This window comes from Ixodes scapularis, unplaced genomic scaffold (assembly GCF_016920785.2).
Source record: "Ixodes scapularis isolate PalLabHiFi unplaced genomic scaffold, ASM1692078v2 PGA_scaffold0__279_contigs__length_252992795, whole genome shotgun sequence".
Lineage (NCBI taxonomy): Eukaryota > Metazoa > Arthropoda > Arachnida > Ixodida > Ixodidae > Ixodes > Ixodes scapularis.
Genome location: NW_024609835.1, coordinates 27463072 through 27519706, shown reverse-complemented (window position 1 = coordinate 27519706; position 56635 = coordinate 27463072). Strand labels below are relative to the sequence as shown.

General features: G+C 45.8%; 2 protein-coding genes across 2 annotated transcripts in view; one reads left to right on the top strand and one right to left on the bottom strand.

The window, feature by feature from the left end:
• Positions 1-8128: 8128 nt before the first annotated feature.
• On the bottom strand, positions 8129-29421 carry LOC8052543 (proton-associated sugar transporter A). Its single transcript, XM_029967471.4, has 3 exons — positions 28092-29421; positions 14485-14660; positions 8129-10498 (listed from the first exon to the last, which is right to left on the bottom strand). The coding sequence occupies exons 1-3, from the start codon at positions 29272-29274 to the stop codon at positions 10283-10285; spliced, it is 1575 nt and encodes a 524-aa protein (XP_029823331.2). The 5' UTR covers positions 29275-29421; the 3' UTR covers positions 8129-10282.
• A 26097-nt stretch (positions 29422-55518) lies between these two features.
• LOC120846133 overlaps positions 55519-56635 on the top strand; it is a 1355-nt gene continuing 238 nt past the window's right edge. Inside the window, exon 1 of the mRNA XM_040217810.3 lies at positions 55519-56236. Coding sequence (XP_040073744.1) covers positions 55519-56236 — 718 coding nt within the window. The remainder of the gene's footprint in view (positions 56237-56635) is intronic.

Genomic DNA, 56635 nt, shown 5'->3' with positions numbered 1-56635 from the left:
AGCGACAGGAAAACAGACAACAACCGAGAAAACCGCCCCAATATCAACAAAGAAGCAACCATCCACAACATAGAGAAGCCAAGCACCAGAAAAGCTGTAGTAGGTGTGGAACCACTCACCTGTCCCGACAGTGCCCCGCCTACGGATCCACTTGCTACGCCTGTGGCAAGTTTGGACACTTTGCAAAGCTATGCCGACAGAAACAGCGAGTGGCACCGCGACACGTCCGAACTCTGGACGTGGAGGAAGAAGTGACTGTTCAAGATTTTGGTCTGGGCAGCCTGACTGTAAACGACATCGCAGAAGATTCACTCTCTGATTGGCTTGAGACTGTCGACGTCAGCGGCAACCCAGTGAATTTCAAGCTGGACACGGGTTCCGATGTCAACATACTTCCAGAGCAGCTTGTGTTTAAATGGGAACCCCATCCAGCTATCAAGAAGACTCAAGCAAAGGTTACAACGTATCTGGGTGAGCAGCTTGATATAGAAAATGAGTGCCAGTTCCTTTGCACTGTGAAGAATGCCCAGTCCAACGTCAAGTTCTTGCTTGTGAAGGGAAATCTCAAGCCCATACTTGGAGCAGCTGCGTGCACAGCCTTAAACCTTTTGCATCGAGTGAGGCACATCGAAGTGGCAAATGAAGCCTCTCATCCTGCTCCGGACTTTGAACAAATACTTCAAGAATTTCCAGAAGTATTCAAGGGCATCGGCAAACTCCCAGGAGAATACAGCATTCGCCTGAAACCGGATGTAAAGCCTACGGTGTCTGCCCCTCGCCGGGTGCCAAGTGCACTCGAAGAGACTGTGAAGGCCGAGCTCACAAGAATGCAGGACAATGGCATTATCAAGGCCATGACAGAACCAACTGACTGGGTTCATCCCATCGTCATCATCACAAAGAAGGATGGAAATGTGCGGATCTGTCTGGATCCAAGAAACCTAAATGCAGCAGTTAAGAGGCAGCACTACCGCATTCCAGTTCCAGAAGAACTCTTTGCGCGGCTATCTGGGTGCACTGTGTTTTCAGTGCTTGATGCCAAAAGTGCATTTTGGCAGCTGGCTCTTGATGAAGAGAGCTCGTACCTGTGCACATTTGCCACACCTTGGGGTCGGTACAGGTTCCTCAGAGTTCCGTTTGGACTCAGCACAGCTCCAGAGCTCTTTCAGCAAGCCATTGACAGAATCTTCGAGCGCCAAACCGTTGTGATGCCATACTTTGACGACATCTTGGTAGCCTCTAGAACGCAGAGTGACCATGCAACCCATCTGCGAAAGGTGCTTGAAATAGCACGCAACAACAATCTGAAGCTAAACAAGGACAAGCTCAAGCTGGGACTGTCTGCAGTAACCTACCTTGGTCACCAGCTTACCCAAAAAGGCATTGCTCCTGACCCTGAAAAGGTAAAGGCAATCCGGGCCTTACAACCACCAAATGACAAGGCAGAGCTCCTGCGATTTCTCGGAATGGCAACATATCTTATGAAGTTTATTCCAAACTTCTCAACAAAGACGCAACCTCTGCGTGAGCTCCTGAAGTCCGACGTGGCATGGCACTGGACTCGCGAGATGTCCAATGCATTCAACGAGATCAAAGACAACCTGACCACTGCTCCAGTGTTGCATTACTTTAATGCTTCGCGACCAATTGTGATATCAACCGACGCCAGCTCGTATGGAATTGGCAGCATCCTTCTGCAGGACGGACATCCAGTGGCATACGCATCAGCAGCACTAACGCCGGCACAGCAGCGCTACGCGCAAATAGAAAAGGAACTGTTGGCCATAGTGTTTGCGTGTGAGCAGTTCTACTACTACATCTGTGGTCGAAGCGTCGTGGTGGAGACTGATCACAAGCCCCTCATCGGCTTGCACCAAAAGGAATTCTACAAAATCTCCCCCAGACTCCAACGCTTGCTCCTTCGTATCCAGCGTTTCACGGTGAAGCTAGTCCATGTGCCTGGAAAACACTTGACAGTTGCTGACACACTGTCTCGTGCACCTAATCCAGCGCAGACCATCAAGACAGTAGACGAGGAACATGGTGTCCTGGTCTGCACATTGGTTCAAGCATCCACAGCAAAGCTGGCTGAAATCCAAGCTAGCACGGCAGCAGATGAGGTCTTGAAGCGTGTAACGACCTACATCGAACACGGTTGGCCAAATAAAATCTCAAAGGTCCACCCGTCAGTCAGACCCTTCTACTCAAGAAGAAGTGAGCTCTACATAACCGATGGCTTCGTCTGCTATGGCGAACGACTAGTAGTGCCAGAAGCATGCAAGAAGGATGTGCTCTCAAGACTTCACATGACCCATCACGGCATTGTCGCATGCAAAAACCTGGCTTCCCAAAGCGTCTTCTGGCCTAGGATAAACCAGGACATCGAGGAGCTGATCAGCAGCTGTGAAGTTTGTCAACGCCACCAAAGAGCAAATCAAAGAGAACCACTTCTTGACCGAGACTTGCCAATACGCCCATGGGAGAAAGTAGCCATGGATTTCTTCTACCACGGTGGCACCACTTATTTGCTTGTGGTAGATTATTACTCGAAGTTTGTGGAAGTCAAGAAAATGTCGACTACAACGGCATCTGTTCTTATATCAGTGCTCAAGGAGCTGTATGCGTGCCACGGCATACCAAGTGAAGTTGTCAGTGACCAAGGCCCCCCATTTGATTCTGTGGAGTATAGAAGCTTCAACAAGGAGTGGGATATCGTCCACAACCCATCGTCACCACTCTTTCCAAGGTCCAATGGACAAGCAGAAAGGACAATACAAACCATCAAGGCCACAATGACTAAGGCTCTCTCCGAAGGAAAGGACTTGGCACTAGTGTTGATGACCTACAGAGCAACGCCAAGTAACGGCCTTCCATCTCCGGCAGAAATGTTGATGGGAAGAAGAATAAGGACTTTATTACCAGCCTGTCCAAGCAGCTTGCTGCCACACTATCCACACAAGTCATTCTCCAAGCAGCTTCAAGCAAGGCAGCGTGCACAGCATAAACATGTGGATCAACATGCGAAAGAGATGCCTCCTTTTCAGAAGAACCAGCCAGTTTGGTTTTGGCATGGAAAAAGTTGGAGAAAAGCAGTTGTGACACAGGTGGGTCCAGCTCCACGAAGATACCAGGTGACATCGCCAGATGGCCAGAGCTACGCACGTAACCGCCATCACCTTCGTGTGAGAATCGACTCCAGAGAGTCCAAGCCCAACCGGAAAGATGACCCGAGGAAACCCCGACTGACGGCTGAGGACTACTATCCTCTAGACTCCTCGCCCAATGCCAGCACCTCCCTTCGTCAGTCCAATGCAACAGACTCGCCACCACAAGCTCAACCCCGCCAGACTCGCTCAGGAAGACCTGTGAAGATTCCGTCAAGGTTCTTGTACTAAACCCAGTCGGACATTTTATTTTTGTGTATTTGTCTCTTGTGTGGCGGCATGTTATATATATATCGACATGTTAGTGGCGCCCTCTTAGTGGCGGTTTGCCCTCGTGAATAAAAGGCAGGCCTAGCTGTGTGGGACACACACATGGCGGCCCGTCTGAATCCATGGGTCTGGGTCTGATTCAATCGATAACAATCAATATATAACAGATGTGTCAGTGCCCCTCTAAGGGTGAACGGATTATTGGGCAGGAGGACAGACCGTGACGCTTCAAACGGTTAACTTTAGAACTGCACGGATGAGGGCAACAAATGCAATGACTCGGCGCTCGGCCCACATAACCGAACGCGGCGTCAGCGTTCGGCTGGAGTTTGTGTTCTGCGGTGAGGGGGAGGAGGGCTCTTTCGTTATCATTCCGGCCTGCATGAACAATGCAGCATGCACAGTGCCCAGCTCAGCACAAAAGCCCAAGTGAGTCAAGCTCACATCCTCTGACGACTGCTTTCCGGATAGATCCAGCACTTAATTAACGTCACTTCGTCGATTGTTAGTATTTTGTACATTACGCTGTGCCCGCGCTCTATTGTAGAAGATGACATGGACATGCCCATAAGGCAGGCACGTAGCCAGGGAGGGGGGGGGGGGGGGGGGGTGGGCATGGCGCCCGCCCCCCCCCCCCCCCAGTCTTCCATTTTGCTGGGACCGTCCTCTTCCCTTCATACAGCATTTTGTCATGGGCGGGCCTTCCCCGCCCCCTCCCCCCCCCCCCCCCCCCCCCGAAACAAAGCCCTGGCAACGTGTATCTGTACAGGCCTTGTGTTGAGTAAGCACCGAGGTGTGGGGAAACAAGCGAGTTCCAACCGTTCCATTAGGGTCATAGCAGAGAGGGTAAAAGAAAAAAAAAATGCACTCCCCCTCTCAAACCGCACGTCGTCCGCTCCGCCGAGTGGGCTGTTGCTAGCGTCCGGCTGGCGTGCAAACTCTGTTTAAAATCGCGTCATTTTGGAACTTTCAAGCGCAGATGCGCAGATTTTGGTATGCCAGTTGTCGTGTATTACTATGCTAAATAAAAAAGACTAACAGAGTCCAATTGCTCTGTTACCTGTGTGCAAATAAAAAAAAAAAAAAAAATAGGGAAAACTGTGTCAGATTGGCCGGTCTCTTTGGCGAAAAGTAAATCTGGTTGCTGTATCTTTTTTACTTTACAAAAGTTCGTACTGGTGTAGGCCTTTAGCGACCATGAGTGGAAGTCTGAAATAAAAAATAAAACATGCTCTCCTGCCGCAATACAAGCAATAGTTGAGGGTAGTACTGCCGGCTGACTCAGCTGCTATTTAAGTAACGGAAAAAAGATATGCTAGTTGATCATTTAGCAAAATAGAATAACAGAGAGCTATAGGCTGATTTTGGAGTAGCCTCAACGAATTCGCGTGGTTCTTTCCGCGCGCTCTCGAGCGCTCTTTCCAGAGCGCGCGAGATCGGGTGGTTGAAAGAGAGTGCTGTGGCCTGATCGGGTGGTTCATTCCGAGGGCGCACCTCCCTCTCAGAGCGCTCCCTGGCACTCTGTCTGTAGCCGGCGGAGTGCGGAGCGGCGCAGGCGTCACGTGGTACTTGGACGGGGATCACGTGGTTTTGTTGACGATGGCCGGCAGTGGTCGGTGGTGGTGTGCGGGGTACGGCATGACGGCGATTGACATGTGGTTCTACAAAGTGCTTGTGAATTTGACGGTGCGAGGATTACGACGGACGGAACGACATTCCTTTGCGACCGTAACAGGAAAAGTCGACGTTAGAAGTATTCCCAGTGCTTTCACGAGATCATTGATCTCACGGCGGTGAATCCGCTAAGCCTAACCGACGAAGAAACAGGTCGCAGAGCTCGCCGCTGTTTTACCGGGTTTTGTGGTCGCTTCAAGAAATTTTCAGGTTTGGTAAAAGTGCGTTCAAAGGTGTGTGTTGTAAAATAAAGGGACAGCCGAATATAATGCACTGTGATTTGTGTCACATGGCGACGCTTGCACGATATTTCGCCGTGAGAAAAATGCGGTTTATTAGCCATTTTATATTTGTCTGTTCTGTCGTACGCATGACCGCTATCGCAGCGCATTCACTGACGAAAACGCGATGAGTTGACAACTCTTTCCAAGCGTTGGCTTTCATTCCGTTCTGCGAAAATCAATTCGCATACTGCTTTTTTCTTCTCTTTTTTTTTCTTTTTTTCTATGCAGATGGCTAAAACAATTTACGTCAAAACCGTTATTCCACTAGGTTGCGAGCGTAAATTTTGCTCAATCGTCCACCGTACGCTGTAAGATCGTGTTGTTTTTAACGCATTACCAATGTCAAGAAATATTAATTCCGTGACTGGTCTGAGAATCTCGGAGCGCTCTGAAGCCAGCCGTTGTGATCGGCTGGAAAGGATCCCGAGTAGCTCTGGCGGCGAGGAGGGGGCGCTCTGCTGAATCGAGGTCAGAGGAGAAAGGCGACCACGCGAATTCACCATAAGAACGCGAACCACTTCACAACGGCAGCCACGAGCGAGAGTTCGATGTTCGGTAGAGCCCGCCGATACAGCCCAAAGATTGAGAACGGCAGCCTCCCGGTTTGTCGTCTGCTAGCGGAGTCGGGCGCGTGCCCTCTCTCTCGTTTTACCCCGCCGAAACCGTTGAACTTCCCGGATGTGTGGAGAGGGCGCTGCGGTCGAACAAAAATGGTGCCGCCCAGAGAGCGCTAAATGCAACGTTACTAAATCACTCAGTTGGGAAACTCCCATAGAGACAGCTTTGAAAAAGTGGCCACAATCTGTCTCCAAACACCGAGCTGATGACGAACATGACGCCACCATTTCTCCCGCAGCGGCCACTCACGGAACTGCACGTGACTCCTATTTTAGCTTAATAAGAACAGATACAGCGGAAGAGGTTACAGGGGTGCCACCCCCGTCTCCCCGGCGGACGCACCGCGTCAAACTATCGAAGTTAAAATGCACCTAGGTCTGGACGCGCTACCTGAAAGCCCCGCTGAGGCATGGTTGTTTAAAAACAATATTAATTGTGCCGCAAAACCCTGCCAACTAAAGATTTTAAAAACATAACGCGCCCCTCTTTTTGTACTAAACTCCAATAAATTTCATACAAAAAGAGTCTTTTCCGTTTGTTTTTACGCAAAAACAGGCTTTCAAAAAGCTCAAGGTGACCACAGTACAGACAAACGATAAAGAGTGGCGTTGTTGTCGCATTTAGCTCGGTCTCGGTGGACGCCAGCGGCCCAGGTTTCGACGGCGAGTTTCCCAACTGAGTGTTTTAGTAACGTTGGCTGTAGAGAGCTTCTATCCCCGCTTCGATTATGATGATAGCGCGACAGTAGTGCCACCTCTAGGTGCAGGGTCTATTGGCCAGCTGCCAGCAGATTAGATGACAAAGGAAGGCAGCCAATGTAAGCTCGAATCTATCGACAGTTTCAGTCGTCTTTGACCATGCAAGAGGATGTGTGCTTTTGTGGTTTAAGAGGAGGAAGCATGCACTTTTCCAAGAAATTGTTTATGAAGAGACACGTTTTACATAGTCGGTGTCCTAAAAGTGCTGATGAAACGGTGACGTCAGAATAATTAGTGTTAGATTAGGGAGGACACTTTATTGCTCTTGAAAGAAAATGAAACTACTAATTTTTGGATGGAAGTGAAATATTTATAGTTTAAAGCCAAAAGTAGGGAAAGTAAAAAGAAAGTGTAGCACAACGAAAAAATCTGAGTACCACTTGCAGGAAATTGGCTTACCATGTTTGCAGCCTTGCCACGCACTCTTAGTTTTGCGTTTCTGCACATCGAGGCATTTGTTAACCCTTTGACGGTCGTCGCAGATGTACGGCGGTGATTACAGATTTGAATCTGCCCGCCTAAACGCAAAACTGAGCGCACTGCGGGAGGCGTTTGCTATTTGCAATGTCTTTGGCGAACTATAAACATTACATATACGCACAGTGCTTCGCTTTGCTGGGCTATCTATAGTTTTCAAATGAGACGGTCCGTGAATGCGATGCTCACTTTGCATACCGGCCGCTCTGGCGGTAGTGCCGATGAGAGCACCGGCTCTCCCGATTCAGACTTCCAAAGCTTTCAGGAATTAAACTAAGAAGATGACAGCTCGTCATCCGACGGAGAAGCTCTGTAAAGTATTTCCAGGAATTTGAAACTTCTGGAATGTCCTGGAAGCGGACGCGCCAAAAATAAACCGAATGGAAGAAAGGTGACAACCTTTCTTCCATTCGGCAAGCACTGTATCAGACCCTTTAGTCTTAAAAAACATGTAATAATGCATGCTGTAACTTGTAGATGATTTTTTTTATTAAGATGACGGCAGGATGCTCACATGTATTAACTCTTTATTCTAAATCCCTCAGAATTGAAAGTTGAATTGCACATTATGTTACGTGGTAACCCTGTGCTCTTTATAGGACCAACGATTAGCTTTTTAAAGAGCTTATATATTGTTGAAAAAACGTAGCTACCACTTCATTAGCCACAATGGAGTGAAATTCAAACAAAATACGATCTTAGGCGAAGTTGGGTGAAAGAACTTTAGAGGAATCTCCGAAAAACCTCAGGGTGGCAGCGAACGTTCTGTAGGAGATTTTTCAGCCGAATCTTTAACGAACGCGTGAACTGCCACTCGCTTTCACGAGATCCCTTTTCAAACAACAGGCTGTGTAAGTCGTGAAGAAATACGAGGCCTGAATTTGGGAAAAAGCTTATTTTATTTATTTACTTTATTTCATTTATTTACAGAAATCCCCGCAGCGCTGAAGTATTAGAGCAGGAGAGCGAGTTTTACAATAAAAATACACAAATTTTACAATTACATACGTCAAGAACATGCACGGGTTTATACACTTCAGCACCTGCAAGCACAGAATATTTTCATCAAACAAAAATCATCCCCACTTCGGTAATTGTGCGTCGTCACACGTCAGTACGTCTCGGCACAGAAAATTAAAAAAAAGTCATTTGGTTTATTAAGTTAAAATGTGAATCACTATCAGCTGATATCCTATCTGCAGGCAGGTCGTTCTATTCTGATATATATATATATATATATTTATATTTTTTTTGGGGAGGGGGGGTAGGACTTTATATATGGTGCAACGTTTTATTTCACATATTTTTTCCCCCGGTGATCCGTCCTACTTGAAATGTAAAGGGGGGGGGGGGGGGTTTCAGATATACCGATTTATTAATCCCTTTTATATTGTTATTTATCGCATACAGTCTGCAGTCTGCTTTTCCCACAACTGTATGAGAGTGATCCTGCTCAGATACAAACTTTCATCTGGGGGACACTTTCATCCCTCGAGTAATTGTTAAGAATGAATCTTACTGCACGATATACCGCTTCTAGAATTTGGGGAGGTGTAAGCCCGAAGCCTTCTGCTGCATGAGCATCACCACTTTGGCAATGTCGTTTCTTCTCTATGGCCAACTGAAGACGCAATGATTAGAGCCCCGTCTTTCAATTGGGCTTAGGCAACCTTTAGCACATGCAACATGGCTTGACTGAGGGAGTTACCATCTAGGCCTGACCACCGTCGCTGCCCGCGTAAAGGTTGTCGGCTCTGAGGTTTTCTGAACCGGCTTCATTGGATAGTTGCACATCACCTATCCTAAGCGAGTCTGTGAAGTAGTACCTTCAAAACCATTTTGCGACTTTCGGTATTAGAAAACTTGCACATCCCTGTATACCTCCCGATAGTGGGCTCTCGGTATGCTGTTTGACAGAACTTAAGACAACCGGTCCGCGCAGCCTCAATGGTGGTAAGCGGCTTGAAACCCCATTGCCATTGCGATCCGTCAAAGGACTAACGTTGCAGTCGCATTTGGTCGGTCTTACGCAAGTGTGTCTGTGAACAGTCTTTAGACTACGAGCCTTTCCGAATACGCGTCCCGATTTCTTGGAATACTCTGGATATGTCAGTTGAGAGAGATGTATGTCAAGTTGCGCCTACAGTGTGATGCCATATACGCAATTGAGGGCAGGAGTATGCACGATAAAAATGGAACATCATAAAATGTAGCAGAGGGCGCGAATGTCACTTGTAAGTATAATTGCGACTGATTTCAGAGATCAACACATCATATCAGTAGTATCGGAAATATACAATATCTTATTTAATTGGGCATTCACTCCATCTGTTTTTTTGCTGTTACCGAAATGCATCTGGCCCATGCCCTTCATTTGTCTAACGAACTATGACTAGAACTTGGAGGATGATCTGTTGACCAGTAGGAAAGGCAGTTTGGTGGGAAAGGGGTTATATACATCACATATCTTCGACTGGAAGATAAACTTAAAAGTTGCACATGTCGTGTATCGAGTAGCTGCAAAATCCTAAATTCCGAAATGTGTCATAAAACACCTGTTTGTTGGCATCTTGATCGCACTTGAGAGGCATCGCTTAAAGTAAAACTTCAACTTTGACCTGAACAGGAGCTCCGAGCGGTTTCGCTTGGCGGAAAGTGAAATCGAGCGTTTATGACTTGTGCTAATGAAAGACTGGTTATTGCCACCCATAAATATATGCGAAGCCACAAAGACTTTCAATGCGCCGAGGGACATACAGTGCTGGAGCCAACATGGCAGCACACTGTACAGCTGGGATTATCTGATCACTAAGACCACAAAATATTGAAGCTAGTTAGGGGCCGGAGGAAATATTCTCTGAGCTTGCTGATGGCCGCAACGTCACAGAGTGGGCTGTTGGCTGACTGTTAACGTATAGTGGGACTAGTAGCTCACAACCATGAGTTGCATTTTGGTTCGAATAACGTTTTGAACTTTGTCAGCCTCCCTGTCGCTGGTGAAGTTCGACTTCATGGTCGCATCACAGAAGCATTTCCTTCAGAGGTTGTGGTAGGTGACCCAGGTGGCTGAGATAGCCCCACAGGCGCTGAGTACAGCAGCACCGTACATGATGGCTGTGGCCGAGCCTCCCGCCAGGCCCACCAGCGGCCCGGCGCCTAGAGAGAGGAGCAGCTGTGCCGGGAACATCATGCTGCTCACGATGGCCACGTCCGTGCCCAGGCCACGTTGGGACCAGTCCGCTGACCGCTCCATCTGCAACGAACAAGACACTTTGTGGGTGCATGGAGTACATAGTCCACTGACTGGCAGTATGGCAGACAAACGTGTACTGTTTCTGAAGACACCAGCATACAGTTTTGAGCTACCTTGCTCAAGAATTCTAATGGTGCATTTGGGGCGGCTCCAAAAGTGCGCCCCATACTCGCACCTTTAGAGCAGTAAATGCTAGCATGCGCTTGCACGCGCAAGAACAAAGGAATGCCTTAAAATCACCCAAAAGTTCAAATCCACCAGAGCAATTTCTCGTAAGCTTAGGTAGCTCTGGGCCTTACGCGCACGCTTTTATAACTTTAGGTGTAACTATGTGCTAAATTAAAAAGAAGAAGAAAAAAAAAGTTTCGAGGACAACTAAGCACTTTTTTATGAGTTGTGAATTGGGAAGCACCAATGTCGTTCTTCTGCTCCCTTGGTTCGTCTGCGGTGTACTGGCGTGGACGGCCACGTTTCGCTACTGCCGAGGTTGCGGCCGCCGATGATATAGATGCCTCAGGCGCCGCCATGTTCCTCAGCGCCGACAGTAGCAGGAGCGGCCGCAGCCCCTCACCCCCCTCCAGCCACGCCTGCCACGAGAGCGGCGGCCGAGCGCGCTCTCTCGTGAAGCGGCCGCCAATGGCTATCCAGGAGCCGCTTTGCTCAGCCAATGGGAGAATGGGCATTTCTTTCGCGTTTTTTTGCGGTTACAAACGCCGCCGGCTCCGCTCCATGGGATAGTTAAGGATCTCACATTAACACGTGTGTGGTCGCTTTTCTGCAGAGTAGGCACGCTGCCAGTCACTTTAAAAATTAAGCAACGGAAGGATTCCAGTGAAAACAATGCTCGGAATACTTGTTCATTGTCCCTGCAAACATATCACTTTTTTTTAACTCTTATTCTGAACTACACTGTATTCTGAACATCGTCATTCGCTGGGATCATTTCGTTGTTCACAGTGGTTGAAGCCCTGCCCATTCTGTGGGAAAGGAAATACGCAGGCTTTCCAAGAGCGTGCTTTTCACTTTTGTTACTTCCTGCATGTTCTGCAGAAAAGCTAATGCGCCGGCCTTTTAGAACTGTTTTTTTTTTTATATTAAGGCATTAAAATCCTGACACTGACCCTTCACTATTGCGGAAATCCCGGAAATTTTGAAAAACATTGAGTGACCTTTATCTTCAACGTCCAGTAATGCTTGAAATGCAGCATTTAGGAACGATCGTTTCAAATGTTTGGAAGACACTGAACAGTCATTTCGGGAGTGAAGAACCTATATTTTTATGCATTTTTAAAAAACTAAATAGGTGTATCATGTGAAAAGGGAGGGGGAAGGGAGGCACTGACGGAGGGTGAGGGGCAGATGGAGGGAGAGGGAAGAAAAGGGGAAGGGGCACTGTAGGAGGGCGAGGGGAATAATTGGGAAAGGGGAGGAGAAAAGAATGGGGAGAGGATATTGGTGTGTCATGTGACGTAAATATCCCCGCTAAATTTAGCAGGGGAACTGAATAGGTATGTCGCCTGACGAGAGAAAGGGCAGAGAAGGGGGGCACCATAGAATAGTGGGCGAGTGATGGGGAGAGGGAGCTCAGGGAATCGGAGCGAGGGGAAGGAAGGCAGATGGTGAGGGCATCCCAGGAGGGAGGGGTGGGTGGAGAAAGGGAGGGGGAGCCAGGAGAAAGATGGGAAAAGGGAAATAGTGTGTTTTAGGTTTCCCTGCTAAATTTAGCGGAGAAGTGAAATTGTTGGATAGGTCACGTGACGTCGATTTCCCCTTCTAAGTTTAGCGGGCAAACTGGATTCGTGTTTAGGTCACCTGACGTAAATTGTTCTGCTATATCTATTGGGGAAACTGTTTCGGTATAGAGGTCACGTGACGTCAATTTCCCCGCGCTAGATTTATCGGAAAAAGCTCGGACGGATTAATTTGATTTAAATAACTAGCTACAATATAATGACTTTTATCACTACATGTAATTTTAAGCTTGGCAGAATAATTGATCAATCCGTCCAATCATTGATCACAATGCGGAAGAAAGAATTACTGTAAATGTAAAGTTCAGTTTATTTAACAACTTTTTTATCGCTCTAATTATATAACAAAAACAGCAATTTCTTTTTAGTTCAAAACTTCTTTTTTTTTTTTCTTTTTCTAGTTCTACCTTTATTGCGAAAGAACGCCACTTTTCTAGCTTTCATTTCTTTTGAGATCTGATTTTGTTGCAATAGGACATTACGTAGCTGACGAACGATCTGGAAGGTAGAAATCGAGATCAACGCTCCGATTTGCTCAAAAGAGCACTTCTTTCTCCTCGTGTTTAGCCTGTGTCCTCTGTTTTGTTTTCTATGTCCCTGTTTCGTTATCGTCATCTTTCTTGCTTGATGATTTTTTGATCGAAAAGCATCGAATGATAAACAAACGGTAAATAAATTGATATTTTTTAACTAGTTTAGCGGGAAATGTTTTATGAAATTATCCTAGTAAAACTGGTCTGATTTAAATCACTATTGAAATCCCAAAATACATAATCTGAATTTTTTTTCTCCACCGGAGATCCGGCTTTGAAAAAGCTTCAAAAAAGAACCCTAATTTAGGGAGTTATATCTTCTTTCCCAATAAAATAATGCAACATGTTTTTAATATAAATGAATGCCGAAATACCGTATAACAGCTAGGGTGCCAAAACTTAAGAAAAATCGAAGGTGGTGTGTTTTTTTTATTCGCATCGGAATTTTTGTTGTTTTATTTTTTCCCATGTTTGCCTAAATGTATCACGACTATCGTATCACGCAGATACCTAATATATATTTTAAATAATAGCCATATATAAGTGGAATACTGTCTGAAAAGTATATGATAATGATTAAATTATTTCTTGAGATACGGGCCTCCAAACTTTGCCATTTGTTGTTCGAGCAAGCAGGTTTGGCAATTTTTGGAAAAATAAATATAATTTAAATAAATATTAATATGTATTACAAGCAAGCTGTATCCATAGTTTGTTTCTAAAAAGTATTAGAATTTTCCTAATTTTATCGTGCCCCTCCATCAGTGAGCGTTTATGCAACTGTCCACCTCTTCATGACCTACAAATTTTCCTGTCACCAATTATTGTTTTTTCTGGTCAAAACTAAGTTTGGATTTGCTTGTACCAGACACTCGACAATCTCATATAAAAACATCAATTGATTTAAAAATCTCTACCAGCCACCCTTTGGTCGATCTTATCTGAAATCACGCAATAATCCTAAAAAAAAAAGAGAAAAAACTGCCATGATTTTTTTGTCTGTTGAGCTTAGTGATTTGTGCGACGGGTCAAGGATGGTGTGCTTGTTCTCGATCTATTGAAAACTGCCAGTACGTTAGGCTTTTAAATTTTATAACATCAGGCGTGGTCTCAAAGTAGTCATATATGCAAATGAAAGCTAAAGATGGTAGAGCGGTGAGCTTACAAAAACTAAAAAGCACAAGCACTAGAAAATCTCTGGGTTGTTACTGGGTCAGTCGTCGTTTTAAGCGTCAAACAACACTGCTGTTTGTCTATACTTTGTCGTGATCGAGATAAAATTGATTGAACTACGTAGCTAGGTTTATTCTAGCCTAGGCTGCATAGCAATACAGGTGTAAGTCGTGCCGTGTCTGGTCGCGATCTGGTGGAGAGAGGGTCCGCACTCGGATCAGCAGGCAGAGTCCAGGGTCACCCGGCGGCGATGGCGATGATGATGATGTGCTCCCGACATACTTTTGTCCCAAAATAGCGAAACATTGCCCCGAAAGGACGAACGCCAACGGAGGGGGAGGGGCCTTTCCTTTGGCTCTTGTCCTTTTGGGGTGGGAAATCTAAGAAAATGGATGAACCCGAAAGTCAGTGACCTCGCCCATTACCCCCCCCCCCCCCCCCGGCTCGGAACTTTCAAGGGGTGGGGGGGGGGGGGGGGGGCGCGGCCCCTTTGGTCCCCCCCCTGTGTACGCCACCGATGTGTACCCACCATGTGCGAGCTGTGGTAGTGTGCCACCAGGATGAAGGGCATGGTGAACTGGGTGGCGTACATGAGGCCCGCGGTGGGCGACAGCAGCAGCACGGCCACCCTGGTGCGACTCAGGGCGATGAGCGCCACTCCTGCCGTGTACGCCAGCTGGCCCCACACGTACACTCGCTTGGCGCCTGCACCGATCACACCATTGACCGTAATAGAGAAGCGGGCTGACGATTCCTTTTTATGCTCATCAAATGGAAAACAGTTTTTAGACACTTGTTTTTTTCAAATATAAGCCAAACACAATGGTAAAAACTTCAAGTGAATATGCACTATTCTAATATGTTTACAAATCCACAGCCCAGCGTGCGATCTCCACAGCTAAGCACACGCGTGTGCGTCGCTCCGGAAAACGAGCAAAGCACGCGCCATTCGCACGAACCCTGGAAATGGCACTGGCCAGAAGCACATTTCTGGAATTGTCTATAAACCCCTTTTGAAAGTGTGTTCCATGTCGGAAGCTGTGGAGTGCCTCTACAATACGGATACAGGGGCACCGCCGAAGTTGGAACGGTATAAATACTACAAATTCTGCTTCATGGCCAGCTTATATAGGGTTGGCTTTGCACTTCTTGCGGTCTCGTTTGTTCCGTCATTCAGACCTTCTAACAATCGACGCGTGACTTTCGAAAAGGGTCTACTATATATGCTAATGCCAGTTCGTTCTACTTATCGATGCCGGAAAAGTATAACATGCCATCCCGTTCGCAACAAGCGTGGTGACCGATGGTGACCAGCATTACCCTTGTCGCAATGGCTCGCTAGCAGTACGCCCCAAAAGCGTCAGAAACATCAGAAGAGTCGGGTATAAAAATACTTTGCGGATGTCTCGACTATGTACCGAAGCAGGCGATAACGAGGCTCTATAGTATGTTTTGGTTAAACCGCGATATAGCTCACATATAGTGACTTTAATCGGGGTACGCGCCGCTTTCTGTAGTTTGGAAAAGCGAATGCAGATGTCCGCTATTCGCGACTCCAAGAAAACAGACGGCACCTTGCGGGAAAACACTGAACTGGTCAGAACAGATCCCTTCGCACTTTTATCTTTTGTTGCTTCCTTGTTTACATATTGTCGGCGGCTGGCGCGGTGGCCGCCGAAGAAAAGTAAGGAAAGTTAGGTAGGTTGTGTCCAGAGCAGACTTGTGCCCGTTACTTGGAAAATGTAATGGATTACAATTACAAATTACTGAGCCCTAAATGTAATGGATTACAGTTACAAATTACTGTCGCTAAAAAGTAACGGATTATTTTACTCGTTACGTTACAAGTTACTTTCACGTTACTTTTCCCTACGCTTATCCAGAAAACAATAGGAACATGTTTTCAAAAATGTTCTGCAACTCATACTTTCCATTTCTCATACGCCCCCGTTATGGTAATCCTTGTGAAAATAAAATATTGTATTGAAGAGAAATAATGTAGGAGCACCTGTGAGCTGACAAGGCAGCGAAAGCTACAACCGTACCCGCCAGCTTACTGCGACCGGAAATGATCCCTGGAATTCCGCAGACAAAGCGAGCGGCGCACGCATGCTCAGTAGCAGCATCTACCTCTGCTAAGAGATTCGCGGAGGTAAGGAACCGATCTGCGAAAGCTCCCTTTTGAAATGGGCCTTTCAAGCCTGAGCGCAACGTCTCAAACCTGCGATCTCGTGACTCTAGCTTTGACGCACTGTGAGCTTACGCAAGAACATAGAGTATATAGTTGCACGCAGCACTGAAAAATGCATGGGCCGAGCGCTCGTTTTCCAGCTTTGTTCGAACGGATGGTCGCACACTCATATTGCACCAGTTTCTCTATTAAGTTTTTTTTAAAGTAACGAGTAATTAAAGTAATCCGTTACCAATATTTTCTAAGGAAATTACATTACAAATTACTGCGGCAAAAAAAGTAACGTTGCAATTACAAAATTACTTGAAAAAGTAACGGATTACAAATAATCCGTCACTTGTTACGGATTACTTCCCATGTCTGGTCAAGAGCAACAAACACGGCAGCAATGACAGGGCCGAAGGCAAAACTATGACTTATAATGGCCCAAGGAATTAAGGGCACCTTGCATTGCTTCTCATGTTGTGTAGGGCGATCAGTTGTCATTGTAGCTCTGTCGTCCGTCGTATCAGCGTGTTGCATAGGTCGCTCGGAACGCAACCGCGTGAACCAAATAGTGCGCCTTTATCAACATTCATCCGAGGATATTAGTAGGTTGTCCTATGGTCGCTTGCCCGAAAAAGGCCGAGCCTCTGGAAGCCCACTCTACGCCAACGCACTGCAGCAGGTTTGGAACAGCTGACACATGGCATGGCACGGCCTGTAGTCGACCGCGATGTTTGTCTAAGAGTGTCGACTCCTATAGGTCGCTGCTGTCGCGAATTCACACCGGAATAGTGTTCTGATTGGTCTTCTCTTTAATATTGAACAGTCCTATACTGGCAGAGAATAGGACTCTTTTGTGCTGATTCTGACACAGAACAAACAGAAAACAATAACCGAACTGCGAAAAATGCAACTCCATAGAAACCATCAACCATGCCCTTCTCGAGTGTGCTTCATTGGGTACTGAAAAGTGCCTTCTAAAAGACACACTGACGATATTTGGCGACTGACCATTTAGCCTGGAAAAAGTCCTTGGGTTATGGTCATTAAGAACCAATGCTGCGCAGACTTTAAGGGCTCTCCTTGTTTTTAGAGCGCAGCTCTTAGGGGCCCTTTTCCGGCTTGAGCGGCGTCGGCGTCGCCGTCGCCGTCGCCGTCGGCGTAACCGCGCGGTGCATTATGAGTAAATTTCCCCGCTAAATCTAGCGGAAAAATTTCTCCGCTAAATTTAGCGGAAAAATTTCTCCGCAAAATCTAGCGGGATAAATGCCCCGTTAAATCTAGCGGATAAATTAATCCGCTAAATCTAGCGGAAAAATTTCCCCGCTAAATCTAGCGGAAAAAATTCCGGGCTAAATCTAGCGGAAAAATTTCCTCGCTAGATTTAGCGGAAAAAATTCTCCGCTGTCTAGCGGAAAAATTTTCCCGTTAAACCTAGCGGAAAAATTTCCCCGCTAAATCTAGCGGAAAAAATTCCCCGCTAGATTTAGCGGAAAAAATTTCCCGCTAATTCCCCGCTAAATTTAACGGAAAAAATTCTCCGCTATATCTAGTGGAAAAATCTAGCGGGAAAAATCCCCCCTCTAAATCTAGCGGAAAAATTTCCCCGCTAAATCTAGCGGAAAAATTTCTCCGCTAAATTTAGCGGAAAAATTTCTCCGCTAGCAGGAAAAATGCCCGGCTAAATCTAGCAGAAAAATTAACCCGCGAAATCTAGCGGAAAAATTTCCCCGCTAAATCTAGCGGAAAAAATTCCCCGCTAAATATAGCGGAAAAATTTCCCCGCTAGATTTAGCGGAAAAAATTCCCCGCTGTCTAGCGGAAAAATTTTCCCGTTAAACCTAACGGAAAAATTTCCCCGCTAAATCTAGCGAAAAAAATTTTTCCGCTAGACAGCGGGGAATTTTTTCCGCTAAATCTAGCGGAAAAATTTCCCCGCTAAATCTAGCGGGAAAAATTCCCCGCTAAATGTAGCGGAAAAATTTCCGCGCTAAATCTAGCGGAAAAATTTCTCCGCTAAATCTAGCGGAAAAATTTCTCCGCTAAATTTAGCGGAAAAATTTCTCCGCAAAATCTAGCGGGATAAATGCCCCGTTAAATCTAGCGGATAAATTAATCCGCTAAATCTAGCGGAAAAATTTCCCCGCTAAATCTAGCGGAAAAAATTCCGGGCTAAATCTAGCGGAAAAATTTCCCCGCTAGATTTAGCGGAAAAAATTCCCCGCTAAATCTAGCGGAAGAATTTCGCTAAATTTAGTGGAAAAATTTCTCCGCTAAATCTAGTGGGAAAAATGCCCCGCTAAATCTAGCGGAAAAATTAACCCGCTAAATCTAGCGGAAAAATTTCCCCGCGGGGTCACGTGACCCCCCAAGGTCACATGACCCCCCCCCCCCCCCCCGCATCGAGAACAGGTAACCCTCAGTACCCTTCCCTTTTCCTCCTCAAGAGCTGCGCTCCAATTCGGTGTTACAGGGAGTTGTAAACGGCTTTCATTTTTTTTTCTTTCCTCACAAGTGTTAAAATCTCCAGAAATGTGTGCCATCGTATGCTTGCGCCATCTCTTAGCGGGTTACGGCAGCGCTCCCATAGAAGCCCATGTATTTAATATGCAAAGTGGCTATAACTTCGAAACGTTACGTTTCAAACAATTCGCCATGCTACTACTCCATTATATTATGTACCGTTATTCTTGTGCCAAAATGTCAACTTGAAAATAAACGTTCGGCAGCCCTCTGCCGAGCGTTTATGTCAAATGTCAAGATGATGGGGTGTAAACGGCAGGTTCCTCAGTCGAACAAACTTTTTTGATGTATATTACCGCTACGAAAAATATGCAATTTAATCGAAGTCTACAGTTAATTTTTTTAGTAAACAACTCGTTTGATTGTATAAATTAAATAGGATCCCACCCCAATATTTTGGGCGATTCTGTAGTGTCTAAGGTATAGTTATTATAATGCACGCTAGAGGTTCAACTGGCGCTATACTCCGCGACAACTTTTCTTGGTAATGCAGTGGAAAATACAGGCCCGCGTCCCCTCTCCCATTTTGAGTGTGCGCGGGCTCTCCTCCTCTCCCCGGAAATGGGGGAGGAGGAGAACCTGCGTACACTCAAAATGGGGGAGGGGACGCGGGCCTGTACCTTCCACTGCACTGCCAAGAAAAGTTGTCGCGGAGTATAGTGTGCTGTTGCAAATTGAAGCAGACAGCAAACGGTTCGAAATTGACTTCCGGTAATGCAGTTCTACGGAAAAAGCGAGTGCATTTCCTCTGCACTCGATTATAAGAGCAAATATCACGAATAATTCGTACCTACTAGGCACATTGGAACATTTCCCAGACACGCAGATGAAATGATTGCTCAGTTACGGCGTTTTTATTTTAAAATCGGGGCGTGAAAACGGTGCTAAAACCGCTTCGTACATGTATTTATGTGCGCTGTCGGACACTGTTAGCGCGAACACGGCGTCAGCGCTTTCCAGCATGGGGGATATACGTGCCAAACGAACGAAGGACATGTGGAAAACCAAGAGAGACGGCAAGAACTACGCAGTAACACTAGATACGTAACTCCTTGTGCTTGCAGACGACCAAAATAAATTGAAAGTCACGTAATATTGTCCGATTTGCAATAAATAAGTACTGCTTTATTCTTTCTGCTTATGAATATATGCGAAGATGCTTGTTCTGTGTTCAAATCATCACCCGCACGCTCCAAATCTGTGCAAATAGGGGGAAGCCAGAGCACAGGTTTGCGATAAAAATTGTCCAACATAGTAAATAATAAGAAAACACACCTTTCGTAGCCCACGTACATTATTCTTTACGTTTCAAACGTTTTTTGTTTTTTTTAACCACTCGTAAAATAGCACCACGGGGTCATTTTCATATCGTGAGAGGACAGGCATATTAGCAATATATAAACACCAACGGAATGCTGGCGAACTTTGAACACACTCTACATTTTTTTTTTTATCGTTATTTTGCTTAGAGTCGTCGCTCGTTTCTACATACCTGCCATGGAACAGAGGTTTGGGCCTGAAATATAGCGAAGTTTAACATCGTTCAGTGGTAAAGGAAAAATGCTGTAACTAAAGCAATTACATTTTCACAATATTAATAAAGGTACATACTATCCGGTACAACCGAAATAACAAAAGTTAATAATGTTATTTTCCTGCGACGAGAAAAAATTCACGCGCGTTTTCCCATAGGAATACACAGAGAGACTGGAAAAGTAGACTGCATGCTGTCTGCTTCAATTTGCAACCGGAAGTCCCATAGACACTAGCGCCAGCTGAGCCTCTAGCGTTTATTATAATAACTCTATGGATGTGTACATCTGGAGAAAAATATATTTCGGAGGCAACTCAGACGCATTTTTGAGAAACAGCAATGTAAAAATGGTCAAAATATAAAAATATTGCAAAATACAAGATTTGCCGTTCGACTGCAGTAATCCAGAAGGATCGATAATATGCTAAATACATTTTGTTTTTTCTAAAAAAAAAAAAAAAAAATTTTTTTTGGGGGGGGGGGGGGGGGGGTTTGAGACCAATTTGCCAAATAAGGGGGATTCATTTTCGTTTAGACGAGCTATGTTCATTTAGAGTATTATGCTACTAATATCAATAAACTAGCAAACAAAAACAAGTGTATTACGACAATCTAATATTAGTAAAAAAAATTCCAGAATATTCTCTCTAATTATTAACGACTGAGGTGAATAAAAGATTTATGAAAGGATGATTGTTCTTGTGAACTTAAAATTCACATCTCAAAATTAATATTTAGGCACCTACTAGATGTGTACATTAAATTAATTATTCCAATCGCCTTGCACACAAACAACCAAAAAGAAATGGGGAAAATAGTGTATTGGCGTATTCTACTTGATATCACATCTTCGAAGAGAGCTGAAGTCCAAGATTCTACAATAGCACCGGTTTGTAATCGGCGGCCTTAAAGTTTGCATTTCGTCACCAGTTAAGAATTCAGCCGTCCTCAAAATGTTCCTGGATGAAGCGCGGGTGCCCCATTTTGAAATAATGAACGAATGCCTAAACAATGTCGAACCATGTCCACTTCGAGACATGTTAACAGATAGCCAATATTTTAGTGCTGTCAAATGACGGGGCGCAACCGCATCTGTTGCAATGTACAGCCAAATGTACAGCACTAAAATTTTGGCGAAGTACAGAAACAGAGTGTCACGCGAGCTTCACGAGGCATTTGAGATTAGGAGTAGGGGTGAAAAATTCATTAGCGATACATCTCTGGCTCTATCTACGGATGAGTTGGAATATTTGAAACGTGGTCTGGGCGGGGACTAACGTGAAGTGTGGTGTCTGATGGTGCGCTCCCGTTGGTATATAAGTTTGTGTTTTTTTCCTAATAAATTCAGTTGAGGGTGCGCCCTGTGTCGTTGTTATTCTACTCTTTGTCCCTGTTCTTTTGGCGCTTATTTTCCATAATGTACCAACTGGCCCACCTAAGCATTTTACTGTATTATATATATTTTTATTTACAATACTGAAAGACCTTTCTGGTTGTTTCAGGAGTGTACAGCAATAAAACAACAGAATTAAAGAACCGAGGATCAAGAACGATCGCCACATTACATTCATTTGAGTACAATTTCGGTTGAACAAGAGCACCAAAAGTCATCGCCACCAAAGAATGCGAGTACGTCTCCGCATACAAATCAAATAATACATTTTCAAACTTATCGGCATTGCCAATCCCAACAAGAAGGTCGCCATCCAAACGTGAATAAGAAATGAAGTCAGTGAGATTTTGTATCAGGAGTATACTGTCGCGCGATAAAGGAATCATGAAACGCGATTTCGCAGAATATTATAAAAAGCTTTTCAGTTACCGTGCACCCAAAACAGATGGTTGCCGGACGTTTTATTTTCCTTTATTGCTGAGATTGGCCGCCGATTTAAAAGAAAAGTTAGAACAACCCATCGCGTTATCGGAAGACGATTGGCAATTTGAAGCCGGGCGAAGGGCTCCAGGACCAAACGGTCTGGCCGCTGAGTCACAAGGCGTTTAAAAAGCAACTTGCTCCTTTTTTTGCACTGTCTAGTGAAGCCTAAATACCTAAAGTTTTACCCCTGTCATTTTGTGTACTCACGTTTTCTTAAAAGTTAAAACCAAAAGTGAGCACCTCTCATAACTTTGTTGGATCACACTAACTAACGTAGACTATAAGAAACTGATAAAGGCTTCAGCGGACCGTTTGGATAGTGCTGTAAACATTATCGTCGACCCACCCCAGACGTGTGGAATAAATGGGAGGAGCACTCTAACGATGTGCATGTCGTTTGGAGCATTCTGGAGGTTGTGACTTTTTTGTGCGAAGAGTTACCACGGTACAGGTCGGCCTAGAAAAAGCGTACGACCGCGTGTCACACGAAATTCTTTTTTCTGTAATAAAACATGTTAACCTGGGGTCCGTTTCGTGCGACGGTGTACGCATGGCGTAGCAAAACTGCGCCCATAGTCTTGTTGTAAACACATTTCTTAGCGAACGTACTGGCCTTTTTTCTTCGGTGCGACAAAGCTGTCCACCACATTCGCCCTTGCTTTTTTTTTAATTTTTTTCTTGAGTCGTTTTGTTTGAGCATTATACAGAATGGTGGTATTCGAGGGTTTAAGTTAGAAGCAACTGAGGTGCGTATTTCAGATTACACACACCACATCGCACTATAACAAACAACACTCACACCTCACACCATCAGCGTACGCGGATGACGTGGCGATTTTTTTGCGTAGACTCCGGGAGTGCCGAAAAAGCTGTCGAACTTACAGCGATGTTTTGCGAAAATACGAGTAGCTCCGTAAAATGGGATAGGTGTTTTGGTATTTGGAACGGCGATTGGCCTTTAGCGCCAGGTTATTTTAAACGTGTTGTATGGACTGAATTGCCGCCCCGTTATCTTGAAGTTCCCCTGGAACACTACCGCGACACTGACGACTGTTGGCACGATCAGGTTGAAGCTTTGCGCGCAAAAACGATTAAGTTGAGAGTTTATGGGATGTTTATTTTTGGGCACGTGCATCAACCTGCAATGCGTTTCTTGCTGCAAGTGTGTGCTATTTTGTCTAGGTGCTTCATTGCTCACAAATAAAAACATTAATCGTGTGCATTGTGTTTTTGCTGTTTTTATTTGGTGCTCTGTTTTGGAAAGCGCTAGTAGTCGTACAAAACCTTTTTCGTAATGAGATTACGTGATGCTCTTTCCATTGGTGACAACATTGCATTAGGCGGAAAAAGGATATAAATAAAGGAGAAAGGAATTATGTGCCGGAAATACATAAGCTGACAATCTAACCTTACATACGTCGTGTGTGGAATTAACCACTAATAATAGCATACGTTTTATGCCCTACACTCATTCACAACACTCTTATATCTGAAGCTACTTAACCATATCGCATTCCAAGGAAACTAAGAGTTATGGAAATACGTGCGATGACTTCTGCATAGTTGTTTAGAAGTTCCAATTTTCTTTCTTTGATCGCCATGAAGTGGTAAGGGAGACGATAAAGTTATCAATGCGTTGCAACCACAAGCCACTCATTATCTCATCCTTTTTTATCTTTGAAGTTACCGTTCCGATCTTTTTAACTCGGCACACACTCCGCTTTGGCAGGAATTTGCACACGGCGTAAAGTTAAGGATGAATACGCCACGTGGGGACAGATAAGTGAACTTAAAGCGCCTGTCACAAATTTCTGGCCATGACTGATTTCACGGCTCTGAACGCCATATCTCCCAGCGGTACCAAAAGTGAAATCCGTATTCCTACATCATGATACTGCACCCATCGTCACCGACATCTTTCCTTTTTCATTTTTGTCATCTTTCGTCCACTTTTTTAAATCAGTGTACCCTTTTCCAAAGTACGGAGTAGCCTTCTAGGACAACTGGTTCAGGCAAACAGTTTCGTCCTTCTATCATTTCTAAAGCCCCCCCCCCCCCCCCCCCTCTTCCCCCCCTCGGGGTCCGATTAACTAACATTTGACGTAGTCTTACATCTTCAAATCAGGAGCTCGGAAGGAGCTAACTGTACTCGTTGTCACATCGAAAAAAACATTTCATACGCTGCGCCAAGTAGTCCTTACAAGATTTTGTTTGTCGAGGGAAGAAACTATGCTTTCGTCGTTTGAAACGTGTATGCCTTTATAAAATGATATACCCAATTTAAAATGTGCCTATATCTATCTTAATTCACCACATAAAATGGGAAATTAGCAATCCTAAGCGAGAAGCCGGACATCTTTTACTACTGTTCATGAGGTGAATACCATATAGATCTGTTCCATTGATAAGTGTTCCTGCAACATGGTTCTTCAGCAACATTGTCTCTAATTTGGTTGGTACCTTGTTTCCTAAACAGCCTGGATTCCGTACGCACCATTCCTGTGTTAGCGAACTATAAAACTAACGAACGATAATGTGAATTCTTTTAAAATAACGGATGTGATAATCGTAAACTTTTCAAAGGACCGGGTTCCCCTAACGGATTAATATGAATACTTCCCTATTTAAAGAGTATCGCATTTTCCGGACTATAGTTTGCAGGAGAAAATATCGTTTGAAAAATAAAAGTTGTTCCTTAGATAATACGCACCTGGTGCTATAGTTGACACGAAAATCTTCTCATGCGCAGCACACCTTGACAAACGTCTGCTTTCTTAGCTCACAAAGCTTGTATCATACATAAATCATCATTAACATACCTTTTTATTCACAAAGTTCGTCACGTCTTGTCATAGTGAATGGTCTTGAAAAACAAAATTCCTGTATAGCCCGCACCTGTAGAGGGTCTGCACAACTTTCAAACATAGATATATATATATATATATAGTCTGGAAAATACGATAGTCTTGTCTCCTGGTTTCACGCTTTCCTTTTAAACTCCGTCTATGACCAATTGGTAATACTATTTCCCCTCTCCTGGATGTCTTCTCAATGATCCCTCGGAGGTCTGTTCTTAATCTGCTTCTTTTCCCCTGTGTGTACAAATGTAGCTGCTTCTTTGTAACCTTCGCCGGTACGACTATTTGTTTACGCACCTTGGGCTGTAACTTTTGGTTCACTGCGACTAACCGGGATAATTGGAAAATAATATAATTCTGAAGATAAAAGAACAGTCTTCTTTTCCCTGTCTTATCTCGCGATCGCGGAGGTGTAGTCATATTTAAATATTTAGGAGGGTTTCTCCTTGAGGACAGCTGTATAGAACGGAAAAGTCATGTCCATTCAATAGGATCCAAAACTAACCAGACAATAGGTTTTTAAGAATAGACTTTTATCTCGCATACCGTATGTTTATGTTGTATTCATCCCCTGTACTACAAGTCAAAGAAAAGCTGGAACGCGCCTTCGTCGTATGGAGCCCCCATCAGATCGGTATCAGACTAATCAACTTGAGTCTGTTCAAAATTGACCCACTCGTTTTATCGCCCGCAATTATTCCCCGGTTTCATTTTTAAAACAGTTTATATCTTTAGAAACGCTTGATACTGGGAGAAAAATTTCGTTTAGAAACTTTATCAGGCAAAATTGGCAGTCGCCATTTCTTGGCGACCGCCAATTAACAAAAAAAAAATATATATATATATAATGAAATTTTAAGCTAGGTGGCGCAAGCTGCCACCCGTTACAAAGGGTATAGTCATTACCATCCATCCAACCATTCATCCATGCATCGATCCACTGGGCACGAAGCGTGTGACTGGATCCGAGTCTTCGCTGAACGCTCACGCAACGCTCGTTTCTTCTACAGGTTCCTTGTTTTGAATGATATATACGCGTTTATATTTATGCTTGGTTCGAGCTATTCCGCAGTTTGTTATGTCAATGTTCATATGAAATTCTCCCCTCATGTGATGCCTTAACCAAAGGGCCAGGTAATGATATGAAATAAAATGCAATGAGATTTTAATGGCCCAAAAAACGACCAGTGGTTTATGATAATATGTCGTTTTGCCACTCTCCCCTATACACCGACACGCGGGTTTGACGTCACGGAGCTGCGGCGGCGCTGCGATCGCGCCGGAGCCGGGGGGTGTGGGCGAAAGCGCGCACGTTTCGCATGGGCGTCATAGCATTTCACCATGTAGCGAAGCTGTGTTGTCGTTAATTGCACCGAAATGTACAAGAAAAGCAGCGGAGTGAGTTTCCACAAGTTCCCGGCAGACTCTGAAAGGCATAGAAGGTGGATAATATCCGTGGATCGAAAAGAATGGTCGCCTCGCGCGAACGACCGTTTGTGCGGCAAACACTTTCTTGGAGGCAAGTGCGGCTTCCATTTCAATCTCCATCGCGAGGCTTGCTTATGTGCAGGGAAACCGTCGTCTGATCAAGACCACCCGGATTTTGTTCCCACGGTGTTCGCGCACAACGCACCGGCCAAGCGCTTGTCGGGGGCTCGCTACGCACGTGCTACCGAGCAGAAGGGGATCGGCGACAGAACGGCAGAGTTGTAGGCGTTACCGAAAAAAAGTAACGAAATACGTCACTCGTTACTTGCAAATAAAAGGTACGCGTTACTGAGCTACGTTACCTAAATATAAAAGAAACGCGTTACCGCTACCGATGAAAAGTAAGGCACGTTACTTCTGCGTTCCTTTTTTAAATTATGATTTAACACATTTTACGGTTTTGACGATACAGGTCATATATCAAGCAGAAGCTGAACATAAATACTTTATCTCTTTTTACGGTATCACCTAAATACTTACGAGAAAAATCGCAAAGAAAACATGGCTTCACGCCTAAAACACGGAAACAATTGAAGTGCGATTTCTTTAAGACATGGGAAGTAGTAACGACTAACGTAACTACGTTATTTGAAATAGTAGCATAAGTACGTTACCCGTTACTGTGTCAAAAACGTAGCGAGTAGGGAACTACGTTACTGAAAAAAGTAACGCGTTCCTGGTAACGCCGTTACTTGTAACCTGTTACCGCCAAGACTGCAGAACGGACAAACCTTTACTGGTTGTAATGCCTTGTGGTCACGAGGGTATGAAAAATATCATACCTTGACTTGAAGACGCTCTGTGTATTTAATCAATTAATGAATACACACACTTCCGCAGACCCACAGTCTGCTGATCCCGCCGGCAGTGCGGAAACCGACTCGATGTAATCGTAGGCCTTGAGAGACTTGTAGGCCTGCACCCTGTCGGCCGTGAACTGACTTGGCGAAAACTAAATAAACGACGACCTGAGCCGTCGACTTCCGTGGCAGCAACTTTACGTCGGAAGTCCAACACCTAGGCCTTGTTTACGGCGTACGGATCCTCGTAGGCAACGCCGTCCACGCACAGTTTGTTTCGATACCGCTACCGTTCAGGCTCGGGCAACGAGCTCAAATAGTCGGGCATAGCATACGACATACGTTATGAGGAAATACGACGCACAAATAAAGATACAAGCGTCCCTGCAACGTCAACAACGAGCGCACGCCATAGAGCGCAATGGCGAAAACACGGAGAGCCGGGATGCTTTTGCCCACATAGCTACCGCGCATGCGCGGCCTTCCGGCCGTGTTGGTAAACAGAGCCGCTCCGCGTGTCGGTCTATATCACGAGTCACAGTTACAGGTACCGCGGAAACGATCCGTCATTGTATCGTAAACCCTAAATTAGAAGCCAAAGGGCATGTTCTGTAAAACCACACCATTCTCGGCGGTCACCACTTTCGCAAGAAGAGCTTCTCCACCACTGCTACTTCTTTTTTAGAATGCCGTGAAGGAAAATAATGATGAATGTGCTTTGTCCCTGGGACGCTTCATCGATTACTTTCTGCTATTATCAGTGGCGCAGTAAATGTTCAATATAATCACTGCTAATTGTTACCACTGAGATAAAAAATATTCATAGTAATGTTACTTATACCTTGTTTCTTTGGATGGAGAAAGGTGCGAGTGTTACTCACCGAACCTGTGCACAAGTCTCTCGATGAAAAGTGAGTAGGCGGCACAGGACACAGAGTCGATGGCGAGGCCAAAGCATCCGAGTCGCACGCCTTCCTGGTACAGTTCGAAAGATGCAGACTCCTTGGGCGCCACAGGGTCGCCCTCGTACACGACGGCACCGACAAACTCGGTGAGGAACAAAGAGTAGCTCACGAGCGACATCCAACAAAACAGGTTGGTTATGCACAAGATCCGCAACGACTTGGGCATGAACACGATAGACTTGAGGTAGGTTTTCAACGTCGGGTTCGGGCTTTCCGACTCTTCCAGCTTGGCGCTCGGTCCCATCTTCGTCAGCTCTACGCGTTCGCCGTCAGAATCTTCGTTCTTAAACCCCGTATAGTGTTCGCCCTTGCTCTCGAAGAGTCCCGCAGCTTCTGCTTGGTTCGCGATGGCCAATGGCATCTCCCGGAAACTGGTCAATGTGCTGAGGACGCAGATGATAAACAGCACACCGACAATGGCGAACACGGTCTTGATGTGGCCTCCCATGCTCGTTCCTATAGCTGTTTCCTCCCAGTTGACACCGCCCATGACGTAGCCCAAGCCGCCGCCGAGACCGGAGAGCACCGTGAACGTGGTCAGGGCCCTCGCGTGATCTGTCGCAATGGTGACGTCGAGGACGTAGCTCCTGGACGGAGACTGGCAAGCATCACAGCACATGTCCAGAAGCACAAACCCGACCACGGTGAAGGCGATGCCCCAGTTTGCCGGCTGGACACTACCTCCTTCGTCGGTCAGGCTCAAGTTGCGGGGTCTGTACGAGTCGCCGAGGGCGATGCCGATTTCTTTCCCGTTTGGAACGAGCAGCAGTCCGGCGAACATTCCGACGGAGAGCAGGATGATGAAGGGACGTCGGCGTCCGATGCGCCACTGGCAGGTGTCGCTGAGGGAACCCAGGAGTGGGGTGACGAAGAACCCTAGCGAGGGGCTCAGGCACATGGTCAGGGCGACCGCGGAGATGGGCAAACCGAGCTCCAGGAGTATGGGGCCGATGAATGCTGTTTCGGCGGCGTAACAAAACTCGATACCGCACACGGCACCGCTAAGGAGGGCCAGTTCCCAGGGGGTCTTCCTTCGAAAGATATGCGAGTACTTCAGGGGAATGTCGGCCAGCGGAATTGTCCCTTTTGCATCGTTCATCGTTCCTGAATGAGAGATAAGGAGGGAAATAAAACAAATAGTTAAAGAGCTGCTTGAAAGCCTCGGAAGAACTATTCTTTCTGCGCAAGTAAATCACGGTAGCCGGAGCCGGAAGCTTCCATCGACTGTGATGTAACAATCTCGATTAAACTTTCGACACCAGTTGCTTATCGCGTTAATAATTATTTTCACGAACGAGGAAGCATAGAAATGCGCGGTGCGTAAGTGGCTAGCACTGGCGCCACATACGTGACCTTCAATGGCGTTTTCTTTTTCCTCGTAGTGAGCGCGTCGACAGAAACTAGCCGGTCTAAAGCGTTTGATAAGGAAAGTGTGAATCGTACCTATAGACGATACTCGAGGGGCGGGGGGGGGGGGGGGGGGGAGGGGGGGAGGGGGGGGAGGGGGGGGAGGGAGGGAGGGAGGGTAGAGAGAGACTTTGATGGTCGAATAAAACAAACGGTGAGCACTTTCACCGCGGTATTGGACATACTCTCGTCTTACCCGTATGAGTGGCCGACACCGCCTGCAAGCTGGACTCCAGCAACACTCCGAAACGACACTTTAAAGTCCCCGCGACCGTTCAGGGAGCCCTCAGCGCTTAAAGGGGCAGCACTCAAAGAGAAAAGACGACTCAAGAATCGCGGCTTCTCCTGCAAGTGGTCACGCGATAAAAGTCGCCATGCTTGCGGGTGCCTACCGTCTATCTTTCTTTCGCGTGCATCGTGCGATTGGAAAGCACCCTTCCGAAAGCGAGTCTAAAATGAATTCGCTCGCACGCTTGCTTTCGCGTTTATCCGCTTCGCAGTGTTCCCGCTGTTAGGGTCTTTCCGGCCCGCTATCGCGTGTGCCCTTCTCCACTCCGACTTGAGGGAGGTGGCAACGTTCGCGAGCAACAAAACTTAGATTTATCTGCTTGGCATCCTTGGGAGACGGGTCTCGTTAACCAAACCTGCTGCTCATAGTGTAGAAAAAATTAAAGTAAAACAAGCTGACACCAGAGGTCAATGGATGAAAAAACACTGCTTCGTGGTGTATAGGAACGAAAGTTACCCAAGATAAAACATGGCGCAAGAAAAAAAAAATCTCAAATAAAATAAATAATTTGCAGCCTGCGCTGCACTTGCATAAATACCCTTTTACATGCAAAAACACCAGGCGCCACATCAACCCCGGTAGAACTTCCGCTATTTACTATCCGTATTGCAAATTTGGCTTGAAACAATCAGCAAAAAAAAAAGGTAAGGGTAAAAAAAAAAAAAAGAGACGAAATAAAAACCAACACTCCACCACCTGGCGTAACAATAAAAAGTTTCAATTCCGCTCTTTTTTTTTTCTTATTTCTTTTTTACATTTTTACACAATTGTACGTGTGGAAACTGAGGGAGAGGAGGACACGTGCTGGCGTCGCTCACCTTGAGGGACGCTGCGTGGATCCACTGGTGATATATAACATAGAGTTATAATTCCACTAGATATATACTTCTATGTTAAACAAATGGTAAAAAAAAAAAAATACAATGGCTTGGTGGCGCAAGTCGCCGCCCGATTCAAAGGGTCTCATCCATCCATCCATCCAGTGATGACGCTTGGGGGGGGGGGGGGGGGGGGGGGATTTGTCTCGTAGGGGCTATTGGCTAAGCTGACAGTCAGGTGGAGGTCACGTGTTCGTTGAACCAGTCAAGCGGAAGTTCGTGACTTGGCTTTGATGCAGGGAGTGGGCATGCGCACGCAGGGCCCATTTGTGCGCAGCACGTTGAACTAAAACCCAGCAACGTAATGGAACCATGTTCGATCGGAGTGAAGACTGGTTGTGCACGCACCATGTTGACTGTTTCAGCATAACCTGGCAAAAGGGCCAAAGTTCCGTTGAAGTTTGAACCAATGTCAGAGAAAAAGTGGCAGCGCGCCATGCCCTGCCGAAGAGTCACACTCCTCTGACGCTCCGTCACGTTCGTCCTTCCGCTGCTCTCATTGGCTGACTGGGGCCATGGAGCTTTCGCCGTCAATCAAGTTGCGCTAATATCTATTTGAAGTATGCGCCATAACAATAAAAACAAAAAAAAAAATTGCGTGGAAATTTGGTGAGTCGTAATTTTCCTATGAATCCTATTTTAATAATGAATCAAACTCTCTCGATGAGCTTTGGGAAAGTAAATTATTCTGCACTAATTAAACTCCTTGCGTCATTTTTTCTCAACTAAAATAGAAGCGTATAAAATCTTTGTGTGTGTCTGTTTTTGGAGTTAATTGTTTTTGAAATTCGGAGGGTGTTTTTCGGAGTTCAAATTTCGCTGCAAATTCGGGGTGTATCGGAGTTAATTTTTGTTAGGTTCCCGATTCTCCGAAATTCGGAGTTTAATTTTACTCTGCTCTTATTATTTGTTTTTCAGAATAGAAATAAATAATGTCGGGCCAAAAACGTACACTAAACTAAAAAAAAAAAAAAACTCAGCTTTTTAAAGGTATTTCTGTAGCTGCATTTGACATTGGCGCCCATGTGATTCGAGCTACCAACTGTCCCACGACAAATCTTGAAAATAAGTGTTACTACTATCAAATCGGAACAAAAACTTCTGAAGCGCTCTAATGGAATACGATGTAACTGTAATAAAAAAAAAGACAACATTTACACCGCTGTACTACCGAAAAATAGAAAACACATCAGTCTCTCTTTTTTCTTTTGGCATTTTTCCTGGGCATGCCTCATTAAATTGTAAATTGAGATAAATTGAATATAATTCTTGAACGTAATTGAAATGGAGGAGGCCGGGGAAAAAAAAAGCTTCAGTGGTACGACTCGACAGAGTTCCAGCCCACAACAAAGTTAGCAGTAGCGGCAAAAGCGAAACTCAAAATGGAATCTTTACGATAAAGGGCGGGTACAATAGAAACGAAAACATTAACGACAGTTGTAGAATCCGCAGACACAAATGGAGAGCAATACGAACAAAATTGACGTAAAACATAAGGTAAGTGTATCTCAATCATAAAGCCGGGAGACATAAAATTCTGGTTCCGGGTGTTTATTTACGAGCTTTTCCAAGCTCGGAAAACACGCTTAGGGCATCGAACTGAGCATGCGCAAACGGTATGTGCATGCTCTACGCTACGCCCCAAGCTTTGGTGTCTCGTGATCCCCTACGCCATGTGGCGTGATATCCCGCGTCATTGGTGACTATGCGCCAAATGATCACGTGGTTAGTCTCACTGTGAGTTACGGAGTTGTGGCGACAACGGGTCAAATTGCCACCGTAGAACATGACAGCACGTGACCGCGTATAATGACGCCATGGGACGCCACCGTCTCGTGTAACTATAGGTTACGGGATCACGTGGTACATAGTGATTACACGGTCACGTGAACTACGGTGATTACATGATCATGTAGCCAATGGGGATTAAACGATCACGCGGTGTAACCTCTAGTACGAAGTGTATTTTAATGAACAGATGCCTTAGGATTATCATAATAATAATGTTGTTAAAAAACTATCAAGAGTGCTTGGGAAGTTATGTCAATTCAGGAATTTATTGCCTCGTCACATAAAAATGCTTATATACAGGGCCCTTTTTTTTTTTACCCCATCTGAACTACTGTAATTTAGAGTGGTGTACCACATCTCTGTCAAATGCTAACAAATTACACCTTCTTGAAAAAAAGGCTGTTCGCACCATACTCAATGTTCCTTTCGATACACATACACCTCCATTATTTAAAGAACTACCTCTAATAACTGCCCCTAACCTATATGAGTATACTCTACTAACACGATATTGATCAGCTTTCCGTTCTAACCAGCCTTTCCTTGGACATATTGTCACGAATGAAGGTGACGAAAAGGCGAACAGTGAACTGAAAAGAAAGGTTTAATGGGCGAACTTGTGCCAACCAAAAATGAGGTAACGAAAGAGCGTCGAAGCAGCAGAAAAGCAGGCGGCGATTCAGCGGCGAATCAGAGAGCGCGAGCGAGACTGAGACTGACTCGACGAGGTCGCGGGAGCCGCTTATCTACCCTGCATCACTATCTCGAAAGTTCGGCAAAGAAGGTTCGAGCGTCGCGCGCTCGGGGCGAGGATGAACTGGCACTTTCGAGAATAACAAAGCAGAAGGAAAGTTACGTCTGCTGCGAGAATGAGCGGGAATCTTCTCGAAGACCGTGACCAAGCGTTGCCTTCTCGGCTCTGTGGGCGGCAATACTTCAAACCTAACTCAAAATATCCAGGTATATGACGTTCGTGAGGGGGAGCTTTGGAAAATACCAACAAATCCTACAAATTACGATTTCCAAATGCTAAGGTATAATCTTCCATTTATTCTAAATAAACTTCAGAAGCATAATTTGACAAATATCGAGAGACTGAATCTTAGTACAATTAGAAATTTTTTCCTGCATTAAAATTTCCCTTGTATTGAGGGGTCGTGTGTTCTGTATGTTTCAGTTATTTTTGAGGTAGTACGGTTAGTATTTTTAGTCCTGTCATGTGCCTAAATATGCTATGTGCCTTATATATATATGTGTATATGTGCGTGTGTATGTATGTGTATATATATATATAATTTTTTTGTTATCTTTGATAGCGTGTTTAACTTACGCCGTTCTTCTGGCTCTTTTTTATTTTTTATTTATTTTTTTTTTTTGCTTAATGTTAAAAGCTGAAAACTGAATATTATTAGTTGATGTAGTATGTCGCCGTGTGCCAATTGTAAGGCTGCAGAGGCCTTGTCAAGTCAAACTTTTGACTTTTTGCCCCTGCAGCCTACATCAGTTTCTGATGTGAAATAAAGGATTGATTGATTGATTAATACCTGATCACGTAGCCTAAAGTGATTACGTGATTCAGTCACGTGATTGCTGCGCCAAGTGATTACCCTGCTACATCCGGCTACGTTTCGACAAAATGTGATGAATTTGTGCCAACGTTTTGCCAAAACTAAATTTCACTTTACTAATACTGAAGAAATAATAGCTGAGGACCAGCTACTCTGCCGGATCGTTACTGTAGGCTTGTCCGAATTTTCAAAACTTTCGATTATCGCGTGAAGTAACGTACTACTCGATTTGATCTCTGCACCAAACTCAACAGTACTCGGAAGTCGCGCAATATTCTCATATACTTGGTATGTTCTGGTGGGTTAGGTGACCTCAATTTGAGTGCGCTTCTCACTGCGCACTTGTGCACTGCAATGAAGCGAAACCCGCGGAGTAGGAATCGCGGTATTTCGTATTATGCTTCGCCGCAGCGCAGCCACGTATTAAGGGAAAAGCACTTCTACAAAATAAAAAGATCGGGTATATTAATATATATATATATATATATAACTTGGCAAGTGTTGATGTGAGAACTCTTCCTCATAGTAAAAATTTCCGAACAAAACTGCGGCTAATATGTATGATAGGCTGCGATATTTTTTATGATTTGTTGTTCAAATTTCATATTTAGCAAAGATACTTAGTAATTGGGAAGGTTTGTATACACTTTTCTAGGAGCTTATCTTTTTACGTCGTCTCTCTTGTTATTACCTTTACACAGATTCCATCTGTGAGCTGGCACAGTGAACGGAGTAAATTAAAACTCGATTAGTTGCAGGAGGGGATGGAAACTTGGGAATAACCTCATTGAGCTCGACTAGATTGTTCAGAAGGCTTATTTATTCTTAAAAATGCCGATATTTTGTGATCAGGAAGTGGGTGGCACCCGCGCCTCCCGTTCAGCGGCAGCACCTCCTTGGGACGTTGGTCGGAGTTCAAACCCCTAGATAAGGGACGAACCGGCGCTCGGGGGGACAGTTCGCCTCTTCGCTAGCATAAAGCGTTACTGCTCCATCACCTGCTGGCCTGGTTGATGCATCAGATCGGACGGTAAAAGCTGAACGCCACATCTGGCGCGACCAAAAGTCCTACGTATAAATTGTCACTGATGTCAATAATCAAATGACAATTTAGCTTTGTTTTATATTATAAGGGACGTTAGTGCACCGTAAAATAGAGCTTTGCTTTGCTAGCGGCAGCTCGTGCCGTCGCTTTCAAACATGAACTGGGTCGGCGCCCGCTGGGACCGCTTTCCGCAGAATACGATCTACTAAAACTAGGCAACGTAGTAAACCGGAGACACGAAAACAAAAAAGGACGTATGCAGTACCGTCTCAATGTTGTGTACGTCTCTCTCTTTTTTTTTTTGTTTTTTTGTTTACGTGTCGCCGGTTTGTTAGGGTGCCAATTGTATTCACCAGCTCACCTACGCCCTCAATCTTCTTTCAGTCTACGAAAACTAAGTTTCCCCGATCGGAGCGAGGGGTTATCCGGCGAAGCGCGATCTGTTTGGCAACCTAGCTTGCCGAACGTTTTTTGTTTGGAAGCTGAGCTAATTGGAAACAGTTGGCAAGCTAGGTTGCCAAACAGATCGAGGGGCTAGCACGAAGCGTCGTCGGAACCGCCAAGGGCTTACAGCATGACGGCAACCGAAACAACTGCAAAAAAAGAAAAAAAAAATTTTGCCCGGGTTAAAAATTTGGCACTTGTTCACACCCAATTTTACATCCGGACTGGACCTGAAAATTTTCATTCTGTGTTTGATCTGACATTTCTGTGCGGGACCCAACAAAAAAGGCGCACATTTTGGTTGCACTCTATGATTTTCACAAGATGTTATGGCAGACATGTAAAGACTACAATTTATGCGCATAATCAGATAAGCAGGTACGCGAGAAATAGAACAATATGGTGAGTAGGGGCTTTTACAGTAAACAAACGTATGCCTTTGTTTCACGAAAAGATAACATTCTGTACGGCCTGAAATTCACCACAGTTATAGAGTCCGAACAGTTTATTTTAAGTATATATCTGAAAAAAAAAAAAAATAGCGCACTGGCCAAACTCTTTAATGTTCGCCTTGCCAAAGTGTTTTTTCTTATTTTTTTTAAAAGTAATTTTGAGTGAAGAGTAGCTTTCAGGTTTGCTTTCCACCTTGGGGCACGTTAAAGGCCTCCCTCCCAGTATGGCACATCGCCGACATTGTGACATGCGGTTGGCCGGATGAAGACGTGAAACAAAATGCGCATTGAGCCTCGGCGCTCTAAGAACTAAAGACGGCTTACAACTTGTACAGGTACCTGATGATAGCTTTACAGTTCTTCCTGTGGACGAGTGCGAGTGAACAGACGTAAGATATCCTTCCGGATGTCTCATCGCTGTCCGACGTAACGGTCCGGCAAGATGGATCATTTCGAACGACCGTCGCGAAAGTTGCAGGTCCACGACTGCGGGTTGCGAAAACAATGTTGGAGAATTGGCAAGGGCAAGACGTTCTGTGTGTTAGAGAAGCACAGCAGCTCTTCGTTCCTGAACAGATGCGATAGCAGGGATGCCCTGTGCGCCTTAATCGAGGCCAGTTCCTTGTTGAGGGAACCAACCTTGTCGCACAATGCCACCAGCGAGACGTCGACAAAGCCGTTATGTTCTTCAGGTACCAACAGGAGCAGCCGTCACAAGACGTCACGTCGTCACATTCCGTTTTGCAGCACAGCCCAGATTTTCAAGGAGTCCTTTCACTTGGTGTAAAAACTGTTACTTTCTACTTGTGTGTATTGCAACCGTTTTATTCAGTCATGTCCGATGACTCCTCTGCACTCCCAGGGCAAACGGGTACCACAAGACCCGTATAGCAGTGAAGGAAATGCATCCGGACGATATACGGTTGGGAGCATTCGGCGCAGGCTTTCGACGGCGCCAGGTCGGGTGAGGCGTTTCTGAAATTTACTCGAATACGAGTACCTAGGAGGACAAAGCAAAAATTGTTAAGTATCCACGTGGTAATATGTTACTTTATTTTTTGTTCCTTACGTCGCTCAATTATTCGCGTTTTGTTTGTATACATCGACGCGCTGCTCAGTGGCGTACCAACTTGTTTTTGAGTGGGAAGGCAAACCAGACCGGTGTTCCCCTCCCGCAAAATGCTAAACTTTTTTTTTTTTTTTTTTTTTTGCGGTTTTTGAGGTGAAAACGGGTATAGTGACGGATACGGGACAGGTCACCAAGCTGTGTTTGGAGATTTGTGTTTGTCCTTTGTCTCTCTTGTTCCCCTTCTCCGGGGAATATTATCGTCATTCTTGTCTTGCTCGTTTGCGCCTTTGCATTAAAGGGGCGCTGAAGTCAGTTTTGAAAAAGGTCGTTTTTGATCTTATATCGTTTAAAATGTGTTAGTTCCCGCATATAGCAAGTCCTATGTTACAAAAGCGTCTATGCATCTCAAGGCGATAGAAAAACATGCGGACTCTTTTTTTCTCGCGCACCTCATGTTGTGGACCAATGAAATACGCGCAGATTCTGAATAATTTACTTTCGAAGAGAGTCTGATAGGTAGACAATCGGATAAGACTCCTCTTTTTCTCCGCGGGAGAAACCATCGCTTGCAACTGGCCGACAAGCGCCCTTCGTCGACCACTTCACTGGGAAGAAAATTCTTCCCAACAAAGGGCGTGTCGCGATCTTTGAACACGCTTTTAACGAGGAAATAAGCGACGTACGATTGTGATTTCAGGCTTGTTGGAGTGCTTAGAGCGTCTATATATAGATTGAGTTGTCACCAGAAAATAACGATCTGAGAATCGAATTCAGTGCCCCTTTAATTTCATTATCATCAAAACGTAGTTTGATTTTTGTTTTGTTTAATGTACCTTCAAAGCCGAGGGCATACAGGTAATAAATCGTTCAAAAGACAGTGTGCAGGCTCTTTCGCCTGAGGAATGTCGGATATACGCACGAAGCAAACATATGCTTCGAGCATACGCTTGGGGCTTGTCCGCAGGGACCTCTATCGTCATGTCTGCAGCGAATAGCGGGCCTTTTGTATGACGAGCGTGCGGTTTGACAGCGACGGGGTAAACAGCAGCACGCGTATAGTGTACACAGCGAGACGCACTTATAGGTCGTGTCCAACTAGAGCGCCTTGACATTTGGGCTTGCAGGTTTCTCATTCGTCTCTCATCACGAGAAGTTACTCGTTTGTTTTCTTTTATTTGCATCGGGCGAGAAGAGCAAATGCGGCGGGGAACAAGAGAAAGGGAGAGAAGACTGGAACGCATAGTGTGGTAAGGATAACACGAGGGACGAGAGGGGGATGGACGCCTGCTGGGCCGAAATAATCCTTTTCCCTGGCATTTGGACCGTGACGCCTCGGTATACTTCCGTCCGCTCTCTATTGCCATACGGTGCGTCGCCGCCGGCGCTAAATTAATTGGCCATGTTTCGTTGGGTTAGGTTAGGTTAGGTTAGGCTTGAGGACACCGTTTGAGGCGTGTTTCTCGTTGTATACGGAGGTCCCGTCTTGTTGGTCATACAGAAGCTCTCTGCTGACATGTTCAAAGTATACATGCCTATGTATATTAGGGCTGGGCACTCCATCGAGTAACCTACCGACTAATCAATTAAAGCTTTCATCGCGATTATTTTAACCTGTTAATTTGTTCAATATCGACAAACCAGCAAAACGTTAAAAAAAAAGAAAAAGAAAATACAATGCTTTTGCCACGCAGACGTGGACGAGTACACACCCCTAGGATCGGGGAGCTTTAGGTGACAATTCGGCATAAAACAAAATGTAGGTGCTACATTTTGTAACTCCAAACAAGTGGATAAGGTTATAGGCGTGTTCCAGCAACTTCAACGAATCCGTGCGAGTGCCCGTTTAGCGCAACAGAGATTATTGGGAACAATCGAAGGTATCAGTTATTCCCCTCGCATATTAATTTTGAAATATTTTGACTTTTTTTTAAATACATTTATACGAGGGGAATGTATGAAATCAAGTAATAGATTCAATATTCGATAAAAAAAAGCTGGCCATTAATATGGTTAAAGTGTTTACTCGACGCTCAGCTCTAATGTATGCTGAGCCCAAGTTCGTCCGCTTCTTGCACGGGGGGATGATGGCAGAACTACGGCGAGCTCTTATCGGCCGATTGAAATGAATAGTGGGCAGACGTCGAGGCATCCAGCATCGAGGTCCGCCCACTCTATCCTCCCAATCAAAAGCCCGTCAGAACTCGACGTATTCTGACGTCACCGCCAACCCCCTGCGCCTGAAGCAGACTACACGCTCTTCGAATACGAAGCAAGTATGCTCCGAATATGCTCGAGGTGTATTCACGAATAATTCTCTCATCATGTGCATCGAAAGGTTTTATTTTTCCAAAAAATACTACCAACAACTTTCTGTTCTCAACTGCAAGCTCGATGGAAAGGTGTATACACCAACTCATGTTTACGAACAAACAGGAGCGCCCCTAGCGGACGGCACCGACGCCGCGCATGCGCGATACGGGTATGGGCAAGAGGCTCGCCGTCGCCCATAAACAAACAATTGGATGTTGTCGGCGTCGGTGCGAGTCCTCGCGCTCTTTTTCGCGTTGGAATTGTTGATTCTACGTCTTCCTGGCAATGTCTGACTACTTGAGCGGCCTCAGCGAAATTAACGAGGCTCGTTACACCGCTAAACTCGGCGTGAATAATGTAACATGCAGCAATTCATTCCGCGTGGACGCCGCAGAATGGATGTTAAAGCCTGATTCACATTGTGAGGTTCTGCTCGCTATTTTCAGTCATGACGTCGCTCGGGCTGCAAAAGCCTGAAACGCAGTTGAGATGTCGACGTCGATAGAGACAATCGCAAACAGAATCGGACCGAGTGAATCAGGCGTAACAGGTCGGGGATGGCCACTGGTAACAATTATCAACATTTTCTTATATCTACTGTTTACACCGAGCCTACGTACCCGGAGCAAGCTTTAAACTTAAACGTCTTTTGAGGTCTGCACTTCTTATCGCAATTACCGGGTCAACGTTTGGTCTACGGGCCGCTGTAGTTTGAACGAGTAGACGACAAGCAGAAACGTTTGACAGAGCAGACGACAGCTCGAATGGTGAGGCGGCCAACGTGATGACGCACTGAACGTAGTCCGCAGGTGGTCCGTGCAAGTTGATGATTTTCCCGCGTTCATGTTGGAACAAAACAAATAAATCTTACAACCGTGGTTCGACGGCGTCTGTTTTTCCTTTTTCACGGCCCCGGTTCACGTCCTTGGACAAACCGAGCAGGCAGATAACGCGTGGAAACTGGCCTTCAAACCTTTCCTGACTCTTTTAGTACAGCCCAAGTGGCGGCGTTTTGACGAGAAGGCAGATTTTTGTCTGGTTTCTTTCAAAACAACGCAGAAATGGCACGCGCCCGATAGCGGCTTCCGCCCACAGCCCCAGACCGGAAGTGCGCCCGAGGCGCCACCACCGCGCCGTGACGTAACAGGGATGAGTTCGTGTATACAAAGACGACGAGCGCCGTGACGATGCACTTTTGGGCACTACTGAATTGGCTACATCGGATAGTATAGCATTGGCTGCGCTCGGACTTTATGCGAAACAGAGTTTCACGTTCGGCGTGCCACTAATACGTCGTACGGTGCCGCCACGAGCGTGCGTTCGCGTAATCACTATACAAAGAGAGCGATTTTGCGAAAGCATGCGGTCCTCTGAACGCGATGGGAACCGTCACGCCAACGGCGAAAACTTCCGCTGCAAGCATATGGCATGCAGTGCACGAACGCGCTTCTCCGGTCTGCGCTCATTCGCGGCCTGTACAATCATTGCTCTGCTCGTTTATCTTATTAGGGAGTTTTAATGAATCGTTCTGATACCTCCCCATAACGGTACCCGATAACGATAAATTCATGCGCAATAGGCGCCGGCGGGGTATCGGGTATGGCTATCGGAGCTATCGTAACGGTATACCTAAAGCCTTTATTGGAGAGTTCTAGGGAACTGTTTTTGCACATCCGATACGATATACGATGGGCCCTCCGGTATTCGAACTGCGCATGTGCAAGTCTTCTCTGGTATAGCGCATGCGCAGTTCGTATCGGATAGCCCATCGTACCGCATCGGACGTGCAAAAACAGTTCCTTAAAAGTCTCTACTGATTCGGTGCTTCCTTGTCGAAACGAATATGTCGCGCGCAGCAGGGAAACAGGACGAGTAAAGGATGATTCCCATTAGGGAGCGACAAACGGAAACAACCGACACCGGAAAGCCTCGAATAGTTTGCACGCGATGGTACCTTTAGCAGGCTTGCGGTTTCTCGGTGCTCGTGAAGTAAAGCCTGGTTCAGACAGTTGCGTTTGCCTGCGTGTGACTGCGTTGCGGCTGCGAGAAACCTAGGACATCCCTGCTGCTTATATCGCTTGCCAAGATGTTTCCTTGAATTGGATTCCACGCTTCATACGAAGCACAGATGTGCCAGTGACCCCCTTTCGGTTCTCGGCGCAACGCAGTCAAACGCACTCAAACGCAAAAGAATAGAGCGTTGAAGAGATACAAACGACAGCGACGAGCCTCAAACCAGAGTCTTTCGCGATTTGACAGGCTTTGTAGAAGAAAGGAAGCTATTCTCAAACACTTGCAGGACGCACGCGAGAGTATCTTTGGTAGGCACTCGTTCTTACTTCACGAGCACGGGCGACTAAAGGCCTGCCAGAGGTATACCACCGCGAGTATACTACATGTGTTTGAGACTTGTCGCCGTCGTGTGTTACTGTTTGTCGCTCTGGTCATTAGTGGGACTTGGGCATTAGAGTGTCGCAATTTATTTCTACGCTCCATTTCGCTTCAAGTTCGAGCGTAACAGAGGCTACATGAGCGAGATCCGGGCTTTCAGCGTCTTTGCAAACGAAGATTGTTCGGGCCAACATGATCGTGCTCGTATATCCTTGGCCTCGCTCGCACATAAAGTGAAACAAACGATAAATAATCGATATGAGCTTCAAATGCATTGCCTGTGGACGACGTGCCCGACTAAAATCGTCGCCGTGGTAGGCGCTTTCCACAGTCGGCAAAACGGTCACTATGACGTATTTAGTGTAATGAATTCTGCTTTCATCGACGGAATTAAGAGCAATGCCAGACTGTCAACGTGGTTTAACGACGCGATGACTCCAAGTTTCCATCGTGCTATTGGCACACGCCATTGAACCATGCCGTTCTGAACTGATGATAACTAGCCAGGTTCACGACCCTCGACGTCACGGCTAAACAAATGCTGGTCGTGACGTCACGAAAAGAACCCATGGGGGGGGGGGGGGGGCGCCACCTTAACGTCTCGACAAATTAAGAAACGCAGGGCGTGGCGCGGAGCGTGAACAAAAAGATTAAAAACCCAAGACCATTTTTAACGCGCCCGGTAAGCATCAAAGAACGCGCCCATGAATACCGCTGAGGACATCACTACAGGTCAGCAATGTGCCACAACCTCTTCGCGTCGAGTCATTGTACCAACCAGTGACATAGAGCTTTTTGACTTTGACGAACCAGAATGGAAAGATGCCAAGACAAGAAAAAAGCGAAAAAAGACTAGCCTTATTTCGAGCCTAAGTGCGGAGACAGTCTGCAGTGCTGCAGCAGTGCCTGAAGGGCTTACTGTCGTATTCACGCATTAGAGGAGGGCAACGTAATTACGTCACTTAGTAGCCGAAAACTGTCCCTTGCTCTCAAAACTGGAATACGCTCTGCGACAAGCTCAATGGTACGCTCGGTACTGCATGAACATGGTCCCTACTCTGTCATCTAATACAACCAGGCCAAGCCAAATCGGACAGGGCCAAGGGCATGTACAAACTTCTCCACGCCATTAACCTAACAGACTCGGAATGCCTCACACAGCTACGACAGCGTTACCTTCCCCCTCCTGACACCCCACGCTACGCGGACTACACGGGTCCCCCCCAAAAATCTTCCTTATCTTAACGCGCCCATCACGGACATTGAGATTCGCGCTGCACTCACCGACATTCGCCGCAACACATCTCCTGGTCCTGACAAGATTCGCTACTCTCCTCTGCACAACCTCTCTGATTCCGACACCACTCAACTTACTACGTACTTGAATGAGGTGTGGGAGTCAAGGAATGGAAGGAAGCCACAGTCGTTCTAATTCCTAAGCCTGGCAAACCCCTCTCCTTGGAGAACCTGCGCCCGATTTCTCTTACCTCATGTCTGGGCAAACTGCTCGAGAAGGTCCTACAGCTTCGCCTACACAATTTTTTTGCCGACACCTCCGCCCTTCCCCACACCCTCTATGGATACCGTCGTGGTATTTCCACTCAGGATGTACTGCTCCGCCTCAAACACGAAGTTCTAGTCGCTCCAAGCACTGCTCAATATCGCGTTGTCCTTGCCGCAGATCTTAAAGGAGCCTTCGACAACCTGTCCCACGACCTGGTCCTTGAACAGTTGGCAGCCACTGGCTGCGGAGCGAAGGTGTACAATTAGTGACTGCCTGGAGCTGAGCCGGTTGGTATGACATGATTCTGAAGGTTTCCAGCTGAACTTAGAAGTAAAACCAAGGAGTGGAGCCAGCAGTGTGTGTCTCTTTTTCTTCACTCCTTGGTTTTACTTCTACGTTCAGCTAGAAACCTTCAGAATCGTGTACAATTACATCCGCAATTTCCTCCGCGACAGGTCTGCCAGCCTCGTTCTTGGTCACCTTCGGTCCCCCTCCACTTCGGTGGCAAACCGTGGTACTCCGCAAGGCTCTGTACTCTCTCCCCTCCTGTTTAACCTTGCTATGCGAGGTCTCCCTCCCCTTCTGGATGAGATCTCAGATGTCAGTCATGCAATTTATGCAGATGACATTACTGTCTGGGTAACGAGAGGCTCCCTCGGACACATAGAGACTCAGCTACAACGAGCCGCTACTACCATTGAGCAATATGCCCGGAGTGGGGGTCTCACATGTTCCCCCACTAAGTCGGAGTTACTAGTCGTGACAAAACACGCTCGCGGACAAACCGATCTTCCCCTCACCATCACACTAGATGACGAACCCGTCCCGCGTAAATCGGCCATACGGGTGCTTGGCTTCACGTTGCAGTCCAACGCTAAGGCAACACAAACCCTTTACCAACTCAATACCCAGTGCAACCAAATCATGCACATGCTACGCCACGTCTCTAACCGCCGAAATGGCCATAAAGAGGCAGATGCCTTGTGCCTTGTCCAGGCCTTGATTCATACACGCCGACTCTACCACCTACCGTACCACAACCTCACCCAGACCGAACACAAACGCATGTCTACCCTACTACGGAAGGCGCAGAAACTGGCGCTCGGTCTCCCCGTTCGCACAGCCACCGCTTGCCTAGAGCGGCTTGGTGTGACCAACACCCTGGAGGAACTTATAGACCTTTTCATTTTAGCAGTTGCCTCACCGGCGGACAGAGGGCGCTGACGCACTCGGCGCCATTAGGTTGCTTCAATTTGGTTGGTTTCGGTTTCAACGTGAACGCGGCTATGCTGTTTTACGTTGTTTTTGCTTAATTTCGTGATACGACTATTTTCCTGGTAGCACACAACCAATGAAACAGTAGTGTAGTACTGAGCCACTTTGATGACTACGAGGTGTATTTTAGCTTAAATTGTGGGCTTTTTTTACCAACTCCTTTGATGTATCTTATTATGTCGGTTGCGAAACGCCTGACTGGTGTACAGGGAAGATTATAATCGTGTATGGCCGTACCTGATAACACCAGTTTCCAGAAAAACAAACTAATGAAGAGAGTAACATGTGAATGTAAAGGGGGGAAGCATATCGACAGCTTGATTAGCAATGTTCTGAATTGGCCAGAACAGATGAACTCGCGAGTTTACAACTCACTGTTTGGTTTTCGTGGGCACCAAACTTTAGTGAACGCAGATAATTGATATAAACAAATAACATTGTCTTGGCCTCTTTTTTTAAATTTATTACTCGAGCATGTTTTGACAGGCTGAGTAGGACATTTCATAAATTATCAATTCTGCTAAAGTACTCATAAGCAGCATTTTGCGATATTTGCCCTTGGAAATACATTTTTTTTTAATATGAAAATTTGCTTACTCAGGATATGATATAAGTGACAGACGCGCCAAATTAAATATGGCGTTTGTCTTCCGGAAAATTGGCCAAATAAAATTAAAGGGCGCAGGAGGAGAAATACCTCGGAAAGTCTGACTGAATTCTTGCGCTAGGCACCACTTCACGAACCCGTGTGAACAAATATTTATTTCTTAGAACAAACTCGCTTTATAAATTTCGGCGTAGCCAGCCACAAAAAGTAAACCTCTATTCGCCATCGACAATCCTGGACTCAAATAGCTGTTATGCAGACGGCTCTTCTTTTTTTTTTTTTTTTTTTTTTTTGAGGGGGGGGGGGGGGCGTCAATTATTGCGGATTTTACATACTGGCAAAAAAATAAAACAACGTAAGCAAAAAAAAAAAGCGTCGTCATTATTGCGCATGCGCCAAACCTAAACCGCGTTTTGGATTTGCAAACAGAAACTACGTTATTTCTTTGTGCACGCTATTCTAAAACTCGCTACTGTTAAGTGTATGTGGCGGTTCATTACGCTGGAGTCCCAACCTTTGTGTTAAGTAAATTAAGTGGAGGGCATTGTTTATCTAAATGTAATCAATAAATCATTTAAATGACTGTCGAAATGGGAGCGAGCGTGGTATACAATTTGTTAAACTTCAGAAGTAAACTGACCAACCGAATGTCTACGTCGCAAAAAGAGAGATTGAGAACCTCATACAGATGTAGGTGTGATATTATGAACAAACAAATCGCTTGATGTTGGCGTAGCTTCACTTTTAGCCTCAGATAAAATACAAGTTAAACGTTCGTTTTCTATCTCCTCCGCGAGTTTCATCACATAATCAAAGGAAACTGTTTTCGATATATTATGAATACAAAGAACGATACTTTCAGGGAACACAGATAGTCTCCTTGGGCTGACTATTCTTGACGCCTTGCCGATCTTAAATGCGCGATATAAATATACGCGCTTCTTACTGAGAATGTTCCGCCACTATTAGTAAACAAACCTCGGGAGTCATCGAGTAGACGTATCGGACTATAGTTTCCGAAGTAAGGCAAACAAGCGCGGTAAACGCGACGAAAAACACGAATTCAACGCATCCGCCAAGGCGCGGAGGGGAGAGCGGAGCAGCAAGTTGAAGCAACCTAATGGCTGCTGCGTCACGTGATTCCAAGATGGCAGCGCCCATGCGGAGGAGGATGAAAAGGTCTATAGAAGCGCATGAGGCTGCCCAGTTGATGCGCTTGCGCTCGACGGCTCAAGGGCAGAGGCCACCCTTGGTTTCCCACCCTGTCCTGCTTCCCTTAGCGCTGCGGGTCTCTCCCCCGCTGCTCGCGCCAAACTCATTGTGGCTCCTATTTCCCGCCATGGATATGCATCCTAATCCTACCCGTCACTCGGCCCGGCGTGACCATCGCTCGCGCTACCTCCGACGCGCCTATACCGTTCGTGCCCTCTTTACGGACGCCAGTCCGCAGGATACACGCGGGGGGATCACAGTCGTCGTGAACAGTAATCTCAGGCTGGTCCACGCTGCCACAGAACGTGGTCTCACCGATGTGTCTTTTCTGGAGGAGCGTGCGGTTGCCAGGGCAATCCTTTCCACCTCCACTCTTTCCTCTTCCACGCCCACTCACATTCTGACTGACTCCCAGACGGCCTTTCGCCACTTCCTTTACAACACCCTACATCCCTTCACTGCGTCCCTACTAGACTCTTTCCTATCCTCCACCTCCCACACTTTCCGGTTAGTCTGGGTGCCTGGGCACGCAGACATCCCTGGTAATGAGTGCGCACATGGGCTCGCCCAAGAACTCTCAAACCGGGCACCTGGGGAAGACTCTGCTACCATCCGACCACCCCTTTTTCATACTCGACTCACCTAGCTGAGCTACGCCTCGCTCGACAACATTATCCTCCTCCTCAGCCTTCCCTTACTCGCAGACAGGGCGTCCTATGGCGTCAACTCCAAACCAACACCTTCCCGACGCCCCTTTTCTACTCATACGTGTACCCCACCCCTCCCGCGGTCCACCTGAGTGCCCGCACTGCGGCGATCGTCCTGCCCTTCTCCATATGGTCTGGCAATGCCTTAGCAATGCCAAGCCATTCCCTCTGTCTCGCCTCTTCCCAACCCCTCCCCCACCTCCTGGGAGGAGCGGCTGACCGATGACACGGCCACCGGCCAGCAATGGCTGGTGGACCGTGCCGAGTCGGTGGCCGCCACGTATGGGGCCCCGGACTAGGGGCTCCAACTGGGTGTACTAGAACCCATACCTGTAATAAAGTTTATTCATTCAAAGAACTAACTGCAGTACAGGCACACATGAGATCCAAAACTAAAACAACTGCAGTAGAGGTACACACGGATGTGTACATGACAAAAATATATATACGCTTTCCAACGCGCCGCATGATGAGCCAAAATCAAACTGCGGTAAAACCGCGTACACGATTAGAAAAGAAAACAACTGCACTAAAATACGCACGAACACACAAAAAAAAAAAGAATAAAAAATACATTTTTTTAACGTGGTGCCGCGTATACCCGCCACATTGAAAGCCAAAGAGCAACTGCCGCAACGCAAGACCAAGCTCAGCAAACGGTACTGAAATAGCAGATGACATGCAAATCCAAAAATGCTAACGAAATCTCGAGATTTTTTTTTCTTTTTTTAACGGGAGGGCCAAACGGGATTTTGCTAAAACATAATCACAGGGTTTGCTAACTTTTAAATGTACAGTTGGGTTAAGCACTTTTCAAAACGTATATAGTGTGACTGTTTCCTATTTATCATGACATGGAGCAATTTAATAATGGTCCGGAGAAAAATGAGTACTTAAAGGTATCGCATGTTTCCTCTTTCTAAATGAATTTGGCTCGAGTGTGTGCTTCTGAGGGGCCTATATAACCGGGGTGTAACGTAGCGATCCGGTTTGATGGTAAACGTGTCATTCTTGAGCATAATAAAAAACATTTAAACGCACTTGGTTTAGGCGTTCAGAAGGAAACCGGAGATTCAACTGTGTGAGCATACCCTATTGATTCAGTTCTGCGCAGTGTTGGCGGGAACGCGTTACCTGTAACGGCGTTAATTCGCTCGGAAGGAATAACGTACTCGTTATTTTTTTATAAACATTAACGAATAACGTACTTACGTTACTTATTTCGGGTAACGGGTAACGCAGTTAGGTTACACGTTACCTTTACCCCGAGACTTAAAAAAAAAATTATCTAGGCTCTAAGTTATATTACGTTTAGCACTCCTCCTACGGGTTCAAAGTTAGAACCGTAAAAATAAAAGGTCATTATGTTAAACAACCATGAAATGCATTTTGCGCAGGAATAAATGATGTTAGATTGGGATTTTACTAATTGCATATAGGTAAAGAGCGGCGCAGTACTTGGATCGAGGAGGTGTAAACAGTGACGGTGTTGTATTGAACACGTGATGTGCATTTTGTTTTTGTGTTTTTTCTCGATTTATGTGGCGTTGCATGTTTGCTCTTTATACCGGATGCCAACGTAAATAAATCTTCAGTTGAGAGTCAGCGCTGTGTCCTGTCGTTCACCTTCTACTTTGTCCTCGTCTTTTGTGCTGTTTTTTTTAATTTTTTTTTGTTAGCATACCAATTAGCCCAGACTTTATGTTAATCAACAATGTTGGCAACTTTTGAGCTGCCAGTTATTAAGCTGTCAAAATGTGGTCAATTCCAACTTTATATCGATCGCCCAGGAAACATTTCTGAACCTTGGAAAACATCACCTAGCTAATTTATTATAAGTTTGACGTTGATATCGCTAATTAAATTGTCAACCTTCAAAAAACCATTTCTCATTTTCTCCCTCCCGATGCGCGGAAGTGTGACGTGCGTATAAACGGAAAGGGTGGAATCATCGTGAGAAATTAAGCTATCAATTAACGCCGACCGGTGGAGCGTTTGTAGGACAAATCCACGCGATGCACGGCAGTCTAGACGGGAGCGATTCAGCATTGGTACACGCGCAGCATCTGCTCATCTGTAAGTTCACGGAACATCGCGGCACGCGGTCGAAGGCAACTGAAACGCGTTCTTGATTTCCATGTTGCACCAATACTCCGAGTCAACCAAACCGTAAGCCGCATTACGAACCGTGCAGTATATTTACCTTGCTCCGATATATTGCAGCGCTGGATTTTCTTCGACGCGGAGAGCCTATCGGTGCCTGCGTCTCGCGTGCTCGTCGATGTGGCGTTTCGAATTTGTTTGGTGGTGTCGCGGATCGGTTCAGCCAATGAAATGGAAGTTGGTCACGTGATCATGCTCTCTCTCTCTCTCTTTCGTTTTTTTTTCCCTTTCCAGTTCTGGTTCGTCGCCCGGTTGCCTACGAAAGGTGTTCATGTGATGTATAAGTTGTATAAGTGGCCGCTACTTATACCCACGGAATTAGCGTTATCACAGTCCGTAAACGCTGTGCAGACACAGACATGGACTGGGCCTGCGCTGCGGGAATGCTTCGACCGGTGCACTTCCCACCTGTGCACATTGTCATTTACGCTTAGAAATCTGGAAATCAAAATAGGGCTTGTTTTGCTTTCCGCTTTAAAAAGCGTAGATGACAACGTGCACAGATGGGAAGTACATCAATCGAAGCATTCCTGCAGCGCCGGCTCATTTTCTGCATACGTTCTGTATGCAAAAAAAGAAGAAAAGAAATCAAGCAAAAAATTTTAATGCATTTTGCACGAAACTGTTTGTCATATGATTAACATTATCCCATTTACCCGATACTGCGCCACAAAAACATAAACAAAACTTCTTTTTTTTGTGTGTATGTGAGTTTGTGCGTGTGCGTTTTTCCTCAGCTTTTTTTTTTTTTTTTTTCGGAGTTTTGGAGAGCAGGATATTCTGCTGTTTAGGACGGTAACCGAATATACGCAGTACCCTTTTCCGCCCCCCCCCCCCCCCTTTTTTAGCTAGCATTTTAAATTTCTGTTCCCCAAATGTATAATGTTATATTTGTAATTTCGCAAAATGTCTTTAACGATGATACTATCACCCTCTCCATTAGACATATTAACGATTATTGATTCAATTCAATTTCACTCATTAATTTTCTTAAAGTTCTCCATCGGGGCATGGCTCCGATAAAGTGTCTTCTAAAAATATGCCAAATATTCAAAATGTAATATTTTTTTTTATAATTGAATCTCTACTCGGGAATGCTCTATATGTAGGATTTAGGACGATCGGAGTACTTTTGTCTGCCTCTAGTCACAATAGATCATACTCAAAACCCCAATGATCAACACTAGCGGTCGCCATTTCTTGGACCCAAGAAGCCTGTGATCGAATTCGAGTCTTCGCGGAACATTGGCGCCACACTCGTTCTCGATACCAACAGAGCCGAGTTCACACCCAACGCTGACAGAGCCCTCGTGTGCAGTAAATGTTCACGGTGCGTGCCCGAAACTAGGCGGGACTCGGTTAGTCGGTGCAGCACCTGTGGTGCGCACTTTTGAAAAGTATCTCTTGCGCAGCGTAGGACGGCTGCAAGGTGGTCCCTCGAAGGTGTCCCCAGGAAAAGGAGTCCCAGGACAAGGGGTCCCAGGACAAGGGGTCCCAGGACAAGGGCTCCGGTCAACGGTGCCCGCTGATGAGGATAGGGATGACGATGATGTTGATGACGCGGCTTTTGTTGTTGCGGCGGGCGTTGGACGAGACAGCGCCGCCCGTCCTGGCTTAATCCTGAGATGGTGGAGCGGGTGGTGCTCCACCTGATTTTCGGTTCCTGTTTCGGATAAGTATATTTTTGCAGTAAAGACCACGGAGCTCGGCGGTCGAGTGTGCTAGAGCGCCGTGCAGCTCGGAGTGCGTGGAGCGGAAGCATCCGCTGCAGGCAATTTCGTAGCCAGGATTTTTTTTTTTTTTTTCAGGAAGAAAGGGGGGGGGGGGGGGGGAGGGGGGGGCGATATGCATGTTTTTTTACTATAGCTTCGATTGGATAGCTCTTTTTTTGGGGGGGGGGGGAAAGGGGGGGCTGAATTAGCCCCTCCCTATAGCTACGCCACTGGATGCAAAACACAGGGATCTCATGTGCAATCCTTACCCCTGCCCGTTTAAATATGAGCGTCGCAACCGGCGTGCTGTCGTGTATCGCTACTGCGTGATGCGCGTTAATGAGCTCAGGCTAGTGGTTTTACAACGCTGGCAAAATGACTCACATACAGCGGCGACACCAGGCGCCCGTTGGGACTGACGAACTTTTCGCCCTCTGGACACACTCAAAACACAATTACTCTAAAGTACCAGATGCTCCGCACACCCCGACGATTGCATTCGGTCCTTTTGCTGCGAAAATGGACGCACGCAGCGCGGATATCTTTTTTTTGTTTTGTTTTTGTTTTTTCAAAAAATGCCTCGTTAGATGAAGTTCGGTAGTTTTCCGAGGACCTTCGACGCAGTTTGCTGACCCCGACGTTGAAGGTCGCACCGTGTTTGCTAAACCAGTTTACGAATCGGAGGATAGGGAGGAGGTGCAGGCGGCTCCTGGCAGTCTTGGGAGGACGAGGCCGACACGTGTAGACGTGCTCGATATCAGTCAATCTTTAAAAAAAAAAAATTATTAATTTTCAGTAAACATCAAGAACACTGAATATTGTTTCTAGATTCTTAGCCATTGTGGCTAGTTCTCGATCCATACCTAGATACATAAAGAAGGGTGCGAGTTTCACCTGGCACGGATGCTAGTGCCCGCAGAAATAACATTAAAATAACAAACTTCACGGTTCACATTTTTAAACAGTGATTTTCTAAAGTTATGTACACATGATTGACTTTCTTTTATGTTTCGGCATCGCGGATCGGATGTTGATGATGAGCTCGAAAAATCGTTGCAGGCTGGCAGGGAAGGTGTCTTGACCAGGCCGTTAGTTCTCACAGGTAGGATTTAAGGCAAAGAGGGTTTTTTAAACGAAACCGGCCCCTCTCCCTTCGCCGCCCCCCATAGCGGAATCACGTCAGAGAAGCATACTTTAGTAGTATTTTAATTAATTGAGTTGCTCTAATTTAACTTTCTAAATAATTTTCCTTTTCTTTTTTTTTTTTTTTTTTTTTGCCAACAAGTAATTTTTGTTGTAAACATATTTCTCAATTAGAGCAAGCGTTTTCGTGATTTTTGTTACCCTGGAGCTTATTTCGATAGCGTCACTGACAGTTGAAAATGTTCTGAGAGGCCGGAAAACATGTGCGAAAAATCAATCGAACATTGCACGGTGTCCGGAACATACGAAAAATGTTTCCTGCTGTTTTCGAAAATCCAGCGTATTTATCGGAGAAAATAAAAGGCGCAGCTTTGCGCAATAAAATTCAAGCTATGGTTCGTTATTTTTTTTATTGTGTTTATATTAAAGATGTGCAATTATTTTTCCGCATTCTAAACTTCGTGATTTTCGCATGGTTTTTTTTGCACAGGTGTTCGCGCCTGAACGTCTGCCTCCATGTTCTCCCGCGTCCCGCCATGTCGCGAGGCCTTGATAGCGTCGAGATTGCACCAGAGTGCCGGAACTGATGGAACACAACTACCCCCTAAAAAAAGTCTGTGCGTCTACTTTCACGCACAACACCTCGGAGAGCCAATCAGCGCAACTTCTGGAGGGAGCTCAGCGAATGACGATGCCGAAACTTATGTTTAGACCGAAAAACGCAGTCTGAGTTGTGACATTAAGCAATGCAAGCGTGACGTTTTGCATTGCTTTATGTCACAACTCAGACTGCGTTTTTTGGTCTAAACATATGTTTCGGCATCGTCATTCGTTGAGATGTTCCTGCAAGTTGCGGTAATTGACTCTCTGGGTGTTGTGCGGGAAAGTAGACGCACGGGCTTTTTTTAGAGTGTAAGAGCGCCGGCAGATGGGCGTAGATTATATGCCCCAGATATAATTCGCAAATGCGGTGTCTTTCAATGTCAGGATGAAGAGAAAGAATAAAAGGTGTGTCATAGTATAGTATACGTACAGTCATGGAGGTAGGGAACTTAGTGAGACGACAAGACACCACCAAAGGTGGAGCCGGGGGAGACTTTCGTTTGGAGAGACACACCCCCAACGATGACCAAAACCAAAAGACGCCATTGGACGGACTGGGGCGCCCCTGGGGGCGTTCCCACCTCTACTTCCGGCTTCACTTGGTTTTTTTTCGTTTGGCTGGTTTTAGCCGGTATACGTCGCCTCCTCTGGTTCCTATCGTCATGCGCACACTGAATGTACCGCGGATCATGTCAGCCATTTTCAAATTAACCTAAAGTTTGAGCGTTTCTTCGATTCTTTCAGTGCCTACAAACACTCGGTACCAAATAACAGGCGTGAGTCGAGCTATGTTGGTACATGTCCATACAGAGAGGTTCAAGCTGATGTTAAAGCTGACCTCCTTGTATTGACTCATTATTACATCACATTTACTTTGAACTGCCGAGATTACGATAACACTATGCGGAGTGCAAGTTCGTCTGCTTCTTTTGCAGGGGTTGTGGTGACGTCAGAACGCCGAGCTCTGATCGTTGTTATTAACGTGTAACGTTCCTTGGGCAGGTGGGCTTCGCATTTTAACTGGGCTTCGCAATTCGCGAAGCCCCGTTAAAAGTGAAGCCTCGTTAAAAGTGTGACCGCGAGGCCCGAAACAACGGGGAGGTCATAACACCAGAGGGCCAGGCGAGGAGGAGCGGGGTAGGCGAGGGGGAGCTCAAGCACTTGTGCGCACTGAGGGAGAGGTGCTGGAGATGATAAAAGGCTCCGAAATATTGCCAAGTTTACCAGCCCGATTAGCGGTGGCGTCGCCTCATTTTAGGAACAGCTATCGAGTGTACACAAGGTACGCGTTAAACTATCTGATGGAGATCGCCGTGAGCGTAGGCGTCCGGAAACTCGGAGTGTCGCTAAATGTTTGTGATGCTAGAATGTTTCACGTACGCAACACATATGCCTAGCAATTTGCCGTACATTTTCTTGGCCAATGCCGCAACCTCATTGGATCCGGAGCGATAATTGTGGGATAGGGACTCACCACGCCCTGCACTTCTTAATTAAGCTGTCACTGACCACACGGAGTGCAAGTTCGTCTGCTTTTTGCTCACCTGATGCGTTTGTTTACCCCCAAACGTGCCCACCTGCTTTTGCTTCCCCGCGACCTCAACCAATCACGATGTGCGCTTGGCTGCCTAGTCATCGCGCGTTCTCTACGCGTTATCTATCTTGGCCTCTGATTGGTGGATTCCTCCTTGCGTTCCGATGCGCCAAGGACGCACATTGGGACACTTGCTCGCCGTATAACAATCTTGGTAATCTAAAATAATAAAACAACTGGCTTATATAATATGATACAATATTTTTAAACAGTTTTTTTTTTATTTGTGAAAGGTACACGAATGCGAAAAGTTGAAATTATGATGGATAAAACTTTATATCTGGCTTTATCGCTAGATTTTTTTTTTTTTGCGATAGTGAATATTGCATTTTTTTCTCCTTTTTTAGACAACCGCAACACGCTGGTATTCGGTAATATCTTTTTCTCAGCAACCCTGCAGGAGCTTCTGCACGTCGCGCAGATTGTGTCCGCTTCACAAAAAGCGTTTATTTCCTCTTAAGTTCTGTTCCGTAACGTGGCTTGAAAGCAGCGGAATCTCAAGAGCTCTTGGGATTCTCGCAAAGTTGGCTGGGTTTGTGGAGTCAACAAAAGCAAATAACAGGCCCACTTGAGTTAGCTACAAAATTGTCGAGAGGGCAGATGACCAGGTGTTGTCGGTAAATGTAGTGCCATCCACAAGACATTTAATGGGAATTGCATTTATCAAACTCAACTGACCGGTCCTTACTGTTCTATAGAATTTTTTTTTTTTTTTTAGGAAGGAAAGCATTGTATTGTAACTCGTTGTTGAGCCTGTGCTTCTTTTATTGGAGCTCGTTTACGGAAGTGTTGGCAACTCTTTTCTCGGCATCCAGTATTTCTGAAATGTTTGTGCCTTCTTCCTTGAACACCAGGAACCATTTGCAGCGTCATTCGTCCACGGTCAACATTTACCATAGGCCCGTTTGATCAGAGTTTAAAGCATAAGCGGATTTAAGAATGGGGGGTGGGGGGGTGGGGAGGACCGCCTGTTTAAGCTTGTTTAGGCAAACTTTTAATGAAAAAAAAACAAACAAACAAACACGATATACTCCAACTTTTTTTAGAAATCAATGTGTGGTTTTTGGTGATATTAGGTCAACAAAATAGATCCGAGCAACGCTTCGCTCCTCCCTCCCCCCCCCCCCCCCCCCCCCCCCCACACACACACACACACTCACCCACACGCAACACAGTCAAATGCCGACCAAGCCCAAGCCTGACCCACGGGAGTTGTTCTTGATCGTCGGTCAGAGTATAGATGTTGTAAAATTGCTGATGCTATGCGGGGACGTTGAGGTAAACCCCGGTCCTGATACGCCTAACAAGCAGCTTGATGAAATGTGCAAACCGCTTCAAGATGGTCAATCTAAACTACTAATGGTTGTAAATGAAATCAAAACAAATCAACAGCAGTTGGAAGACAAAATCACTGGCATCTCCAACCGACTCCAGAATGTGGAAACTAAGACTAATGCTCTTGATAGACTGGATTGTGAAGTACGCACTACACATCAGGTTCTAGAAGAAGTTAAAAAAAATGCATTCTTGCGTGCTAGACTTGACGACCTTGAAGATCGGTTTCGGCGATACAATCTGATCTTTCATGGCATAGATGACTCGCCCTCAGAGACCTGGGCCCAATCTGAGCAAAAAGTACACTCGCTGCTTTCTAATGTCCCTGAGCTGAGCATTTCTGATGAGGGAATCACTCGCGCGCACCGACTTGGGACTTTTTCTCGAAATAAGTGTCGATCAGTAATAGTAAAATTTGTTTCATCCAAAACTAGAGAGAGTATCCTCTTGGCAAAAGCTAAACTAAAAACATGGAACGTCTCCTTCAATGAAGACTTCGCACCAGCCACACGTTATACATGCAAGAAGTTGTTTGATTTCGCAAAATCTCAGAGTCCCGATAGTACAGGGTGTCACAAATGAAAATTTACACGGTCTTTTTTACCGCAAGAATAAACTAGGCGTCGCCGAACGCTCATTCTCCGCCCAAAGGTAGAGCTAGAGGTCACAACCAGATGCCAAAGTTTCAGCCCGATCCGGTAACTTAATCAAAAGTTATAAGTGATTTTCTGAACATTTCAATGGGAAAATGGAGCCCATTTTCGTCCGTTTTCGGTTTCTGGCACCATAGAGCCCCATGTGTTTGAAAACTCCGTCAGCCGCCATTTTCCCATTGAAATTTTCAGAAAATCATTTATAACTTTTGATTAAGTTATCGGATCGGGCTGAAACTTTGGCATCTGGTTGTGACCTCTAGCTCTACCTTTGGGCGGAGAATGAGCGTTCGGCGATGCCTAGTTTA

Bases quoted from the DNA above. Each gene is read 5' to 3' on its own strand.
- LOC8052543 (XM_029967471.4), bottom strand. From the start codon at position 29,274: ATGAACGATGCAAAAGGGACAATTCCGCTGGCCGACATTCCCCTGAAG. The intron at 14,661-28,091 runs GTGAGTAACACT...TGATCGGTGCAG, and splicing joins GAGACTTGTGCACAGGTTCG to GCGCCAAGCGAGTGTACGTG. The intron at 10,499-14,484 runs GTGGGTACACAT...TGTTCGTTGCAG, and splicing joins ACTACCACAGCTCGCACATG to ATGGAGCGGTCAGCGGACTG.